Here is a 72,089-nt window from a genome sequence, read left to right as displayed (position 1 = left end):
CTAATAAATCTATTAAAAGAATAAAGCCTGCCGTTTCCTGTAATTTGGAAACACACATCGAGACCTCTGGCCATTAAAAGGCAGTAATTTCCAGGAGTTATCTCACCTTCTGAGTAGCCTCTGATTTACTAATGGTTTCTAATATTGTAAAAAATGTGGCAAACAAATATTACATTTCAACATTTCTGTCAACGAAGATTTGCTTCAGCCTGCAACACATAGTTTTATGATAGTAGGCTATTGTAGTTAATATAGACACTTATGTCATGTGTTGCCTTCATCCATCCATCCATCCATCCATCCATCCATCCATCCATCTTCTTCCGCTTATCCGAGGTCGTGTCGCGGGGGAAGCAGCCTAAGCAGGGAAGCCCAGACTTCCCTCTCCCCAGCCACTTCGTCTAGCTCTTCCCGGGGGATCCCGAGGTTTTCCCAGGCCAGCCGGGAGACATAGGCTTCCCAACATGTCCTGGGTCTTCCCCGTGGCCTCCAATATAAGATTTATATACAGCTTTAAAATTTTTGCGGCTCCAAACAGACTTGTTTTTTGTATTGTTGATCCAATGTGGCTCTTATAACGTTTTGGGTTGCCGACCCCTGTTGTAGACATAGGCAATTATGACGTCACATAGTTCCTTTAATGAAAAATCAACCGATTAAAATGAGTCAATAATAAAAATGGCTTATCTTTTTGTTTGTCCTTGGTCTCTCTGTTGTGGCTTGTGCTGCCACCTCCTCAACCCCTCCCCTCCGGTATGGTCACATATTAGTGAAGTCATAATACTGCGTGCGCGGCATGTTATGTACAGACAAAAGCAGCATGAAGCATCATTCACTAGTGTGGATTTTCTTTAGCACGTCAGAACAAGACATTTTACTTGCAGTTCGCAAAACATGTTCTGCAGAAATTAAAGTCTTGCTCTTCCGGGTTCTTCGGTCCACCAATCACGGACATGACAGCTGCGTTCATTGTTCTGAACAATGATTTATTTGTCACTATGAGTTTCTTTGAATGGTTTTCAGCCATGTTCTTATGCCAGACTTGCTCTTGCTCGCGCTCTAACCAACCCTCCTCTCCTTCCCGGCTGCTGCCTTTAAGAGAGCGACAGGTGATTAAGCACGCCCAGGTGGGCCATCTACGTACCAGTTGCTGATCTCGAAGCCGGACCTGGCACACCCCGCTTCGCTGAAAGTCCGCAGGCCACGCCCCCCACCCTACAACGAGTTTATATATATATATATATATTCAGTATATATATATATATATATATATATATATATATATATATATATATATATATATATATATATATATATATATATATATATATATATATATATATATATATATATATATATATATATATGTGTGTATATGTGTATACTGTATATATATATATATATATATATATATATATATATATATATATATAGTAATCAATCAATTAAAGTTTACTTATATAGCCCTTAATCACTAATGTCTCAAAGGGCTGCACAAGCCACAACGGCATCCCACATCAGGGCAAGAAAAAGCTCAACCCGATGGGAATGACAAGAAACCTTGGAAAAAATGCAGATGTGGGACCCCTACTTAGGTGACCGGTGCAGTGGATGCCAAGTAGATACAGTTATTAATGTGAGAGTCCAGTTCATAGTGGGGCCAGCAGTTTATGCAGACGAGTCAGCAGCGCAGAGATGTCACCAACTGATGCACAGAGGAGTGGTCCATCCCGAGTCCCGACTTGGAACAGCTAGCGCCACCTCCGTGGAAGCTGATCTGTGGCTAGGGTGTATACGTTAGTTTTAAGATGGGACTTAAATGCTTCTACTGAGGTAGCATTTCTAACTGTTACTGGTAGTGTATTCCAGAGTACTGGAGCCTGAATCGAAAACGCTCTATAGCCCGCAGACTTTTTTTGGGCTCTGGGAATCACTAAAGAGCCGGAGTTTTTAGAAGGCTGATTTCTTGACGGGACATATGGTCAAATACAATTAGCAAGATAGGATGGAGCTAGACAGTGTAGTATGTTATACATAAGTAATAAAACCTTAAATTCACATCTTAAGTGCATTGGAAGCCAGGGCAGGTGAGCCAGTATAGGTGTAATATGATCAAACTTTCTTGTTCTTGTCAAAAGTCTAGCATTGTACCAACTGTAATCTTTTAATACTAGACATAGGGAGATCCAAAAACAATACGTTACGGTAATCGAGACGAGAATTAAAGAAGGCATGAATAATGATCTCAGCGTCACTGGTGGACAAAATGGGACGAATTTTCGCAATATTTTAGAGATTAAAGAAGGCTGTTTTCGTAATACTCTTAATGTGTGACTCAAACTGGAGATTTGGGTCGAATTATACCCAGGTTCTTTACTGAGTGGCTTTGTATAGTATAGTCGTTTTGTTGTCAAATGTTAAGCTAGTTGGGGCATGTGAAGTTGGGTGTCATCAGCATAACAGTGAAAGCTTACACCGTATTTGCGAATTATGTCACCCAGCGGCAGCATGTAGATGCTGAAGAGTGCAGGGCCAAGAACCGAACCCTAGGGAACACCGCACATTACCTTAACATACTTCAAGGTCACATTGTTATGGAAAACGCAGTGCATCCTTTCAGTAAGACAAGTGTTAAACCAAGGAAAGGATTAGCCTGACAAAGAAATATGGGTTTTGATAGTTCTAATAGAACAGGAGTCTCAAACTTGTTTTGATTGAGGGCCACATGGCAGTCATGGCTGCCATGAGAGGGCCGCTTGTAACAGAAAATAATTAATGAATTTGCCTATGAATTTAAATATATCCATCCATTTTCTACCGCTTGTCCCATTTGGGGTCGCGGGGGGTGCTGGAGCCTATCTCAGCTGCATTCGTATATATTTTTCAAATTTCTTACGTGAAGACTAAAAAAAAATTCTGCAGATTTTACCACTGTTTTTTACAGAAAAAAAGTTTCCAGACTTTTACTGTAAAATATATGGTGTGTTTTTTTATAACCCATTATTGTAAATAGAAATGCAGTACCGTTGTTTTAATTTATGTTGGCAATTCAACTGACAGTTTTTTACCATATTAAAATGTGGTACAATAAAATCATCAACCGTGGATTTTCAGTAAAAAAACAATTAACAGCTCAGTCTACAGAATTTTACCGTAAAAAAAAAAAAAAATGGTCGTTTTTTTTTCCAATTTACAGTAATATGCTGTAAAACTCTATAAATTTTACAGTAAAATATATTGGTCATTTTTATAGTGTATAATTTGATGGATAACTTGCTTCGAAACCATTAGTTAAGCAGATATTTAAGTGTTTATTTGGATTGTGACCATACTTGCCAACCTTTAGACCTCCGATTTCAGGGGGTGGGTGTCGGGCGGAGGCGTGGTTGGGGCAGGGGGAGTGGTTAAGAGGGGAGGAGTATATTTACATCTACAATTCACCAACTCGAGTATTTCTTATATATATATATATATATATATATATATATATATATATATATATATATATATCTATATATATATCTATATATATATATATATATAGATATATATAGATATATATATATATGTGTATATATAAATACATATAAGTGTGAAATACTTGACTTTCTGTGAATTCTAGCTATGTATATTTATTTTATTATATATATAAATAAAATAAATAGTTCAATTTCAGACGGCACCTATCAAACACACAATAATAAAAACACAGTTGTTCTACTAACTGTACTGTGCTTGCTGGTTACTAAAAAAACAACAACAACACTTACCTTTCACTATTTGAGTAACCATTTTTCTGCCATTTGCGTAATGGCGAGATCTCCGAATCCGGGAACATATCCTTCATGGATTTGTTGTAGACATCCGCAAAGGAGAACGGGATGTTGCTTCCAGCTGTCAGCATAGCCATCTTTGTCTCAGCATAAGTTACACCATTGGGTCTCCATTTTGCGAGGTGGCCCATAATACTGGGTTGTGAACGATGCTGCACTGCGGACGCTTTGTGCTACGCTGACCGTTCATGACTGAGTATATCCGTTCGGCCACCGTGTTCAATGGAGAAGTCTGTTCTACAAAATTTACAGGCAACATAACCCTTCCCCTTCGAACGCTCCTGGATAAACTGAAATTCTTGTTTTCAATTGTTTTGGAACTTGCAAGCGTATTTCTTCATTTTGCTCGTCGACGGTGTAATAAATTGGGTTGGAGTCAATAACCAGGTGAGGTGATGAAGTTACATCTTTTTACTGTGGGCTGCAGAATCAGACTCCCTCACTTGCCGTCAGGTGCGCAACACCACGTAAGTCGTTGGCCAATCAAAAAGCAACCCCATAACGCTATAGCCAACATTAACCAGGAGATGGTTACAGACAACATAAATCACTCTATTAAAGACGGCGTCGCCATAGCTGTAACTTCCTCGGTCTTCTGCTTCGTCTCCTTGTGTGTGCAGTTTTTTATTAAAACCTGTAGATGTTGTAACGTGGTTGGGCAGGCAAGCAAGCTGCTTATATAGTGGGAAAGCGGACGTGAAACGGGCTGTCCCCACTGAGGTCCGCATGGAGCTGGAGGGGGCGTGGCCTCCAGCCGCGGATGAATTTCGGGAGATTTTCGGGAGAAAATTTCTTCCGGGAGGTTTTCGGGAGAGGCGCTGAATTTCGTGAGTCTACCGGAAAATCCGGGAGGGTTGGCAAGTATGAATGTGACCAACAAAGTCAGACAATATATTTGTTTCAATATTGGACACAATTTTTTTCCCTGTCAAAATAGAAACAACTCCTAATACCTTTAGTAAGAAAATAAGAAAGTAAAGAAAAAAAATGTAAGGTATTTTATTGACAGTATTATTTCCAGGCTATTGCGGACCATATAAAATGTCGTGGAGGACCAGATCTGGCCCACGGGCCTTGAGTTTGACACCTGTATAATAGAATGTTATGATCGACTGTATCGAAAGCAGCACTGAGATCAAGTAGCAGCAACATGGATGACGCATCAGCATTCGTAGTTGGCAACAGATCATTGGTCACTTTTTGCAAGAGCTGTCTCAAAACAGTGATTTGCCCTGAAACAGGACTGAAATAGTTCACAGAGATTGTTAGATGCTAAGTGTTCATTTAGCTTCTGTGCAACAACAATTTCAAGGATTTTCGAGATTAAGGGAAGGTGGGACACAGGCCGGTAGTTTACCATGAGGTCAGAATCAAGGTTGGGTCTTTTGAGCAAAGAGTGAATAACCGAGCTTCAACGTTGCCAATCAACCTATCCTCAGGTGCATGTCTTTGGAGGTGGGAGGAAGGCAGAGTACCCGGAGGGAACCCACGCAGTCACGGGGAGAACATTCAAACTCCACAAAGAAACACCCAAAGGCCGGTAATCAAACCATGCACCTTCTTATTGTAGAGCAGGAGCACTAACCCCTCTGCCACATGCTGCCCTGACTTATGTTTATAAGTAAATGTATAATATATGATACTAATATGAATGATTATGCACAATATAATATTAAATAAATATTCTAATAATAATAACATATTTATAACCAAATCATAGCCCCTGAATCACACTTGATCATCTCATCGTAAGCTGCACAAAGATTCCCACCCATACAATACATATGTTAATTTTATGCTTTACTATTTATTACTTATCACCGACTTTGGTTGAATGCATCAAAAATGGCCTATTTTCAACACAGAAAGAGTAAAAAAAGTATTTGCTGTCTTGTGAATGCTGAATTGTGAATATGCGATGCAGGATCTACTGGACACCCCACTTGTCAGCATTGACTTTGCAAGCAAGTCGTAACATTTTACAGGTAAGCCTGTAAAATGCTGTCGTCCAGCATTCTGTTTTTGTTTACTTTGTAGCCAGTTCAGTTTTAGTTTCGTTTTGCATATCCTTTCCTAAGCTTCAATGCCTTTTCTTAAGGGCACTCACCTTTTGTTTATTTTTGGTCCAAGCATTAGACACTTTTTAACCTGCACGATGCCTCCCGCTGTTTCCGACCGCTACAAAGCAATTAGCTACCGGCTGCCACCTACTGATATGGAAGAGTTTACACGGTTACTCTGCCGATCTCTAGACAGCACAGACACTCAACAAAAACACATAATTTGCAGACCACAATTACTGGTTTGCAAAAAATATTTTTAACCCAAATAGGTAAAAATACCCCAAAAGCTGTAAAATGACAATATATTTTCTTATGTAGGATTCAACTTTACATTTTGGAGCTTTAAAACTTACAAACTTCAAAATAAGATAACTCCTTATCTTACTGATCTGATTACAAGTTCTATAGACGAGAAGAAAGCAGCAAAAAAAAAGAGTGTGAAACTGGAGACAGGACATTTGGACGTGTAACTGAGATGGCGAAGGAACAAAAATGAACAATAAAGCATTGTTAGACCCATGGCCGTAACTACCATTGAGGACAGAGAGGTCATGTCCTCTGTATTTTTTCAAGTAACAAGAAAATGATATGTCTGACTGAGAATATACTTTGTGTGGCACATGGTGTGATCTGTACATCTCAATGCTGTAGTATATCCTCTCTCAATATACAAACCCCGTTTCCATACGAGTTGGGAAATTGTGTTGGATGTAAATATAAACCAAATACAATGATGTTCAAACTGATAAACATTTTTTTTTTTTTGCTAATAATCATTAGCTTTAGAATTTGATGCCAGCAACACGTGACAAAGAAGTTGGGAAAGGTGGCAATAAATACTGATAAAGTTGAGGAATGCTCATCAAACACTTATGTGGAACATCCCACAGGTGTGCAGGCTAATTGGGAAAAGTTGGGTGCCATGATTGGGTATAAAAGCAGCTTCCATGACATGCTAAGTAATTCACAAACAAGGATGGGTCGAGGGTCACCACTTTGTATGCAAAATATCGAACAGTTTTAGAACAACAATTCTCAACGAGCTATTGCAAGGAATTTAGGGTTTTTTACCATATACAGTCGGTAAAATCATCAAAAGGTTCAGACAATCTGGAGAAATCACTGCACGTAAGTGATGATATTGTGAACCTTTGATCCCTCAGGCGGTACTGCATCAAAAACCGACATCAGTGTGTAAAGGATATCACCACATGGGCTCAGGAACACTTCATGAAACCACTGTCAGTAACTACAGTTGGTTGCTACGTCTGTAAGTGCAAGTTAAAACTCTACTATGCAAAGCCAAACCCATTTATCAACAACACCAAGGAACGCCGCTGGCTTCGCTGTACCCGAGCTCATCTAAGATGGACTGATGCAAAGTGGAAAAGTGTTCTGTGGTCTGATGAGTCCACATTTCAAATTATATTTGGAAACAGAGGACTTGGTGTCCTCCAGAACAAAGAGGAAAATAACCATTCGGATTGTTATAGGCGCAAAGCTCAAAAGTCAGCATCTGTGATGGTATGGGGGTGTATTAGTGCCCAAGGCATGGGTAACTTACACATCTGTGAAGGCACCATTAATGCTGAAAGGTACATACAGGTTTTGGAGCAACATATGTTGTCATCCAAGCAATGTTATCATGGACGCCCTTGCTTATTTCAGCAAGACAATGCCAAGCCACATTCAGCACGTGTTACAACAGCGTGGCTTCGTAAAAAATGAGTGCGGGTACTTTCCTGGCCCGCCTGCAGTCCAGACCTGTCTCCCATCAAAAATGTGAAGCCCATTATGAAGCGTAAAATACGACAGCGAGACCCTGGACTGCTGAACGACTGAAGCTCTACATAAAACAAGAATGGGAAAGAATTCCACTTTCAAAGCTTCAACAATTAGTTTCCTCAGTTCCCAAAACGTTTATTGAGTGTTTTTAAAAGAAAAGGTGATGTAACACAGTGGTGAACATGCCCATTCCCAACTACTTTGGCATGTGTTGTAGCCATGAAATTCTAAGTTAATTATCATTTGACAAAAAAAAAACAAGTTTGAGTTTGAACATCAAATATCTTGTCTTTGTAGTGCATTCAATTGAATATGGGTTTAAAAGGATTTGCAGATCATTGTATTCCGTTTATATTTACATCTAACAGAATTTCTTAACTCATATGGAAACGGGGTTTGTAGATGTAAATATAAACGGAATACAATGATCTGCAAATCCTTTTCAACCCATATTCAGTTGAATGCACTACAAAGACAAGATATTTGATGTTCAAACTCATAAACTTCATTTCTTTTTGCAAATAATTAACTTAGAATTTCTTGGCTGCAGCACGTGCCAAAGTAGTTGGGAAAGGGCATGTTCACCACTGTGTTAAATCACCTTTTCTTTCAAAAACACTCAAACGTTTTGGAAACTGAGGAAACTAATTGTTGAAGCTTTGAAAGTGGAAATCTTTCTCATTCTTGTTTTATGTAGAGCTTTAGTCGTTTAACAGTCCGGGGTCTCCGCTGTTGTATTTTACGCTTCATAATGCGCCACACATTTTCGATGGGAGACAGGTCTGGACTGCAGGCGGACCAGAAAAGTACCCACACTCCTTTACTACGAAACCACACTGTTGTAACACGTGACTTGGCATTGTCTTGCTGAAATAAGCAGGGGCGTCCATGATAACGTTGTTTGGATGACAACATATGTTCCTCCAAAACCTGTATGGACCATTCAGCATTAATGGTGCCTTCACAGATGTGTAAGTTACCCATGCCTTGGGCACTAATACACCCCCATACCATCAGAGATGCTGGCTTTTGAACTTTGCGCCTATAACAATCGGAATGGTTATTTTCCTCTTTGTTCTGGAGGACACCACGTCCACAGTTTCAAAATATAATTTGAAATGTGGACTCATCAGACCACAGAACACTTTTCCACTTTGCATCAGTCCATCTTAGATGAGCTCGGGCCCAGCGAAGCCAGCGGCGTTCCTTGGTGTTGTTGATAAATGGGTTTTGCTTTGCAAAGTAGAGTTTTAACTTGCACTTACAGATGTAGCGACCAACTGTAGTTACTGACAGTGGTTTAATGAAGTGTTCCATCGCTTACGTGTAGTGATTTCTCCAGATTCTCTGAACCTTTTGATGATTTTACGGGCCGTAAATGGTAAAATCAATAAATTCCTTGCAATAGCTCGTTGAGAAATGTTGTTCTAAAACTGTTCGACAATTTGCTTACAAATTGGTGACCCTCGCCCCATCCTTGTTTGTGAATTACTTAACATTTTATGGAAGCCGCTTTTAAACCCAAACATGGCACCCATCTGTTCCCAATTAGCCTGCACACCTGTGGGATGGCCCAAATAAGTGTTTGATGAGTATTTCTCAACTTTATCAGTATTTATTGCAACATTTCCCAACTTCTTTGTCATGTGTTGCTGGCATCAAATTCTAAAGTTAATGATTAGTTTAACATTTGTTTTTTTATCAGTTTGAACATCAAATATGTTGTCTTTGTAGCATATTCAACTGAATATGGGTTGAAAATGACTTGCAAATCATTGTATTCCGTTTATATTTACATCTAACACAATTTCCCAACTCACATGGAAACGGGGTTTGTACAATTTTTGGTCATGCAAAGCTGAACCCGCTACAATAACAGACAACATCAGTACACAATGAAGTCCACTTTTACTTTATACCATCGTCCGATCCGAAATGTGCTGTTAACATAATGTTAAAATGAAATTATACTGACGTCACTAATGTTGTTTTCACCTCCTGTCTCGTGTGACTCAGACATGAACTCCAAAGCAGAAGGTCGTGAGTTCAATCCCAGGTCGGAATTTAAATGAAAAAAAGTTTTTAAGCTTTTGTTTTAATGTTTTTTAAGTTGTTTAATACGCCTAACACCCTAACTTCAGCATAGTGATTTAAAAACATTGGATTGTCCATTGTGTTGCTCAAGGTAATATTAGTGCTGGGATACCCATGATTTCAGCCTTTCAAAGCACTTCTTGGACCAACATTTTTTGACCTTGGTATTTGTCAAATCCAGGTTACGGCCCTGGTTATACCGGCACTTTATGTTCTTCAGACCAGGAATGTCAAACTGGTTTTCATTGAGGGCCACATGGCAGTTAATGCTGCCATCAGAGGGCTGCTTGTAACAGCGAATAATATATGAATATCCCTCAGGATTTCATTATTAATCATATAAATTATTTTAATTTATTTTACTGTCAATTTTTACAGTGAAAACTTTACATTTGCAAAATTTTAATGTAAAATATAGTGGGTTTTTTTTTTCTCCACATTTTAAATTAAATGGAAAAACAGTACCAAAGTTTTGTGGGTTTTTTTGTGTTTTTTTTTTTTTTTTACAGAAAAAGCTGGCAGCTTACTTGTCAAAATGTTTGGGTTAAATTTACATTGGTGTTTACAACATTATATTGTTAATGGAAAAACAGTCCAAGTTATTTTTTTATTCTGGCAACTTAGCTGTCAATTTTTCTGCCGTAAAAACAAATGTATCATTTTTGCATTTACAGTTATACACCATTAAAACAAGATTTTACAGTAAAAATATGGCAGTTCAGTCAACAGAATTTTAACGCAAAAAACTTTTTTTTTTTTTCAAATTTACAGTAATATGCTGTAAAGAACACCGTAAAATCCTTTTTTATTAATTTAATGGGTAGTTTGCTGTAAAATCACAGGTTGAGCTGATATTTAAGTGTTTTTTTTTTATTTAGACAAAAGCTGTTTGAAAAGTATGATAACATACTGTAATATTTGTTGCAATAATGGATACTGTTAAAGTTTAAAAGGCATGCAATTTCAAGCTGTACATATATATTTTTTTGTCAAAATGAAAAAAATCAATTAAATTTTGTGAGAAAATAATAGGTACTTTCTTGACACATCGAATAATTCAGGTGTTTGTGGGCCAGATCCTGAGTTTCACACCATTACTTTAAACCAGGGGTGCCCACACTTTTTCTGAAGACGAGCTACTTTTCAATTGACCAAGTTGAAGGAATCTAGTTCATTCATATATATAATTTATATTTATTTATTTATGAAAGAGACATTTTTGTTAACACGTTGAAGGTGTTAATTGATAACACAAGCATGTTTAACACGTATAGATTCCTTTGTTTCATGAAGACAAGAATATGAGTTGGTTTATTACCTGATTCTGATGACTTGCATTGATTGGAATCAGGTCAGTGCTGATAACGTCCACATTTTCGAATGGAGGAGAAAAAAGTCCTCCTTTCTGTCCAATACCACATGAAAGTGGTTAGTTTTTGGCATCTTATTTGTCCAGCTTCCATACTCTTTTTTATTCATTTGGCAAGAAATACATTGGCAGCAAACTCAGTAGCTTGCTATCTTGTGCACGCTAGCTTTCTGAGACTCTTATTTTGTTAGCCCAGGCAGGATAGACAGGGCTTTTATTGTGAAGATAGCAACTGTGCAGTCTGTCTTTAGGGTTTTGACAGCAGGTACGGCGCGAGAGTTTGATGAAATAAAAAGGGTTTCTCGCCCTCCTCTGTCATGTTTTCTTAATAATGATCTGGCAGCAGCCAGCGTCATCTCAGAAGACCCTCGGGTGCTATGAATGTCAATCAAGTGACGAAAGTGACGTCGTAGTAAAGATTGACGATCACAAATGTTTAGGTTTATTTTTTTAATGCTTGGTTTGCGATCGACTGGCAGACCCTCCACGATTGACCGGCAGCTCTCGATTGACGTAATGAGCACCCCTGCTTTAGACAATAGATGTGTGGTGATCACATCAAACAAAGAAAGACTCGCGCCACGACATAAAGCACACCATTGATTTTACCACACCAAAATATTAGCTGCAATTGCATCGTTGTATTGGATTGGTTGTGGCCAGTGAGCGCACATTCGGTTGCATGACAAGAAGTATTCAGGAAAAAAGTTGCCGGCGACGCAAGGAAACAGCTGTTTCCTCAACTTTCCCTGACGAAAAACACCGCCTGAGCTGACTCAGGCGGAACACAACGCTACATCCCCTTGTGTTAAAGCTGCTTACTTCAAAAGTCTGTGTGGTGAAGACTCTGACAACAGGCAGTTTTGTTGTCTTGTCATCACAGCAAAATCACACCGCAAAGCAACTTTGTGGCCTTCAGTTTTAACTCTGCTGTTTTATACATGAATTTCAAATTCTGCTTGTTGCTAAGCAGATTTTGAGAAGCTGAATTATTTTTCCAATTTGCACAGTAACAGAGGTTCTACAATTATTCGCTTCTTCCTGTAACTTTCGTTATATGGACATAGTTTGCTTGACATATTGATGATTATTAAAGTATAAATAAAGACTTTAAACAGTTTTTATGAAAACAAACCATTAAATGTGGGAGGGCTTTGAAAAGTTGTTATTTCAGCCTTTCCCGCTTTAGAAAATATTTTCTTTTGCTTTAGACTTACGGTAGGTTGTAAAGTTACTAGAATTTCAGTAAACAATATTGATACCTATGAATAACTTTTTGTTATCTATTAGATACACGTGACAAAAAAAAAATAACCCATGTACTTTTAAATTCACCACTTTATTGAAAACGGTTTCAAGGTGTCAAGCATTTAAGATCATTGTGCTTCAACATGTTTTTGCACAGAATTCCAATATCAGTATCAGCTGCCAAGAGGTAATTATATATATATATATATGTATATATATATATATATATATATATATATATATATATATATATATATATATATATATATATATATATATATATATATATATATATATATATATATATATATATATATATAAAATGTTAAAAGTACCAATGATTGTGTCACACACACACTAGGTGTGGTGAAATTTGTCCTCTGCATTTGACCCATCCCCTGAGGGGAGCAGTGGGCAGCAGTGGTGCCGCGCCCGGGAATCTTTTATGGTGATTTAACCCACAATTCCGACCCTTGATGCTGAGTGCCAAGCAGGGAGGTAATGGGTACCATTTTTATAGTCTTTGGTATGACTCGGCCGGGGTTTGAACTCACAACCTACTGATCTCAGGGCGGACTCTCTAACTACTAGGCCACTGAGTAGGTAAATATACTGCGATGAGGGCAACTTGTCCAGGGTGTAAACCGCCTTCCGCCCGATTGTAGCTGAGATAGGCACCAACGCTCCCGCGACCCCAAAGGGAATAAGCGGTAGAAAATGGATGGATTGATGGAGGGGTTAAAAATGTTTTTTGCAAACCAGTAATTATAGTCTGCAAATTATGTGTTGTTGTTGAGTGTCGGTGCTGTCTAGAGCTCGGCAGAGTAACAGTGTAATACTCTTCCATATCAGTAGGTGGCAGCCAGTAGCTAATTGCTTTGTAGTTGTCGGGAACAGTGGAAGGCATTGTGCTGGTAAAAAGGTGTCTAATGCTTGAACCAAAAATAAATAAAAGGTGAGTGCCGTTAAAAGAAGGGATTGAAGCTTAGGGAGGCTATGCAAAATAAAAATAAAACTGAACTGGCTACAAAGTAAACAAAAACAGAATGATGGATGACAGCAAATACTTACTGTGGAGCAAAGGCTGTCATGATCCGCTACTTGGATCATGTCATATTCTGTTTTTGTTCCGTCTTTGTATCGTGTTTTGTTATTTGACTTCCATAGTTTCTGGTGGCACTTCCTGTTTTGTTCCGTTGCCATATATATGCATAAATGTCACCTGCCTTTTGTTTTTGAAGTGCACCTGCCTCGTAATGACTCTCCTTATTTAAGCCTGCCTTTTTCGTTACTCGCTCTCGCATTCTAGTTTATTTTCCGTGCAACAGGTGACGACGCTATTTCCCAATTGTGGTAAAAAGACTATTTCTTGTACTTGTTAGCTTCCACGCTATGTTTTTCTGTTTGTTCCCTAGCTCACATGCTAGCGCTTTTAGTTCTTTATACCTCCCATGCTAGTTCTGTTCGTTTTGCATTTAGTGCCTTGTGCAAGTGTTTCTGTTCTTAGTCTGCTTTATAGTATAAATAAATCATTTCTTACCTTCACGCTGTGTCCAATAGTAGAGAGAACAAACCCACACCACAAAGCGTCACATTAGAATGCAAGCACGAGGAAATTCTCTCGCAGCTGATATTGAAGAGTTTGATGAAGTTATGTGGAGGTTAGCCCAAGCGATGGAGGCTGGGACATTCCGCTGCGCGCCGGTTGAAGAGATGATCTGGGGGCCTGGAGGTCTCCAAGCCCCGCTCGACTCCACCTGGTCCGGTGATGTCCCGTCTCGACCCCCTCGCACTCGTCAGCAAAGGCGGAAGTCGCAGTAAAAGGCTTCGCCTCGCGACATAGACGCGCAAACCCCACCATCACTCCCTCCAGGACACAGCCAGCTTCAACCCGTCCAGGACTCACTTCTTATGTCTGGTAAAGCTTTCGTTTTCCCTTCCATAGACTCCTCCGGCTGGCCAGTCAGTCACACATACTGCAGCAGTGACGTCACTCCTCTGACGTCTCCTGAGGACAGCGGTGACGAGAAATTTTTCTTAGAAAATTCACTCCCTCAGTCATCCACACAGGACCTTAATGGCACTATCAGACTTCTTCACGGCATTTGTTTACAGTTCCAAACTGAGTCTCAGTTTTTCGAAGTCCTGCCCCCAGTGACTATTGCTCCCACCCAGTCTACCTCCTTCCTGAACTCCCCCCACCCACCCGTAGAGACCTTTTTAGACCACGAGCAGCGCATCTGGCATCCGCTTATTGAGGAGGGGTGGGAGTAACTGTGCTACGGAGGTAGCACAGCTGCGCCCAGCCAAGCCACAACCTCTAGCTAGACCTCCATCACCGGTATTCCGGCCTGCCAAACCCCAACCCCCTGCTAGGCCTCCTCCACTGGCAGCATGGCTAGCGGCACCATGGGTTGCACCTATAGCTAGCCCTAGCCCAATTCCTGGCCCAAGTCCTAGCCATAGTCCTAGTCATAGTCTGAGTCCTGGTCCTAGCCCAAGTCACAGTCCTAGTCCGACTCCTAGTCCGGCTCCGAGTCTTAGTCCGAGTCTTAGTCCGAGTCTTAGTCATAGTCCGAGTTTTAGTCCGAGTCCGAGTCATAGTCCTAGTCCAGGTCTGGATCCCACTCCAGCACCTGACCCTATGCTGGATCCCACTACAGCACCGGACTCTATGCTGGATCCCACTCCAGCACCGGACACTATGCTGGATCCCACTCCAGCACTTGACTCTATGCTGGATCCTACTCCAGCACCTGTCCCTAGGCTGGTTCCTACTCCAGCACCTGATCCAAGGCTGGATCACTCTCCGACAACTGACCCTCGGCTGGATCATACTCCAGCACCTATCTTCACGATGACGACACCGCCTGCTTTGGCTGCAGCACCCGCACCTGCTTCGTCTGCGGCACCAGCGCCGTCTTCGTCTGCTGTACCCATTTCTGCTTTGACTGCAGCACCCGCACCTGCTTCGTCTACGGAACCAGCTCCGGCTTCGTCTGCTGCATCAGCGCCGGCTTCGTCTGCTGCTTCCAAACCCGCCACGTCGGCCACTGATGTGGCCTTGCCCTGGTCGTCCTCCTCGCCCTGCGCATCCTCCTCCCCGTCGGCCACCTCTTTGAGGTCGCCCACCAAGACTTTTGCGGCAGCGGCGTTCCATTCGCCGCCGCCACCTCACTTGTCCTCGGTGGACTAGGGGACACACGACCTGGCGACCATCCACCATGTCCTACCTCCGCCCTTCCTTTGCTCCTGAACTTTCTTTGTGGGGGGGTTCAAAGTATTTTTTGGGACATCTGGTATCTCTCCCTTAAGGGGGGGCTTATGTCATGATCCGCTACTTGGATCATGTCATATTTTGTTTTTGTTCTGTCTTTGTATCGTGTTCTGTTAATTGACTTCCTTAGTTCCTGGTGGCATTTCCTGTTTTGTTCCGTTGCCATAGTTACGCATTAGTGTCCCCTGCCTTTTTGTTTTTGAAGCGCACCTGCCTCGTAATGACTCTCCTTATTTAAGCCTGCCTTTTTCGTTACTTGCTCTCGCATTCCTGTTTCTGTCCCGTGCAACAGGTGACGACGCTGTTTCCCAAATGTGGTAAAAAGACTATTTGTTGTAGTTGTTAGCTTCCACGCTATGTTTTTTTGTTTGTTCCCAAGCTCACATGATAGAGCTTTTAGTTCTTTCTCGCTCCCATGCTAGTTCTGTTCGTTTTGCCTTTAGCGCCTTGTGCAAGTGTTTCTGTTCTTACTCTGTTTTATAGTATAAATAAATCATCATTTCTTACCTTCACGCTGTGTCCAGTCCGACTGCATAATAGAGAGAACGAATCCACACCACGATGCCAGCAAAGCATCACAAAGACAAAAATATCCACACAAAGAAGGATAAAAACAACTGAAATATTCTTGATTGCTAAAACAAAGTAGATGCGGGAAATATCGCTCAAAGGAAGACATGAAACTGCTACAGGAAAATACCAAAAAAAGAGAAAAAGCCACCAAAATAGGAGCGCAAGACAAGAACTAAAACACTACACACAGGAAAACAGCTGAAAACTCCAAATAAGTCCTGGCGTGATGTGACAGTACACCTACTTTGAGACAAGAGCTATAGTGATGCATGGTTGGTTATGGTTTAAAGTCATATCCAACAATTGCGACAACCACTTTTTACTGTCCACCTAGTTTAGTGTTTTAACGATTTCTGCTGGTGGTGTGCCTCTGGATTTTTTCAACACAAAAATGTGCTTTGGCGAAAAAAAAGGATGGAAAAACACTGCCTTAAGAAAAGGGCGACTGCAGATATTTTGGATACTACACATCTCAGACAGCAAGAGAACTTTCGAACAGTCAGCTGTGATCCTACCCACCGGAAAACATGGTTCCTCCCTCTTGTGGATCTGATCGTGATTGGCAGCGTGTGACTACAAATATTGCTTTACGGATGTGATTGTGAAATGGCCAGGCAGCGTGCGTGATGCTCGCATCTTCGCTAACTGCCATTAGTGCGCAGCTGAAAGATGGAACCATCCCTTTGTGTCTTAAACAGTTTATCGCATTGTCTACTTTTTCATGTCGATTAAATATTTTATTAATTTGTGATGGCTCAGGTGTGATTCACTACAACAGGGCCTCACAGCACACTGGATTGTAGTTCATTGAAATACTGTACCACAACATTGGATATTGTTCAAAGGAGATAACTTTTGATTTAAAAGCTTGCAAACAAAACACTGCAAACAAATGTATAATGCACAGCAAACTATTTACAATATAGCTGGTTTAAATAACTTCACAGTGAAGTAAAGTCAACTACTGGAGAGCTAGTAGCAGATGGAAGTTTTTGGGGTTTTTTTTCCCGCGCATGCGTACTAAGTCGCGCCGGCGGACGGACGGGGGCCGTGGTCTTAAACGGAGGCATTGTTGTGCGTGGACACGAATAAGGTTAGGTTTAATTTACCCTGGCCAACCTTAAACGGGGCCTTAGTCAACCAGTGGTATTCAAAGTGTGGCCAAAATTACAAAAAGGGTCTTAGAGTTTTCTTAGCACTTATAGAAGTGATAAAGGTTATGTTGCACACCTGGAGGTTTTCTGTGCACTGAGGTAATGCACACTCTCTGGGGCGGTTTAGCTCGGTTGGTAGAGCGGCCGTGCCAGCAACTTGAGGGTTGCAGGTTCGATTCCCGCTTGTGCCATCCTAGTCACTGCCGTTGTGTCCTTGGGCAAGACACTTTACCCACCTGCTCCCAGTGCCACCCACACTGGTTTAAATGTAACTTAGATATTGGGTTTAACTATGTAAAGCGCTTTGAGTCACTAGAGAAAAAGCGCTGTATAAATATAATTCACTTCACAATTCACGCTTGTGGTGGCGGATCTCCACTCTCATGGTACAGGATATGTAACGATCTGTCACTTACTTTCTAATAGTTTTTCGTGTTTTGTACTTTGTTTCCTGTTCAGTGCTCTTATTTTGTCATACTTCCTGTTTACTCCGCTGAGCACTGTTTTTGTCACACTCGCCGTTGATTGGCAGCGGTCCTCAGCTGCGGTCAATCAACAGGTCTATTTATGTTTCACTCGAGCACTCCTCAGTGCTCGAAGTTAAACCTATGTTGGGAACATCTCCATGCAAGACTGCTTTCTGTTTATATCTTTTACTTTGATGAAATTAAAATCATCTTACCTGCTTTCTGCTCTCCTGGATTTTTGCATACTTGAGGTCACACAACTGCAGCCATGCGACATCCCAACAGTAACTTCGAGCCAGAAAATTGTGACCTCGCGAGAATCCCTGTCGGCAATCCTCAGCCGACGTTCTGGACCGCACAATTCCTGGAGGACTTGAAGGCCAGGTTTGTGCGGTCCCAGCCTACAGACGCGGACCCTCTCCCCGCGGCAACGCCACCGGCTTCGGCTCTCCGACCGGCGCGTCCGCCACTTCCTGCATGCCTCGCGGCTCCCGCGGCAACGCTACCGGCTACGGCTCTCCGACCGGCGCGTCCTCCGCCGCCATCCTTCCTCTCGGCAGCGCTGCCGGCTACGGCTCACCGACCGGCGCGCCCGCCTCCTCCTTCACGTCTCGCGGCTCCTGCGGCTCCGTCGCCGACTGCGGCTCTCCGACCGGCACGTCCGCCGCCGCCATCCTTCCCGTCGTCTGCTGAGCTGCTTCTCCCTGCTCCTACGCAGCTTCCAGCGGCTGCTCCCCGGCTGCTCTTTTTGCCAGCTCCCGCTCTCTTTTTTGGTTCGCCGAGAGCTCCAGTGGAGCCCACAGTGAGGTCGCTTTTGTCCTCCTGCTGGGACTTGGCACGGGACGTGTCTTCGTCCCTCCTCCTGGTCCCCTCCCGCCCGTCCCTGGTTTTCGCACCGGGGGACTCCGACGAGCAGGCACGTTTTCCCGCATGTGTGAACGGTGTCTGGCAGCCACCTAGTGGAGGGGGGCCCACTATACACTGCGGTGCAGCCAGGCACACACCGCTGTCATCCCCGCCAGCGTCTCCTTCCACGGAGAAATCTACGTCCCTGGCGGGCTTTCGCCTAGCCCCAACGCCGGCTCCACGCCGAGCCCCAACGCCGGCTCCACGCCGAGCCCCAACGCCGGCTCCACGCCGAGCCCCAACGCCGGCTCCACGCCGAGCCCCAACGCCGGCTCCACGCCGAGCCCCAACGCCGGCTCCACGCCGAGCCCCAACGCCGCCAAGAGCAGCACCACGCCGGGCTTCGTCACCGCCGGCATCCGCTATTCCTCGGCCAGCATTTGCTGCTCCTCGCCCGGCGTCATCTGCCGCTTTCACGCCGCCGATGACATCTGCAACAATCACGCCTCCGATGACGCCTGCCGCTTCAACGCCGCCGATGACGTCTGCCGCTTTCACGCCGCCGATGACGTCTGCCGCTTTCACGCCGCCGATGACGTCTGCCGTTTTCACGCCGCCGATGACGTCTGCCGTTTTCACGCCGCCGATGACGTCTGCCGCTTCCACGCCGCCGATGACGTCTGCCGCTTCCACGCCGCCGATGACGTCTGCCGCTTCCACGCCGCCGATGACGTCTGCCGCTTCCACGCCGTTGATGACGTCTGCCGCTTCCACGCCGGCACCAACATCGGCTCCTCAGCCGCCTCCTGCAGAGGTATCTGTTTTGGCTGCAGCCCCCGCCGCTTTGTCTGCTGTCTCCGGGCCTGCTTCAGCGCGCCCGCCTCCACGTCAGCCGCGGATGTGGCCGTGCCCTGGGCGTCCTCCTCGCGGGATGCACTCGTCTCTTTTTCGGCCAATGATGTGGCTGTTCCGTGGCCGCCCGCCCCGCCAGTTCCAGCGGCGCTCTACGCGCCGTCGCCACCTGACTTTCCCTCGCTGGCTGCGGGGACACAAGGTTTGGCGACCTTCCACCAAATCCTCCTTCCATCCTCCCTTACTTTGTGGACATTTTTTTCCATTTTTCTTTTCCAGGGAACATCTGGTATCTGTTCCTTGAGGGGGAGGTCCTGTAACGATCTGTCACTTACTTTCTAATAGTTTTTCGTGTTTTGTACTTTGTTTCCTGTTCAGTGCTCTTATTTTGTCATACTTCCTGTTTACTCCGCTGAGCACTGTTTTTGTCACACTCGCCGTTGATTGGCAGCGGTCCTCAGCTGCGGTCAATCAACAGGTCTATTTATGTTTCACTCGAGCACTCCTCAGTGCTCGAAGTTAAACCTATGTTGGGAACATCTCCATGCAAGACTGCTTTCTGTTTATATCTTTTACTTTGATGAAATTAAAATCATCTTACCTGCTTTCTGCTCTCCTGGATTTTTGCATACTTGAGGTCACACAACTGCAGCCATGCGACATCCCAACAGGATACTTTTGTAGGATGCTTGCATAGAATTACAGGATAAACGCATAACACAAGATACACCACTCCATTACTTATACTGTGTGTACCTCTACTTGCTATATATAGTGACAAAGTTGCTAAAGTGCATCGAAGATCATTTCTGCTACATCTTAGTTCAGTTTCGTCTTTATTTAAAGGGTCAGTGCACAGAGACATTAAGCTCAAAGACAGATATGTTCTCCACCAGATTAAAGCTGAACCGCTAATTTCCACCTGCAGTCTCTGGTTACCTGAATTTAAAATATACAATAACATGCAATACAATTCTAACACTAAAGTATATGATGGCATGTAATCCAATTTAGAACAGTCCTAAAATATCCTCTCGGGTCTTAAGGCAAACCAGGTGTGTGTGAGGTGTTTTGTGAAGCAGAGTTACGCCACACCTACAGTTATGCCGCATTTCCATTGTAATTTGTTTATTAGCGACGGGGCGAACCAGAAGTGCCAAATCCATTACAGGCATCCACAAATAAGTAAATATGGAAATACAGCTCGGCAGCACAGTGAAACAGGGGTTAGTCCGTGTGCCTCACAATATGAAGGACCTGAGCAGTCCTGGGTTCCATCCCGGGCTCGGGATCTTTCTGTGTGGAGTTTGCATGTTCTCCCGGTGACTGCGTGGGTTCTCTCCGGGTACTCCGGCTTCCTCTCACTGCCAAAAAACATGAACCAGGGGATAACTTGATTGGCAACACCAAAAATTGGCCCTAGTGTGTGAATGCGAGTGTGAATGCTGTCTGTCTATCTGTGTTGAGGTGGCGACTTGTCCAGGGTGTACCCCTCATTCCGCCTGAATGCAGCTGAGATAGGTTCCAGCACCCCCAGCGACCTCAAAAAGGGTCAAGCGGTAGGAAATGGATGGAAAAACAGCTACACACACCACTTGATTTTTTTAAAGACAGCAGGCATTCTTCTTCGCCACTGATTCAGTTCTCACTCACATCTTTGTGGTGCGTTCATGTGCAACAGTTATCTATGATCGCTGTTATCATTCTTTCAAGTGCACATTGTTCCGTGTCTTCTACAAACTTTGTATTATCGCTAATGTCTACAGTTTCAGTTTCATTTTGGTTTCGTAAAAAAAGATGCATCAGTTTGATTTAATCTCGTTAGAAGAATGCTGAGGCAGAACAACGGCAGATAAGGTTTTAGTGGATGTTCCACGCTAAATATTTGCACACTTAAAGTACCTTCACAGGGAAGAGGGGTTAGTGTGTCTGCCTCACAATATGAAGGTCCTGCAGTCCTGGGTTCAATCCCAGGCTCGGGATCTTTCTGTGTGGAGTTTCCATGTTCTCCCCGTGAATGCGTGGGTTCCCTCCGGGTACTCCGGCTTCCTCCCACCTCCAAAGACATGCACCTGGGGATAGGTTGATTGGCAACACTAAATTGGCCCTAGTGTGTGAATGTGAGTGTGAATGTTGTCTGTCTATCTGTGTTGGCCCTGCGACGAAGTGGCCACTTGTCTAGGGTGTACCCCGCCTTCCGCCTGATTGTAGCTGAGATAGGCACCAGCGCCCCCCACGACCACAAAAGGGAATAAGCGGTAGAAATGGATGGATAGATGGATGGATGGATTTAAAGTGCCAGTAGAGTGGAAAAACAAGTTGACTTTATATGCTTATTTGTGTTCTATTGTATCCATTAAATCATATCCAGTTATATTTACAATCCGCAAATGATGCATACCGTATTTCCTTGAATTGCCGCCGGGGCGCTAATTAATTTAAAACCTCTTCTCACTCCTGCGCTTACCAAAGGCATGCTGTAAAAATTTAAGTGTGATATAAGAATACCATCATGAAAATCATATTTAATAAAAAAAACTTTATAATTGTACTACCTTTACTTATAAATGAACTCCATGCCAGCTCCTTCTGATCAAAAGCATCGATAACTTGTTTATAGAAGTCTTCCTTATCTTTCTTCAGTTTTTAGTCTCTCTGTCTTGATGGAAATGTTCCTTTATTACCTCCTGCTTCGATTGAAAGTCCAGTTTAGAAAACTGCTATCAGACTGCTGCTATCAGTTAGCTCGCCTCCTCAAGTGCGGGGGCGACGACAGAATTATCCTCGGGTAACTCCCCCTTCCGTTCTGCTCCGTAGGTGATCTCTTTATCCCACCGCTGCCACCAGGAAGTTTTATTGTATAAATAATACACTGGTGTATTTAGGACTGGAACATGCTTTATTTCAGCCCGGTTGTTTACATAGCCAGCATTGGTGTTACATCCTAAAAGGTCCGTCGTGCACCCACCACATCATATCCGTCCCAGCACAATTCAAGTCACTCATTGTCACTTCTTCTCCAGCTGAGTAGTCGCAAGAAGGATCACTAGCGCCCTCTACCACCAGGAGGCGGGATTCATTTAATGACTCATATTTAACACACGCAGCTACGGTATTGTGACGGTCTCAAGCCGTTGTCTTGCGGGTTCCCAGGACCACCAAGGAAGGACATGGCTTGAGCAGTTTGACTTTATTTATTTTTCAATAAAACCTCAGTCCAGTTTGCTCTTCCGCTCCTCCTATCTGCTCGCTCGCCGACGCTGCCTCCTTGCCGCCATCTTGGGCCAGCGTGCCCTGCCTGTCTGTCGGACCGTCGGCTCCACCTCTCCACAGCTATATTAATAAAACATAGCTGCTTACTGTTCTTTTTAGCATACCAGTATTCAATAGCTTGGACCTTAAATCCTACTGAATAGTTCTTAACCTTCTTCCCTTCAGGAGATTTCAAATTACCAGTATTGAAATCAGCCTCCTCCATTTTGAAAATGATGACAGGGGAAGTGTCACTCGTGACGTCACAAGTTTGACTAGGCGGTAATACTAAGCATGCGCTAATTATTTTGGGAAGCGAGTTTGACCCGGCAGTAATTCAAGGCAGGCGCATAATATATGCCCGGCGGCAATTCAAGGAAATACGGTATGTGAAATACCGTCTAAAATGCCACATATTCAGTCAGACATTTTGAATATTCCACTCCAAGCACCTTCGGTAATTTCCGTAGAATTGACATCACGGTAGTAACGCTTCTGCACTCTGACCATGTTATCAGATCAGTCATCATCACATTGATTTATCATTCATAATCCTTATGCAAGACAAGAACACATATGCGTGGCTTTTTTATGCATTCAAAATCGTAAATAAATAGCAAATAATTAAATCAACAGATCGAGGGTCCTCTATTGCGCTCATTATACTCTCTCTAAAAATACATTCAGTAACCGCTAACAACATTCCATTTACATGTCAGGACATGATAATTTACCAAATTTGAGTGATATTGTTGTTATAAGCGCCAACGCCAATGCAAACAGACTATTTTAGTGACACATTGATAGGAATGCGCTAATGATAGCTTACACTGCTATTGTTGACACACTATAAGCCGGCAGCTGCTTCTGCTTTGTCTCAAACTTTGTCTCAAACTTGCTAAAGTAAATTTATAATTCATGCATCTCTCACCTGGTAGTAGACCAGGGGTGTCAAACTAATTTTAGCTCAGGGGCCGCCTGGAGGAAAATATGTGCACACGTTGGTCAAACTATTAAAATTATGGAATTAAAACAGAAAAATAAAGACAACTTCAGATTGTTTTCTTTGTCTTACTTTGGCCAAAAACAGAACAAACACATTCTGAAAATAACACAATAAAAACAACAAAAAATACCGGCAGCGGTAAAGTTTACATCCATGAAGGAAAGAAGAAAGTGAATGAATGTTTATAACTGAATACATTTACATATTCATAAACATGTTTTCTTTCGTATTTTATTTTGTTTTATGAATTAACGTTCATGAAAAGCTTTTTCCAAACCACAATATAGAATGTGAGATCTAGTAACAATGCATACATTAATCATTTGCTTTCAAAACCATTACAAAAACGTTGGGCCCAAAAAATTTACTGCGGGACCCCATTTTGAAAATTGTTAGTGCCAACACTGATAGACTATTGGTGCGTGCAAAACAGCAGCAGGCGGCTGTGGCCTGCGGGCCGGTTCTAATACTAATCAAATACCATCCCGGGGGCCATAGATAATTCATTCACAGGCCGGGTCTGGCCTGCGGGCCTTGACTTTGACACATAAGTAGTAGAAAACTGTGGCCATGGTTTGACAGTCAAAAAAGACGCTTCCTTTTTTTTAACCCTTTGTGAGGATTTTGTTTGAATCTTCATTTAAACTGAATTATTTGAGTGTCCCGTTGGTAGACATCCTAGCGAGAGTTGAAATATTACAGTGTTTCTTTTATTATGGTTTGTTATTGTTAATTTGTGTGTTCAGCACCCAGCAACGCTGCTGATGCAATTGTGTCACAATAAAGCTGCACCCGTTTAACACTAGGCTTCTAAAACCTATTGTTCATCCTCTTTGTGTTCGGGCTCAAAAATATAAGGTCCTGGATCATATATTTTTTCCCAAAAGTAATCGTTGTTGACGCTCACAAAGACTGCTTGATTATCATTGTTGTTGATGGGGAGGAGATCTGTGGTTTCTAGCACAACATCACGCGATGAAGTGACTGGCTTGTTATTAACTCTACAAATGGGTCGGGAATCTCTGAGATTAATACTATTTTTATCGTATATTTATTCACAAACTTTGGAAGTCTTTTGGTGTCATAAATGAGATATTTCTGATAAGGCAACTTGTTGTTCCACTCTACTCTACTGCCTCTACTATCATGCGATAATATCGTGCAAAAATATTCCTCACATAGTTTTGTCAGCTGGTGTCGAGGCTGAGGTGCCAGGAGAACTCTGCGTTGGCGTGGCTTCATCGGGTGGTGAGTGGCACATGACGCACCATGTGACCCGGCCAGCGTGATGGTGACATCAGATTAGCCAAGAAGCCACGGAAGAGACACTGCATTCACACTAGGACACAATCAAAAGCTCCTGTCCTCTAAACTGCCATTATTCTCTGGTAGGGAGGCTTTAAAAAAATGTATGTATGAAATGTATAATCAGATCAATGTACAGTCAAAAAAAATATTTTGTAGTTAATTTAATCATTTCATTTCCTGAGTACCCGCGACCCCGAAGCCGTAGAAAATGGATGGATTGGATGAATTTCCTGAGTAATTTCGGTAGAATGACCAATATAACAATACCTGATATTGTTCCCACTTGGTATTTGCAGATTGCTATGATATGCTTTCCAGGAAATACATTTAAAGAGTGGGATTTTGACGTTTGATGTGATGTGACAAATGGAAAGGTTAGGCACGCATCAAGGTGTTATTTGTGCCAAGACAATCCAAACACTGCAGAACAGGTCCGTGCACAAGGATTATGTGTATTTTGATGATCTCGCTACACTGGTTTACAATAAAGCAAGGCCACGTTTGCGTAGGAATGATCAAAACGGGAAAGGTGTGTGTCAATTTTTAAAATCTGTTACCTTTTTTTCACGCTTGTGTGAAATGATAAAAAACTACGATGCGACGCAAATTAGCTTTGCATTACGCCGTTATCGTTTAATAGGTGTTTTGTTGTTCTAACGCATTCATATTAAAGACAACATTGTTATTTAAAACATTGGCTGTACAGGTCATGTGTGTTTATGATGGCGACAAAATAGTCAAAATCAGATAATAGTTCAAAGCATTACAATTCATCTTTTGTTAATAGAATTAGACATACCGTTTTTTCTGGACCATAGGGCGCACTGCCGGTGAGCAAGTCTATTCAGGTCTTTTTGCATACAAACGGCGCACCAGATTATAGGGCGCATTAAAGTGGTTATATTATGATTTTTGTCTGGATTAAAAACACTTTCTTGTGGTCTACATAACATGTGATGGTGGTTCCTTGGTCAAAATCTTGCATAAATATTGAAGGCGATCTTATTTACGTGTCTCATCTCCGACAGCGTCTTCTCCCCGTCATCTTTGTTGTAGCGGTGTAGCGTGCAAGGACGGGAGAGGAAGAAGTGTCAAAAGATGGAGCTAATTGTTTTAATGACATTCAGACTTTACGTAAATCAACAATGGAGCAGCATCTCCTAGTCCGTGTCCACGAGAAAAATTGTCCAACGGGAATTTTCTAATTACTAAAATGCCGTGGGTGAATTATGTAAACCCACTACACCGGTATGTTTCTAGTGCTTCCATATCGAGATATAAGTTACAACTTTACGCTACTTTATATTACAAATGGCAACAGCGGAATATGAATGTCCCATAACAAGAAGATAGAGAAAAAGAAGAAGATTATCGACTACGTCATCGACACAGACTACAGTGGCAGACTTGCGCAAATTTTCAGAACTTATGCAGATCTCAAATACACATCAGCAGGTACCAAAAGGTAAGAAAAGTTGATTTTGCATAACATTGTGAAACAAAACGCTAGATAGTGTCTGCTAATGGGTGCCATTTTGCAGTCCTTATACACACACCATAGTAATACTTGTAGCTCTGACTACAGTAGCTGTAATGGGCCGACAATCCATCAGGCGGAGCGGCTTCAAAGTCATATTAAAACATTTTGACACATTTTTGAGTGCCGTGTTTAATGTTCTTCATTTTCAATGGAACATTTAAAGTTTTGGTGTTGTTTATTGCCATCATATTGCAGTGTACATGTATCTGTTATATGTGACTAACCCCTACTGGTCACACTTATCATTACACCATGTACCAAATAAAATAGCTTCGGGGTTGGTAAGAAAAAACAGAATTATTCCATACATTAGGTCCATCGGGTTATAAAACACATTGGCGATTTTTGAGAAAATGAAAGGATTTTAAGTGCGCCTTATAATCCAAAAAATACGGTGATATAAATCTTTGAATTTAATTCACAGCTGTAAAAGTTAACGCATTTACACATGCGAGTATTACCAAAAAATGGTTGCATTATTCACATAGAAACACAGATTAATCGTGCTATTTATTTTGATTGCACATGCTCCTTTACCTGAACAGCAGAGGGTTACCTGAAAGGGGGCGCAAGTCAGGTCAATGCATGATAATAATATAGCAACATAGTGCAAATAACAAAATTTAAGCAGCTGTGAACACAGACTACAACAACAGAAAATGTACACAAATGCGAATAATTTAATAAAACAATAATATTGTAGCTGAGATAGGCGCCAGCGCCCCCCGCGACCCCAAAAGGGAAAAAGCGGTAGAAAATGGATGGGATGGATAATTAAACTTAAAATTTGCAAAACCTAAAACCAGTGAAGTTGGCATGTTGTGTAAATGGTAAATAAAAACAAAATACAACGATTTGCAAATCCTTTTCGACCTGTATTCAATTGAACACAGATTGGACAAGATACTTAACGTTCAAACTGGAAAACTGTTATTTTTTGCAAATATCAGCTCATTTACAATTTGATGCCTGTAACATGAAACAACCAAAGAAACAACAAGTTTTGTCTGAGTAGACAAACAAAGAAACTGAACTACCAGTCAGGATAAACATTGCCCTGGCTTTCACTCGCTGGTGTGAACTCAAAGAAGAGGAATTTCAGACCGATACTGCCTTGGCTCCATCCATCCATCCATCCATTTTGTACCGGTTATTCCCTTTTGTGGTCGTGGGGGGGGGGTGCTGGCGCCTATCTCAGCTACAATCGGGCGGAAGGCGGTGTACACCCTGGACAAGTCGCCACCTCATCGCAGGGCCAACACAAATAGACAGACCAAATTCACACTCACATTCACACACTAGGGCCAATTTAGTGTTGCCAATCAACCTATCCCCAGGTGCATGTGTTGGCTCCGTTCCTGCTAAACTACAACTGCTCAAAAAAATTAAAGGAACACTTTGAAAACACATCAGATTTCAATGGTGAAAAACAATATGTTGGATATCTATACTGATATGGACAATTTAATGTCTCAGGAACAAAAGGATGCCACATCTTTTGATGGAAATACATTTTTTCAGCTTACAGAGGGCTCAGTATATAGACACCCCAAAAATCCAAGTGAAAAAATTATGTGGCAGGCTCTTACATTTTGCTTAAATTAAATTTCTGCAATTCAAGATTATTTTCAATATCTTGTGTGGCCCCCACGTGCTTGTATGCATGCTTGACAACATCGCGGCATGCTCCTAATGAGATGACGGATGGTGTCTTGTGGGATGTCCTCCCAGATCTGTCTAAGGACATCAGTGAGCTCCTGTTAAGTCTGAGGAGCAACCTGGCGGCGTCTGATGGGCCGAAACATTATGTCCCAGAAGTGTTCTATCGGGTTTAGATCAGGTGATCGTGAGGGCCATTCAATTGTGTCAATTCCTTCATCCTCCAGATACTGTCTGCATACTCTGACCCATGGTCAGGACCTACTTCACCAGCGTAGGGTCTGACCATGGGTGCAAGGATTTCATACCGATACCTAATGGGAGTCAGACTGCCGTTCCGTAACCGGTAGAGGTCTGTTCGTCCGTCCATGGAAATGCCTCCCCAGACCATCACTGACCCACAACCGAACAGGTCAGGCTGAATGATGTTGCAGGAAGCATAGCGCTCTCCTTGGCTTCTCCAGACCCTTTCACGTCTATCACAGGTGCTCAGGGTAAACCTGCTCTCATCTGTGAAAAGCACAGGGCGCCAGTGGCGGACTTGCCAATTCTGGTGTTCTATGGCAAATGCCAATCGAGCTCCACGGTTCTGATCAGTGAACACAGGGCACACTACAGGACGTCATGCCCTGAGGGCACCCTCGTGAAGTCTGTTTCTGACTGTTTGGGCAGAGACATTCACACCAATAGCCTGCTGGAGGTCATTCTGTAGGGCTCGGGCAGTGCTCAACCTGTTCCTCCTTGTACAAAGCAGCAGATATTGGTCCTGCTGATGGGATGAGGACCGTCTACGACCCTGTCCTGCTCTCCTAGAGTAATTGCCTGTCTCCTGGAATCCCTTCCATGCTCTGGAGATTATACTGGGAGACACATCAAATCTTGCAACAGCACGCATGGATGCGCCATCATGGAGGAGTTGGACAATCTGCGCAACTACAGGAGGGTTAAGAAATTGCCTCATGCTCCCATGCGTAATAATGACTCTAGCTAAAGCCAACACTTGTGGAAAAACCGTTAAAAAAGATCAAGAGGGAGGAACTTGAAATGGCCTCCACCTGCAAAACCCATCTTGTTTTGGGGCCATCTTGTTGTTGCCCCTCTTGTAGCTCCTTTCGATACACGGTAACACAGGGAAGTTCTTTTTTGTAAAACGAGTGTTTATTGACGCCTTCTTGCTGTATACACCATCCACGCCGACATGCCTCCACACCAACGCCAACACCAACGCCAACGCCAACACCAACGCCGTGAGAACTTACAAATGCAGTACAATACAGTACATCAGTCTTTGAATTTACATCAATAAACACTTGGAAATAAATTTAATTACAAAAAATACAATACCTCGTTGGCTGCTTGCAACGAAAAGAGGTTCTAAAAATCACTTGCTTGAAGTTTTACACAAATTATCGAATACACTCAAATCTTTTTAGGAGCTGAAGACATCGTGCTCAAGCACCCTCCCCTCTTGCATGTTCTACTTTGTTTACGGTCCGTGTGTTCGCAACATCACAACAATCGTTCCGCTTTGCAACACAATTAACACAATACATTTACATTTTGCTCAGGATATTTTACAATCACACATTTTCTAATAATATTTTATAAGTCTGCATCATTAACTTATTTATTAATATTTATTTATTTATGAAACATATTTAAAGTATGAAAACTCTCAGAAACAGCTACACCTCTTGAGCACCTGTTGTTAATTCCATCAACACCAATGCAGCTGAAACTGATTAACAACCCCCTCTACCACATAACTGACCAAAACCTTATCAGAAAAGTGCAATTGAATTCATGCCATACCCTCATAAAAACTGTTCCTTAAATTTTTTTGAGCAGTGTAGTGACTTTCGATGCCCAAATCAAAATGATAACGCTAATCTTAGCAATCAGAAATTTGCATGGTAGCAATAAATAGACACCAGGTTTCAGTACTACTTCCTTTGAAAAAACTCTCCTGGCGGTCTTTCTTTATTTTGAACCTGCATCCGCCCGATACATTTTTGGTATTAGCGTCGTATTTGTAGCGCAATTCAGGGTCATTTCTTAAAAGTGTCTGATATTTAACATTAGCATAGCCATTAGATATACATGAACTAATCATTATGGAAAATGTGGTCTTCTTCTGGCAAAATACTACCACTTTGGTCCACTGGCGCTGCCAAAATCAACCAAAATTGAAAGTTCTTAAGTGGGACTTTAAAAATGGTCAGTAAAAAAAAATGTATGCAAATTTTAGACCATGTCATGTTATGTAGAACACAAGGAAGTGTTTAAAAAGTACACTAAAAACTATAACATGACCCCTTTAATATTCAAATTATTGCCTGTACAGGTAATATTTAAATATGTTTGTCACATTGTATTGGTGACGAACCCCAAGATGCAGAGATGACGGCAGGCATTGAGCAGGAAAACATAATGTAATGTTCAAAAATTAAGGCAAAAAACAAACCAGGAACTCTGAGACAGGAAACAGGATGCCAGGAAAACAGGAACTGGAAGATGAGGAACAAAAAGACAGCAAGCTACAAACAGCTACAGAATATACTGTAGCTTACCGCTACCGCATACAACTACACTGACATCGATAAGTAGAAATGACAGTACTCCAGCACAGACCGGATGGGAAGGCAGGTTCAAATAGCAGCTGGCTGATTGACAACAGGTATGGCCAGGTGCCAATCAGCCACAGCTGAGGGCACACAGCAGGAAATAGTACACACAGAGGAAAAACTAAAAAACAACCAAACAACCAAACTGTCAGGGGCAAGCCTGACAGTAGCCCCCCTTCTCATAACAGATACCAGATGTTCTCGAAACCCTCCCCCCCCTCAAAAAAAACAGTCCAAAGTCACGGGAGGGAGGAGGGAGGACAAGGAGGTGGGACGCCAGGCCAAGTGTCGCCGCATCCAGCGGGGAAGAGACAGGTGGCTACGGCGAGTTGAACGCCGCCGCAATTGGCGAGGCGGTTGCCCGTGAAACGACCACATCTGTGGCCAACAAGAGTATGGTGGCGCCTTCGGCTGGCCCACCGGAGAGGATGGTGGTGGCGACCCCTGCTGGCCCACCGGAGAGGAAGGGTGTGGCGACCCTTGCTGGCCCACCGGAGAAGATGGTGGTGGCGACTCCTGTTGGCCCACCGGAGAGGATGGTGGTGGCGACCCTTTTTGGCCCACTGGAGAGGATGGTGGTGGCGAACCCTTATGGCCCACCGGAGAGGATGGTGGTGGCGAACCCTGCTACCGGAGAGGATGGTGGTGGCGACCCCTGCTGGCCCACCGGAGAAGATGGTGGTGCGACCCCTACTGGCCGACCGGAGAAGATGGTGTGGTGACCCCTGCTGGCCCACTGGTGGTGACGCCCCCAACTGGCCCACCGGAGAAGATGGTGGTGGCGGCGTCTGCTGGCCCACCGGAGAAGATGATGGTGGCGGTGTATGCTGAAGATGGTGGCGGCAGCGTCTGCTGGCCCACTGGAGATGGTGGTGGTGGCGTCTGCTGGCCCACCGGAGTACATGATGGCAACTACTGGCCCACCGGAGTGCATGGTGGCGTCTGCTGGCCCACCGGAGTGCATGGCGCCGTAGGTTGCAGACCCACCGGAGATGATGGCGCCGTAAGTTGCAGACCCACCGGAGATGATGGCGCTGTAGGTTGCCGCCCCAGCGGAGATGATGGTGCCGTAGGTTGCCGGCCCACCCGAGATGGGGGTGGCGTCTGCTGGCCCACCGGAGATGGTGGCGGTGTCTGTTGCAGACCCACTTGTGTGAGGAGTAGCTGTGCCTCCTCAGTTGCACAGCTGCTCATAGTCTCCCCCCCCCTCAAGGGACGGATCCCAGACGTCCCCAGATAGGCCCACAGACAACAGGCGTGGGTAGGAGAGGGCTTGAAAAGCGGCCCAACTTTTCTTCAAATTAGCCATAATTGCCAGAATCCCAAAGAGCCTCTCCGCCATCGAAATCTCCGCGGGGTTCGTGTTTGGCTGGAGCATTCTTTCACATTGTGTTGGTGACGAACCCCAAGATGCAGAGGTGACGGCAAGCATTGAGCAGGAAAACATAATTTAATGTTCAAAAATGAAGGCACAAAACAAACCAGGAACTCTGCGACAGGAAACAGGATGCCAGGAATTCAGGAACTGGAAGACGAGGAACAAAAAGACAGCAAGCTACAAACAGCCCCAGAATATAGCTTACCGCTACCACATACAGCTACACTGACATCGACAAGTAGAAATGACAATACTCCAGCACGAACCGGATGGGAAGGCAGATTCAAATAACAATCTGGCTGATTGAAACCAGGTGTGGCCAGGTGACAATCAGCCACAGCTTAGGGGACGCAGCACTCAGGAAGAAAAACAGGAAATACTACACACAGAGGAAAAACTGAAAAACAACCAAACTGTCAGGGGCAAGCCTGACAATGTTTTTCCTATTAGTTTCAAAATCTGAACCAAGTAGACCTCAGTCAGCATCCCGGTACTTATTGTGTGTTCTTTCTATAAAGCAGGATTTAAACACGTAATGTTGTGGTTTTTCTGCCTGGACCTGCGTGCTCTACCTGGTTCGGCATAGTGAGAACGGGTAAAAGAGGCTTAAAGAGATCCGCTCCTAATGAGGCTTTGCACACTCAGGCGGCCTGTCAAGAACAATAAGAGAGCTCTGTGCTCCAAATGCTAACACTGGACTCAATTTGGTTGCTGTGGAACCCACCGCAAGCGCTTTGAACGGCTCAGCCTGAATGAAGTGAAGTTGCCGTCCTTTCAAACGGAGATGAAACATGTGGTTATAGAAGGCACGCTGACTGGTGTTACATAACACTCTGGGTTAGAGGGACCGAATCAGAACCTCATGCTCTCGTATGTGCTGTGATTCCATGCCACAGTGATTTTTTTGTAGCTCACAAAAAGGTTGGTTGAGGCCGAGTGGGAGGCGTCTTATGTTTGAAGTTTGAAAGAGTCTTTTGTAAGAGCCACTGAGATCCAAACGGAGTTTGCGTACAAACCGAGCTCACCATGAATAAACAAACCCCTCTTACATAAACAGCCCGCAAACTCGCCCCTAATTATCTTACAGCCTTGGACAATGGGCTTCCAACTCGAGTATCGTGGTGTCAAGATTGGTTTGGACATCGGCCTATGATAGTCCCTAACGTTACTTTGCCTTTCACTGTACTCCTTTACTATACACTTGACAGGCTTCAACCTCTCCTTTGCACAGTAGCTAATACACTCGGTGGGTACAGTAGATCTGCAAAATCAGAACAGGTTACACAATACTTAGCGTGGGTTTAATGTCATGGATATGTAACACATTTACATTTGCACACACGGATCACAGTCATGGTCATTGGCAGTTTTACAGTGTATGCTTCGGACATTACACGATCACATTAACATATCCGAAAAAGGAGCAGGAAGAAACAGAGATTATTTCAACCCAACTACTTTTGCCGCATTTTACCAATTACTGATGCAATAGTAGCTCAACTTACATGCTTTATTGGTTCTGCAACAGAGCTCTTTACATAATACACTTGTATTTCAAATCAACGTCGCCTATTGAAATCACAATTACAAATACTTCTAGATGACAAATACTATATGAAAAATAATACAATACAACTAAGAAATACAGTAGTTCTATGAAGTAATCTTATAACAATGTACTGTATTTTTCTTGGAGAGTGGACTCCCTCTTTTGAGCTGCTTCTCTGTCAAACCATCAGCTGCTTCTTTATATTTTCATGGATACATGTCAGCTTCTACATATTTTCATGGATGAACATCTGCCATTTAGATATTATTTCGACATTCTTGGTCAATAAATATCATCAGTAGTGTCTTTCACACCATTTTCTTCATTCCCATAGTTGGAAAAGAAAAGTTATGTCCATCTTCTGTGGACGGGACTCTCGCTGCTGTGTTGGATCCGCTTTGGACTGGACTCTCGCGGCTGTGTTGGATCCAGTATGGATTGAACTTTCACAGTATCATGTTGGACCCGCTCGACATCCATTGCTTTTGGTCCCCTAGTGTGTGTGTGTGTGTGTGTGGGCGGGGGGTTGCCCACATATGTGGGGGGGGGGGGGGGTTGCCCATGTGGTCCTCTCCATGGTTCTCATAGTCATCATTGTCACCGACGTCCCACTGGGTGTGAGTTTTCCTTGCCTTTATGTGGGCCTACCGAGGATGTCATAGTGGTTTGTGTTGTGGTTTGTGCAGCCCTTTGAGACACTAGTGATTTAGGGAGATATACGTAAACATTGATTGATTGATTGATCGTTGACTATAATACAATGCTAGCAAGCAAGTGTAACTGTCCAGGGTCGGCACAGTGATGAGACTTCTTCCACTGTTCTCAGCATTATTTGTTTTCCTTCCAACCTGCGGGCAACAAACGGACAATGTCAGTATCCCATCTTTCTTTGGCTTACGCCCTCAGCCATGTAAAACTTTTCTGTCTACATATACATCTTTAACAATTTACAATGAAAAAGAAAGATACAAACAGTCTGTAAAACATTGAAATGTACATTCTAAGAGCCATTCCCTGGCAGAACAAAACATGCAGTATTTGCTATACTTAACACCTTAGAAAATAAAATAAAACCACAAACCTGCGGGCGACAATCAGACAACTTTACGCCTAAACACACAGAATAACACTCGTTACCTACGCACGTAAGCACACACGCACGTAAGCACGCACGCATGCACGCACAAACACACTGAACAAGTCCGGTTGGCGCCAATGTTAGCAATGTTGAATGTTACCTGGAATCTGAACATATAACTAGAGGACAACACAGGTATACATATTCACATTCTTGGTACAGACATTCATTAATTAAAGACCTCATTTCTACCGAAAAACAAATAAAATGTCGGTGTGATCGTCCGACCGAGACTCACCCTCAGCCATGTAAAAGTTTTCTGTGAGGGGAAGAAGGGAGGGGCTACATAACCTTGGAGGACTACAGGAGCTCAGGAGGGACAAAAAGATATCAAACGGCCCTCTCACAGGCTAGCAAAAAAGGGAACTATTTGACGATAAAATTCACAAACAAAATGTGATAAATTACAAAGGTGTATTTTACCATGAATTGATTAACGTGGACCCCGACTTAAACAAGTTGAAAAACTTATTCGGGTGTTACCATTTAGTGGTCAATTGTACGGAATATGTACTGTACTGTGCAATCTACTAATAAAAGTATCAATCAATCAATCAATCAATCAATCAAACTCCGTTACACAAGATCAGATGTTTTGTGAGGATCTTACGGGGTTCACTATGACATTTGCTGCGCCGACTAATGGCGGGGATGCTTGTACCTCTCATTTCGCTTACAACTTATAGCATTACAATTAGCCAGCTTTTATCTCAAAGCACTCTTATGAGGTACCACCTGGGCCGTCAAAGTGAAAGGGAAAGTGGTGACGTAGTAACGGGGCCCCAAATATAGGTAATGTTTGAATATTTGTTTTCTGTCATTTATTATGTAAGTTATAAAAACAACACCATAAATGTTCAAATAAAAATAAATATAGTCATGAAAGTTCACTGATAGGGTTGCTTTAATGAAATTAACAATGTCTACACACATTGCTCCGGCATTTTGGTGTAAAAGGATGAAGTGATAGACGACAGGTAAAAATATAACAAATTTACCTGTGGCAGCATAAGAGGAAGTTATGTACATTTGCATCTCATTGCCCGTAACTGTGGTGCGTTCAAGGACCCTTGAAATGAGAAAGTGTTTTTAAAAGCAGGGAGACTTAACCCCCGGGTGCTGCACTAATAATATTATAAGCATAAGAATAAGCATGTGTTATGATTTATTATAATACCCACTGAATCAACTATGTGAATCAACTAATCTGTATTTTACACTATGACAGAAAAGAACATCTGAAATATTAAAAATCATATTTAGGTGAACAAGGACAGGTTGTATAATTATTTAAATTCATATTCTGGCTACTTTTTTATTGAGTACAAAAAATATATATATATATTGACAAAAAAATCAAAACTAAATAATTTTGGGGGGTTATCTTGATCTTTATTTTAATCTTCTAGATAAATTAATCCCATATTTTAAAGTAAAAAACCTAATTAAGGTTTTGACAAAGCTGGTTTCCACCAAAACTATGCAATAGTTGTTTTAAGTGTATGTAAATACACCAAGTGTTTGTGTATGAGACAGTAACGTTGGGTTTACTTTAGAGGGTGAAATGGGGGGCTCATCCAGTAGTCTTGAATATAAAGGCTCAAAATGTGGTGTTATGTCTCTGGGTACCAACGCAATTAGTTTTAAATGTCACCGTTTACTTAATAGGCAGGGAAAATATTGGACTGTGTAGCAATAGACAGTGTATGCAGTGATGAGAAGAAAAAAGTGTTAAAGAATGTGTACATAAATAAATAGAAAAAAATACAATCAAGTAAATGAACAAATAAGAAAATACAGGAGTATTTTTTGTTATATATTTTTTTATAATGTTAATTTAACATAATATAATTGTTTGATAATTTAGTTTTGCATGTCTCATGACACATTATCTGTATGTAGTATTGGCTATATTTTAAATAGTTGTTTGTGTGCCATGTTGTTCCAGACCACAGCAAACGTTACATAGCTTGCCAAAGATTGTAATAAATCTATTAAAAGAAGACAGCCTGCCATTTCCTTTAACTTGGACGCACACATCTATACTTTTTGGCCATTGAAAGCCAGTAATTTCCTGGAGTTATCTCACCAAAGCTGCCACAAATGATTGGAGGATGCAGGAAGAACTGTGGACACTCTTGTGATTTGTATAACATCGGACCGTCTGCTCCACAGGATGAATTTTAAGGATCAGCCATAGACATTTTAGAGTGAAAAGCAAATTTTATTTTCGCTTGCATACAAAACATTCTAACTTGAATTGTTTCCCTGCCTTCGAGACTCTCCCAAAGGACAGTGTGATGAAGACACAACAAACTCCCTTCTTTCTTGTCTCTCATGGACACACACCTGTTGTTGATGAGTTTGGACTGACTAGCGGCAGCACGACACCAAGACTACGGAACAGAGACAGGCGGCAGGCTTACAAACGCACATGCATCCACAAAAAATATACCCCACACACATACCCTATTTGCTATGGAGTCTTTTTCCTACTCCAGACTGGGCCCTCTTTGGAGCCTAGTCTAGATTGTATTTTTTACTCATCCTTCCCCAGCGTTTACCTTTTTTCCCATCTTTTATGGGGCGCCTTATGGCGACCCATCATCTTTCCTGTTCTCTAACCCTGTACACTGTTTGTATAATCTTGAATGGGTTTGAGCTGAAAACAAACAAAGTTTTGTTTAACTTGTGCAATGACAATAAAGACCTACCTACCTACCCACCTTTTGAGTAGACTCTGATTTATAATGTTGTAAAAATGTGTAGAATAAATATTAAATTTCAACATTTCTGTCAACAAAGATTTGCTTCAGACTACGACACAGTCATTTTAGTAGAAGGCTATTCTAGTTAATATAGACACTTACGTCATGTGTTGCCTTTATTTTAAGACTTACTGTTTATACCGCTTTTCATTTTTTGCGGTTCCAGACAGATTTGTTTTTTGTATGGGGAGGCACATGGCTTATGATGTACGTAGTGATGAATGGTTGTTTAGTCCATAAAAAATGGCAGAATTAGAGAATAAGCTGAAAAAGTAATTATTTGTTGCATTGTGTGCAATGTTACACAGCATTAAATATAATTGACTGCATTAAATTTGAAGTTTGCAGTGGTTCACAACTATAAGATGCTAGTTGGTTAGTGTCAGTTTATTTCGAACTAGCAAACAATTAGAGGCAATGCATCACATATTTCCGGTTGTTTCATTACAACACGTACACAATGGAATAGGAAGCAGTGGAGCTTATTCGATCCTAACCCCTTTTCGTATCATAGCAGTTTTTAACCCGTTTGTTTGTTTTCTATTAGTTACACAACAGTAAATAAATGAATAGATTAGTAATTAGATAAATGAATATACAATGAATAAGTAAATTATGAAATACATAAATAAATAATAATTAAATGTCCCATAAATAAATATAAAAATAATGTATTGTTGACCTATGAAATAAATACAAACATTTGTACAATTATCTAATATATTTTAAATAAGGTTCAAGAAGTTTATCAAGATTCTTCTTCTTTGTATTTTGTGACCACTTTGTCTTTGAACAATTTCTTAAATTAGATTATATTAGAACATTACTTGATTTCCTTGCTTAATGCATTCCATAATTTAATTCCACATACAGATATGCTAAAGGTCTTAAATGTTGTACATGCATACAACACTTGTCTAAGGTTATATTTCTCCTCTATTGTTGCGAAGAATGTTTGTACATTCTTGGGTATCAGTTTATCCTTTGCTTTGTACATCAAATGCACCAAGTCCTTAAATTTCAAGATGTTTGATTCTATAACTAAAGGGTTTAAGTGTTCTCTATATCCAACATTATGTATTATCCTGACTGACTTTTTTTGTAACACTGTTAGTGAATGAAGTCAATTTTTGTGAATTTTTCCCTATATTCCTGCACAATAACTCCAGATATGGTAACACTAGTGAATATGAAGTGATGTTTGGTCAACAACATATTTTTCTTTATTCAATATTGACGTGTTTCTTGCAACTTTATGTTCTATATATTTTATATGAGATTTCCAGGTAATTTTTTCATCTATTATTACACCTCACAATGTAATTGATTTTACCGTTTCAATATCTACTCCGTCTATTTGTATTTTAGTTTGACTTTGCCTTCTACTGTTCCCAAATAGCTTTATTTAGTTTTACTGAGATTCAATGGTAGTCTGGTTTTGTCAAACCATCTTTTTAATTTGTTATTATTTATATAAGTTACTGTGTGTTCTCTCCTGAACTTTAGGTTTGTTAACTTAACAAATGTTGTTCATATAGAAATTAAACAATTTTGGTCCCAGTATTGATCCCTGAGGTACGCCACATGATATATTTAGTGCTTTCGACATTTGTTCTCCTATCTTCACGTAACGCTTCCTCCTGGTTAAGTAGCTTCATACCCAATTCAAGACCTCTGATACCATACAGTTCTAATTTGTTTACTAAGATATGATTAACCCAAATGCTTTCACTGGATCCATAAACACTGCAGCCGCACTCTTTTTACCATCAGTTGCGTTGGTAATCTTTTCCGTTATATCAAATAATGTCATTGACGTTGAAATGTTGACTCTGTATTGGTTGTCTGTGAGTGTTTCACTTTTATTCACAAATTTGTCAAGTCCGTTGTCAAACATTTTTCAATAATTTCAGAAAATTGTGGAAAAAGAGAAACAGAACTGCAGTTTGTAAACCGGTGTTTGTCTCCAGTCTTATAAATCAATACAACGTTTGTTATTTTCATTTTGTTTAGGAATTTACCTGTTTGAAATGATAGGTTACTGATATATAGAAACTATATATCAGCAACCTAGTATTTCAAACAGGCTTGTCAAAGTATAAGTCTAAGTCTATATTATAGTAGACTTAGACAAAATGTTTTGATCCATAAGGGAAATTGTTCCACACAGTATCTCAATTACAAAGGATGGAAAGGATAATGTAGGTATTAAGTAGACAAAAATGTACCATAGTAGCAATATAAAATATAACATATATGTAATATTAACATATTATATATACAGTATATAGTATACTGATATATTATTATATTATATGTTATATAATATATACAGGCCCCGTTGACATTTGAGTTGGGAAAATGTTAGATGTAAATATAAACGGAATACAATGATTTGCAAATCCTTTTCAACCCATATTCAGTTGAATGCACTACAAAGACAAGATATTTGATGTTCAAACTCATAAACTTTATTTATTTTTTTGCAAATAATAATTAACTTAGAATTTCATGGCTGCAACACGTGCCAAAGTAGTTGGGAAAGGGCATGTTCACCACTGTGTTACATCACCTTTTCGTTTAACAACACTAAATAAACGTTTGGGAACTGAGGAAACTAATTGTTGAAGCTTTGAAAGGGGAATTCTTTCCCATTCTTGTTTTATGTAGAGCTTCAGTCGTATTTTACCCTTCATAATGCGCCACACATTTTCGATGGGAGACAGGTCTGGACTGTAGGCGGACAAGGAAAGTACCTGCACTCTTTTTTTATGAAGCCACGTTGTTGTAACACGTGCTGAATGTGGCTTGGCATTGTCTTGCTGAAATAAGCAGGGGTGTCCATGAAAAAGACGGCGCTTAGATGGCAGCATATGTTGTTCCAAAACCTGTATGTACCTTTCAGCATTAATGGTGCCTTCACAGATGTGTAAGTTACCCATGCCTTGGGCACTAATGCACCCCCATACCAACACAGATGTTGGCTTTTGAACTTTGTGTCGATAACAGTCTGGATGGTTCGCTTCCCCTTTGGTCCGGATGACACAATGTCGAGTATATCCAAAAACAATTTGAAATGTGGACTCGTCAGACCACAGAACACTTATCCATTATGCATCAGTCCATCTTAGATGATCTCGGGCCCAGAGAAGCCGGCGGCGTTTCTGGATGTTGTTGATAAATGGCTTTCGCTTTGCAGAGTAGAGCTTTAACTTGCACTTACAGTTGTAGCAATGAACTGTATTTAGTAACAGTGGTTTTCTGAAGTGTTCCTGAGCCCATGTGGTGATATCCTTCAGCGATTGATGTCTGTTTTTGATACAGAGCCGCCTGAGGGATCGAAGGTCACGACCATTCAATGTTGGTTTCCGGCCATGCCGCTTACGTGGAGTGATTTCTCCAGATTCACTGAACCTTTTGATGATATTATGGACCGTAGAGGTTGAAATCCCTAAATTTCGTGCAATTGCACTTTGAGAAACGTTGTGCTTAAACTATTTACTCATGAAGCCGCCCCCATCCTTTATTGTGAAAGACTGAGCATTTTTTGGGAAGCTGTTTTTATGCCTAATCATGGCACCCACCTGTTCCCAATTAGCCTGCACACCTCTGGGATGTTCCAAATAAGTGTTTGATGAGCATTCCTCAACTTTATCAGTATTTATTGCCACGTTTCCCAACTTCTTTGTCACGTGTTGCTGGCATCAAATTCTAAAGTTAAAGATTATTTGCAAAAAAAACCCATGTTTATCAGGTTGAACATCAATATCTTGTCTTTGTAGTGCATTCAATTGAATATGGGTTGAAAATGATTTGCAAATCATTGTATTCCGTTTATATTTATATCTAACACAATTTCCCAACTCATATGGAAACGGGGTTTGTACAATATATAACAAATTATACAATATATAACTAATTAAAAAATAAATAATGACCTGCAACCCCATAAGGGAAAAGCAATAGAAAATGGATGGATGGATGTTAAAGGTTCTGAAATCTCTTCAACAACCTTTTTAATCGTTTCCATATCAATGTTGTTACAGTCAGTAGCCATCATAACAGTGCAAAATACAACCACAATAATCAAAGTATTGTTGGATCAATAACCAAAATTGAGGTTAATTATCGCTATGAAATATATAATTTTGGATACTTGAATCTATGAATATTATTCAAATGTACCAAATGAAACATCTAGTGTGTTGCATCATATTTTCTTGTTAAAAATACTGGTACCAAGAAAGACAAAAAAAAAAAGACAGCTTTTTCAAGAAACCTTCCTGAGGGCTGGATTTTACAAGAATGTCTTTTATAAGATTGAAACTGTGCCAGTTCAAGGATTATTTTCCATAATTTTATGTATTTACTAGCTGTGAGACATCATCTTGCCAAAATGTTCCACAGCAGATATTTATTCCAGTTTTAATGAAGAGTTTCTAGACAAATGGAATAATATTTTGTAGCCTGAGAGAAACAATCAGATGACCTGACTTGGGTTGAGGTGATGTTACACAAACATGCCCGCTGTACCCGTGCCAGCTAACAGAATTGGTTTCGTGCCGAAAAAGGATTCTTGTTTTATTCCCTCCTGCACCACAATGCTGTGGAAACAGTTCCCACGGTGTTGCCACGCCACCTGGGACACCCTTGTGTGACAGGAGCACTGTGTTTACCTGCACACGGTGTTCTCAAGGACAAGCTGCAGAAAAAAAGCCTGTTTGTCTTCGTCATGAACTCTTAATATGCTATTATTCCCACTCAATTTAGGCCTTGTTTGTCATTGCTTTTACACCTTCCAGGATTCATATGACATTATGTAAATATAAATAATCTGTTACAGGGTCAAGCTGTCAACAATACAAAACCATATTTAACTGTACAGATATTTTTTGGGGAACATTTTTGCCATAAAAGTAATGAATGGGTAAAAAGAAGTTACCTTAAATAGAGTAATTGCTCTTATCTTTGTTGATGTAAGTGTAATAAGTTCATTGTCGTCAGGGATGGGCAACTTCCATATTTAAACCAATAAGGCACCAATTCCAGGTTCTTGGGAATGGATGCTAAGACACGTGGGTACCAATTTTCTGTACTTTTGTGTTTGTTAATGTGTTAAAAAATATTAATTGTTTAAAAATAACATCTTTTTTAAAAAAAGTAACATTTAACAGTGAGGTTATGATGACAACTGTGCTGTCCAATGTTGCCTTAGCCAGGAAGTAATCTTTGCCATTAGGTTGAAGGTGGTGTCAGTCTTGTCTGTAGTTGAGCCCTACAAAGCAGTGTTAATTTTGACAGAAAAATTAGATTTAGTTTTAGTCATAGTCTTTTGATTAAAATGTAATTTAGTTTTAGTCATAATTTAGTTATTTAAATTGTTTTAGTTTTAGTCTAGTTTTAGTTGACGAAATATCATAAGATTATAGTCGACGAAAACTACAGTAGATTTAGTCGACTAAAGGGTAATATGTAAACTTTCCCTTCAATTTCTGAAAGTCAAAGCAAAATAGCGGAAAAATCACCAATACAAGTTATATTTTGATGAAAATCATGTCTCAAATTCAGTATTTCACGAGTAAGCCGTGTAATAAACGGGATAACGTCGAGTGAGTCTGGCAGACATTTTCGTCTCGTTTTTATTCGTTGACGAATATGTCAACACACCTCGTCATCGTCTTAGTCCACGTAAATTATTTTTTATTTAGTTATTGTCTCGTTTTAGTCAGAAAAAAAGGTCGTTGACGATAACTATGACGAAAATTTTTCGTCAACAAAATTAACACTGCTACAAAGTGCTTATATTGTAAATATATGAGCTAAAATGTTCATTATGTCCTCTCATTCATATACTTCTCAAATGTTGTTTTTGTCAGACAACATTTTCGTTATAAGGGATGGAATTTTTACCTGACATGTTTCTATTGTCATCTGCAGTCTTCTTCAAAAATTCCAGGTCTGCCTGGTTGGACACGCCGAAAAGAACAGCTGGTAGGCAACACATCACAGTGGTCAGTTGACCCTTTGGAAGAAGACGGGGCATGACAGTCGAAAAATGTCAGGTAAATAATCCATCTGGTTTACCGCAAATATTGTCTGACTAAAAGAAAATGTGAAAAGTGAAATGTAAGTACTGTACTTATTACACACCAGATGTGTACTAGACCTGTGCCTCAGAACTTATTGTTCTCCTTGATTTTGTGTTTAGTTCTGTTCCTAGCGCTCCTTGCTTCTCTTTGTTGTCATTTCTTGTTTATTGCTTAGTGTCCCCACCTGCTGCCGCCTTTATATACCCGTCCTACCCTACCAGCCTTTGCAGGATTCTTGTTCGCCTATGCGATTGTTTGCGACTGGTTTTGTTCGACTACCTAAGTTGTTCATGGTATGCTAAGGGATTTATTTTTGCTACACTTTACATGTGCTTCTCTACAGCACAACTCCATCTATTTTTGCCAAGAAGGATTAAATCTGCATCTTACCCGCACGCTGCTTACAGCTTTCCCTTTCGCATCTTAGGAACACGAATTTCGCTCCAATGTGACCCGAGCGTGACAAGTTCCATTCATCCATCCATTTTCTACCGCTTATTCCCTTTTGTGGTCGCGGGGGGGTGGGGGGGGGGTTGGGGGTTGTCTGGCGCCTATCTCAGCTACAATCGAGCGGAAGGCAGTGTACACCCTGGACAAGTCGCTAGTTCATCGCAGGCCAAACAGATAGACAGACAACATTCACACTCACATTCACACACTAGGGCCAATTTAGTGTTGCCAATCAACCTATCCCCAGGTGCATGTCCTTGGAAATGGGAGGAAGCCGGAGTACCCGGAGGGAACCCACGCATTCTCGGGGAGAACATGCAAACTCCACACAGAAAGATCCCGAGCCTGGAATTGAACCCAGTACTGCAGGACCTTCGTATTGTGAGGCAGACGCACTAACCACTCTTCCACTGTGACAAGTTGTTTGATAAAAAAATGCATCTTAGATGTTGTTTTGATCAGCAAATTTGGAGGTGTTAAAATGGCCAGGTAAAATGGCTAATGCTAATTAGCATCATGTCCGTGTTATATTGATTGATTGATTGGTTGAAACTTTTATTAGTAGATTGCACAGTACAATACATATTCCGTACAATTGACCACTAAATGGTAACAATGAATCATCCATCCATCCATCCATTTCTACCGCTTATTCCCTTTTGGGGTAGTGGGGGGCGCTGGCGCCTATCTCAGCTAGAATCGGGCGGAAGCAATCGATATTTATTTATATAGCCCCAAATCACAAGTGTCTCAAAGGGCTGCACAAACCACAACGACATCGTCGGTTCAGATCCCACATAAGGGCAAGAAAAAACTCACAACCAAGTGGGATGTCACTGTGAATGACTATGAGAAACCTTGGAGAGGGCCGCAGATGTGGTTGGAGTGCTTGTTTCTGCCTTGGAGGCGAGTATCTTCACACAGATCTGACGTTGCAGTCGTACATCCTAACTTTCTTCTTCTTCATTCTTTATGATGTTGACATATTGTACTGAGCAGCCAGAAGAATGTGTTGTGCTTCCACCACGTCGAACTACTGTATTTTCCGGACAAAGGGCGCACCAGTTTAAAAGGCACACTGCTGTTGAGCGGGTCTATTCAGGTCGATTTTGATTAAAAATGCACATTGGTTTAAAAGGCACAATAGTGGGGTCATATTATATATTTTTTCTAAATTCAAAACAATATCTTGTGGTCCACATAACATATAATCATCTTTGTTGTAGCGGTGTAGCGTGCAAGGACGGGAGTAAAAGAAGTGTCAAAAGATGGAGCTAACTGTTTTAATGACATTCAGACTTTACTTAAATCAATAACAGAGCAGCATCTCCTCATCCGTGGCCCAATAATGCAACATCAACGCCGGAAATGTGTCCTGTGAAAAACCATCCGACCGGAACCCTCTAATAACTAAAGTTCTGTGGGTGAATAATGTAAACTCACTACAGTTTTTATTGCTTTGATAGCTAGTCTACTGAAAGATATCAGTAAGAACTTTACACTACTTTATATTAGAAATGGCAACAGCGGAAGATGAATGCCACATAAGAATGTATAAAAAAGAAGCGTATTACTACGGTGTCTGTAGGGCCTACAGTGGCGGACGGGCACACATTTTCAGGACTTATGCAGATCTCAAATACACATCAGCAGGTACCAAAAGGTAAGAAAAGTTGCTTTTGCATAATATTGTGAAATAAACCGGCAGGTAATATGTCTGCCAATAGGTGCCATTTTGCGGACCTTATACACGCACAATAATAATAATTGTATGTTTAATGCGCCGACAATCCATCAATCGGTGAGGGTTCATGGCTTACCAAAGTCGTACTAAAACTTGTTGACAGATTTTTGAGCGCCGTGTGTAATGTTCTATATTCTCAATGGGACATTTAAAATTTTGGTGTTTTTTACTGGCGTCATATTGCAGTCTCCACGAATCTCGTATGTATGACTGCCATCTACTGGTCACACTTATCATTACACCATGTACCAAATAAAATTGCTTCGCGGTCAGGAAGCACAACCAGAATTATTCTGTACATTAGGGGCACCGGGTTATAAGGTGCACTTTTGATTTTTGAAAAAAATGAAAGGATTTTAGGTGCATCTTATAGTCCGAAAAATACGGTAAGCTCCGTTTTCAGCTCTGTGGTTATCATAACACAAATTCCCTGTCAAAATGTTGATGTTATAAAGACATTTTTATCCGTCATGTCCTATTGCACAAACACAGTAAGAGCATGGCGAAGCACAGATCTGTGAGTCATTTATAAGACTTCTTATGAAATTCCTCATGAAATTGGCAAGGACATTTTGTTCCTCATTTGGAAGGGAGAATAAATAAAGCAGAAACTCACACCAGATGTGGAATAAAGAGCTTTGTCACTCCCGGTGTTCTTTAGACCCAAGCACAGAAGGCCCTTCATTATCTTTTGTTCCGCCCTGATGTATTTTCCCAGACAGTTTGGGACAAACTGCGGCTACGAAATTTACAATAATCTCGGGGTTCTAGTTTGGCAAAGTTCGCTCTCCTTCCGCCACTGGAGGGCAATACCTCGCTTCATAGTTGGGCTTTGGGGTTTTGGGTGCTGACACACACACACACACACACACACGCATACGTGTTTGGGTGACATATGAGGACTTATGACAAAAACGTGACATATGGGGACATGCCTTTCCAATGGTCCTACAGGCCTGGGATTCAGACGGTTAGTGAACCAGAATTTTAGAAACACAGTGGTCTATTGAGATTTTTGCAACTCTTTTGTTTTTTTCTGAACCTGATTTTTATGGTACATATGAGGACTTGTCAGGTTTAGGTGACAAATGAAGACCAGAGTGTTTAAGATTTCAAGTTTATGTGACATATGACGACCATGACGTCACAGAGTGTTTAAGATTTCAGGTTCATGTGACATATGACAACCATGACGTCACAGAGTGTTTAAGATTTCAAGTTTATGTGACATATGATGACCATGACGTCACAGAGTGTTTAAGATTTCAAGTTTGTGAAATATGACAACCATGACGTCACAGAGTGTTTAAGATTTCAGGTTCATGTGACATATGAGGCTAATGACATCAGAGACTTAACAAAACCACCTGAGTTGGTTTAGTTGATGTGTTGTCATTTAAAAAAAAAATCCCAATCCCATGCTACTGTAATCTAAAACCAAGAAGAGTTTAAAAGAAACATGGGTAAAAATGTAATTGTCAACTAAGTGTAACTGAATTGTTTTTGTGGATTTTGTCGCTAAGAATTATCTGGAATAAATACAAAACGCTTGCTGTTTATTTTGCTTTTTTAATTGCTGGTAACATACTCAAACTACCACAGAAGATGTGGGAAAACATTTTTTTCCCCTTTTTTTAATATAATTCTGTTATGGATGTAGTACTTGATGGCAAGCCAATCTCTGTCCTGTAGAGCTACTAGTTCTTTATGGAGGCAGGCTTCACAATCTTTTTTACCTGGTACTTTGTTGCCAGTTACAAAATGCAACATGTGTCATTCAACTGCTTCCACTTCTTCCCCTTTGCAGCTGTCATAAAGGAGACAAAATTCAATTTCTTACTGAAGGAAAAATGACTATAACACAGTGAAAAGGTGCAAAACGTAATATAATATTCTAGTAAATGATGTGGATTATTTATTTACCCCGCTTTGGAGTGGACCAAGTGGAAGAAGCTTGAGACATACCCACTTCCAGCGATTTGTCCTGCTGTCAATCTGAAAGGAAGAATTAGAAAACTGTAAAAGTAAACATTTAACATATTGTGCTTTGTGAAGCAGCGGAGTATATGTGTTGTCTGTCTATTTATGAATAATGCAGACCAGGAGTGTTGGCTGAGTTCTTAACGTTTGCTTTCAGAGCCTGCATATCACAACATACAAGATGCCGTCATGGCGACACAACCTATACCGGGCTACCGCGCATGCTCGTCACTCCTGTTGCATGCTGGGTAGGGTAGTTCTTTTTTCCCCTGGCTCATAACATCACAATATAGTACCATGTATATGTGTTCAGTTTATCAAAGCACCAAACAAACAGATATGGTCATAATTATTTTAAGTCCACTACGCAGAATAAACACAACATTATTAATATTGCTACTACGGATAATTTGATCAAAAATTCCCTAAAACAGCCCACTACCTATAATATAAGTTTTTTAAACATAAGATCCCTGATAAAAAAAAATGTTTCTGCTGTTACCTCAGAAATTGCCTGTTCAGATGTTATGATTGTGGCTCAGAGATTTGTATGTAGATTATATTTATTTTCCATAACAAACAGGATAACTTAAGTACCCTGGCAGTGGCAATAAGCTTAAATGTTTGTATTTACATTTTTTGAGTTGATTTTCATAAAATTTGCTATTTAACTGCTACTGTTTAACAAGGACTGATTTAAATTGTGTTTGCTCAACAAATGTTTTGGCGCTTTTGTTCATGTGGGAGAATATTCCAATAAAGGTGCACTACACACTACTTTTGAATTCATTATTGGGCTTTGCGTATACAATGCATTTAATCGCGATTAATAAGAGAAATAGTGCGATTAACTTCGATTAAAAATTTTAATCATTGCCCAGCCCTAATATATATACAAACCCCGTTTCCATAAAAGTTGGGAAATTGTGTTAGATGTAAATATAAACTGAATACAATGATTTGCAAATCCTTTTCAACCCATATTCAATTGAAAGCATTACAAAGACAACATATTTGATGTTCAAACTCAAACTTTTTTTTTTTTGCAAATAATAATTAACTTTGAATTTCATGGCTGCAACACGTGCCAAAGTAGTTGGGAAAGGGCATGTTCACCACCGTGTTACATCACATTTTCTTTTAACAACACTCAATAAACGTTTGGGAACTGAGGAAACTAATTGTTGAAGCTTTGAAAGTAGAATTCTTTACCATTCTTGCTTGATGTACAGCTTAAGTTGTCGTGTTTTACGCTTCATAATGCGCTACACATTTTCGATGGGAGACATGTCTGGACTGCAGGCGGACCAGGAAAGTACCCGCACTCTTTTACTACGAAGACACGCTGTTGTAACACGTGGCTTGGCATTGTTTTGCTGAAATAAGCAGGGGCGTCCATGATAATGTTGCTTGGATGACAACATATGTTGCTCCAAAACCTGTATGGACCATTCAGCATTAATGGTGCCTTCTCAGATGTGTAAGTTACCCATGCTTTGGGCACTAATACACCCCCATACCATCACACATGCTGGCTTTTGAACTTTGCGCCGGATGGTTATTTTCCTCTTTGTTCCGGAGAACACCACGTCCACAATTTCCATATATAATTTGAAATGTGGACTCGTCAGACCACAGAACACTTTTCCACTTTGCATCAGTCCATCTTAGATGAGCTCGGGCCCAGCGAAGCCCGCGGCGTTCCTCTGTGTTGTTGATAAATGGCATTTGCTTTGCATAGTAGAGTTTTAACTTGCATTTACAGATGTAGCGACCAACTGTAGTAACTGACAGTGGTTTTCTCAAGTATTTCTGAGCCCATGTGGTGATATCTTTTACACACTGATGTCGGTTTTTAATGCAGTACATCGCTTACGTGCAGTGATTTCTCCAGATTCTCTGAACCTTTTGATAATTTTACGGACCGTAGATGGTAAAATCCCTAAATTCTTTGCAAAAAAAATGTTTAGCAGTTTTAACATCAAATATGTTGTCTTTGTAGCATATTCAACAGAATTGGGGTTGAAAATTCTTTGCAAATCATTGTATCCTGTTTATATGTACATCTAACACAATTTCCCAACTCATATGGAAACGGGGTTTGAATGTATTTATATATATACATATAGCCTATTATTTGCGCACTATTTACAAGTTATGTACCAAAAACACGACCACCGAAAAAATACTTTGATCAATGAAAACAGCGCTGCAGAAACCGGCTGTAAACAAGAGGCACTGCATTTTCTGAATTGAAACACTCATTTTAAAGCTTTGACATTAACATTTTAACACACACTAATCTGATTCAGAAAATATGAGGACCTTATATGAAACACACCTAGGTCTTTCTTGGTTCAAACAATATGAGGACATGACGAGTGCTCACATGTAGAATTTATGTTGTTGACTTGTAACATATCCTGTTTTGCTAAACATGGGTTCCAAACTCCCTACTGACTAACATGGATGTACCCTTACGGAAATGTTGTCATGTAAACTGATCTGTGAGAGATTAAAATTAATAAATGTCTTTCAAAATATAGGTTGGGTCAAATTTAGAGCAGATATAGTAAAAATAGACATGTAATAACCTGTTGGAGGGATGAAGTCGGTTTATGGCTGTCATCTGAATCTAGAGAATGTTGAGATAGAACCTCAAACAGTTGGTTTCTGCAACAAAACACAAAAATATAATGTCATAACTAATTAATTATAACATTCTCACCACTTTTTGTTGATAAAAATCTGAGCATACAATGCCAGATAGAGGGTAAAGATTATTACAGAGTTTCAGCTCTTAGACAATTCATTAAGAATGTAACACACACAAAAATCTGGTTCAGAAAATATGAGGACCTGAATTGAGACACTCATTTTAAAGCTTTGACATTAACATTGTAACACATATTTTCTGGTCCAGAAAATATGAGGACCTTATATGAAACACACCTAAGTCTTTCTTGCTTCAAACAATATAAGGACATGACGAGTGCTCACATGTAGAATTTATGTTGTTGACTTGTAACATCTCCTATTTTGCTAAACATGAGTTCTAAACTTTCTACTGACTAACATGGATGTACCCTTGCGAAAAAGTTGTCATATAAACTGATCTGTGAGAGATTAAAATAAATAAATGTGTTTCAAAATATAGGTTGGGTCAAATTTAGAGCAGATATAGTAAAAATAGACATGTAATAACCTGTTGGAGGGATGAAGTCAGTTTATGGCTGTCATCTGAATCTAGAGAATGTTGAGATAGAACCTCAAACAGTTGGTTTCTGCAACAAAACACAAAAATATAATGTCAGAACTAATTAATTATAACATTCTCACCACTTTTTGTTGATAAAAATCTGAGCATACAATGCCAGATAGAGGGTAAAGATTATTACAGAGTTTCAGCTCTTAGACAATTCATTAAGAATGTAACACACACAAAAATCTGGTTCAGAAAATATGAGGACCTGAATTGAGACACTCATTTTAAAGCTTTGACATTAACATTGTAACACATATTTTCTGGTCCAGAAAATATGAGGACCTTATATGAAACACACCTAAGTCTTTCTTGCTTCAAACAATATAAGGACATGACGAGTGCTCACATGTAGAATTTATGTTGTTGACTTGTAACATCTCCTATTTTGCTAAACATGAGTTCTAAACTTTCTACTGACTAACATGGATGTACCCTTGCGAAAAAGTTGTCATATAAACTGATCTGTGAGAGATTAAAATAAATAAATGTGTTTCAAAATATAGGTTGGGTCAAATTTAGAGCAGATATAGTAAAAATAGACATGTAATAACCTGTTGGAGGGATGAAGTCAGTTAATGGCTCACATCTGAATCCGGAGAATGTTGAGATGGAACCTCAACAGTTGGTTTCTGCAACAAAACACAAAAATATAATGTCAGAACTAATTAATTATAACATTATCAGCACTTTTTGTTGATGAAACTCTCAGCATACAATGCCAGATAAATAGTAAAGATTATTACAGAGTTTCAGCTCTTAGACAATTAATTAAGAATATAAAACACACTAAAATCGGGTTCAGAAAATATGAGGACCTGAATTGAGACACTCATTTTAAAGCTTGGACATTAACATTGTAACACACACTAATCTGGTTTAGAAAATATGAGGACCTTATATGAAACACACCTAAGTCTTTCTTGGTTCAAACAATATAAGGACATGACGAGTGGTCACATGTAGAATGTATGTTGTTGACTTGTAACATCTCCTGTTTTGCTAAACATGAGTTCCAAACTCCTTACTGACTAACATGGATGTACCCTTACGAAAAAGTTGTCATATAAACTGATCTGTGAGAGATTAAAATTAATAAATGTCTTTCAAAATATAGGTTGGGTCACATTTAGAGCAGATATAGTAAAAATAGACTTGTAATAACCTGTTGGAGGGATGAAGTCGGTTTATCGCTCACATCTGAATCTGGAGAATGTTGAGATAGAACCCCAACAGTTGGTGTCTGCAACAAAACACAAAAATATAATGTCAGAACTAATTAATTATAACATTAACAACCACTTTTGGTTGATAATATTCTGACATTTTAATTCTACATAAACAGTAAAGATTATTATAGCGTTTTAGCTCTTAGACTATTATTTAAGAATGTAACATTCACTAAAATGTGGTTCAGAAAATATGAGGACCTGGATTGAAACACTCATTTTAAAGCTTTGAATTAAACATTGTAACACACACTAATGTGGTTCAGAAAAATATGAGGACCTTATATGAAACACACTGAAGTCTTTTTTAGTTCAAACAATATGAGTACATGACAAGTGATCACATATAGAATTCATGTTGCTGACCTGTAACATCTCCTGTTTTGCTAAACATGAGTTGTAAATTCCACAGACTAACATGGATGTACGCTTAAAAAATGTTGTCATATAAACTGATCTGTGAGAGGTTAAAAGGATTAAATGTCTTTTGAAGTATAGGTTGTGTCAAGTTTTTAGCAGATATAGGGCAGCACGGTGGAACAGGGGTTAGTGCATGTGCGTCACAAATCGTTAAATCCTGGGCTCGTGATCTTTCTGTGTGGAGTTTGCATGTTCTCCCCGTGACTGCGTGGGTTCCCTCCGGGTACTCCGGATTCATCATACCTCCAAAGACATGCACCTGGGGATAGGTTGATTGGCAACACTAAATTGGCCCTAGTGTGTGAATGTGAGTGTAAATGTTGTCTATTTGTGTTGGCCGTGTAATGAGGTGGCGACTTGTCCAGGGTGTACTCCGCCTTCCGCCCGAATGCAGCTCAGATAGGCTCAAGCACACCCCGCCAACCCAAAAAAGGGACAGGTAGTAGAAAATGGATGGATGGATGGATAGTAAAATAGTCAAGTAATAACCTGTTGGAGGGATGAAGTCGGTGTATCGCTCACATGAATCTGGAGAATGTTGAGATAGAACATCAACAGTTGGTGTCTGCAACAAAACACATAAAAATAATGTTAGAACTTATTAATTATAACATTATCAGCACTTTTTGTTGTTAACATTATGAGCATATAATGCCAGATAAATAGTAAAGATATTTATAGAGGGTTTCTGTCTCTTGTCCCGCTCATGTCTTGAGATGAACTTCCCTCGGTACTCGACCACAAAAGAACCTTTTTAAATTGATGCAAGAGCAAATACACCATATCCTGATAAAACAGTTTATCAATTAACAATGTTTGGAATATCTGTTTTAAAAAGGAATAATAATAGTCGTTACTTGACTAAAAATTCAATTACAAACAGAATTACTCTTTCATAAATGTAAATAATTATTAAATTAAGTACAAACCCCGTTTCCATATGAGTTGGGAAATGGTGTTAGATGTAAATATAAACAGAATACAATGATTTGCAAATCATTTTCAAGCCATATTCAGTTGAATATGCTACAAAGACAACATATTTGATGTTCACTCTGATAAACATTTTTTTGGTGCAAATAATCATTAACTTTAGAATTTGATGCTAGCAACACGCAACAAACAAGTTGGGAAAGGTGGCAATAAATACTGATAAAGTTAAGAAATGCTCATCAAACACTTATTTGGGACATCCCACAGGTGTGAAAGCTAATTTGGAACAGGTGGGTGCCATGATTGGGTATAAAAACAGCTTCCCAAAAAATGCTCAGTCTTTCACAGGAAAGGATGGGGCGAGGTACACCCCTTTGTCCACAACTGCGTGAGCAAATAGTCAAACAGTTTAAGAACAACCTTTCTCAAAGTGCAATTGCAAGAAATTTACTGATTTCAACATCTACACTCCATGATATCATCAAAAGGTTCAGAGAATCTGGAGAAATCACTCCACGTAACCGGCATGTCTGGAAACTAACATTGAATAACCGTGACCTTCGATCCCTCAGACGGCACTGTATCAAAAACCGACATCAATCTCTAAAGGATATCACCACATGAGTTCAGGAACACTTCAGAAAACCACTGTCACTAAATACAGTTTGTTGCTATATCTGTAAGTGCAAGTTAAAGCTCTATTATGCAAAGCGAAAGCCAATTATCAACATCCAGAAACGCCGCCGGCTTCTCTGGGCCCGAGATCATCTAAGATGGACTGATGCAAAGTGGAAAGATGTTCTGTGGTCTAACGAGCCCACATTTCAAATTTTTTTGGGAAATATTCGACACCGTTTCATCCGGACCAAAGGGTAAGCGAACCATCCAGACTGTTATCGACGCAAAGTTGAAAAGCCAGCATCTGTGATGGTATGGGGGTGCATTAGTGCCCGAGGCATGGGTAACTTACACATCTGTAAGTTACCCATCTGTTTGGAACAACATTTGCTGCCATTTAAGCGCCAACTTTTTCATGTGCGCCCCTGCTTATTTCAGCAAGACAATGCCAAGCCACATTCAGCACGTGTTCAGCTTCATAAAAAAGAGTGCAGGTACTTTCCTGGCCGGCCTGCAGTCCTATCAAAAATGTGTGGTGCATTATGAAGCGTAAAATACGACAGAGGAGACCCCGGACTGTTGAACGACTGAAGCTCTACATAAAACAAGAATGGGAAAGAATTCCACCTTCCAAGCTTCAACAATTAGTTTCCTCAGTTCAAACGATTATTGAGTGTTGTTGAAAGAAAAGGTGATGTAACACAGTGGTGAACATGCCCTCTCCCAACTACTTTGGCACGTATTGCAGCCATGAAATTCTAAGTTAATTATTATTTGTAAAAAAAATTATTCCGTTTGGATTTACATCTAACACAATTTCCCAACTCATATGGAAACGGGGTTTGTAATTAATGTGTTACTTGAAAAAGAAAAGTTTTAAATATCTAGCATATGCAGTTGAGAGACATTTCATGAGAGCAGAGTGTGTGTGTGCCTTTAAAAAGCTGTGCCTTTTGCCAAGTGACGTGGGACGTCAGCGCCCAGACATAGCAAAATAGTTCAGCTGTATTTTTTAGCTTAGCAGTGGCAGTTAAGATAGTTCTGTTGAATGTTTTTGTTTGCGTGTGGATGAGGCCTCTTTCTATTTGATATCGTGTTCGTAATTACTTCCGGGGGTTGCTTTCATTAGTAAAAAGATATTACCTGCACTAAACCTTTTGTGCTTCTAACGCTGTCTTGTTGACATACAATCACATCAAAAGTAGCATGCCACATTACATCAAACGCATCGTAACAGCGTTGTAGCGTACATAAAAGTTATTAGATTACTCGTTACCGGTAAAAGTAACAGCATTAGTAACATCGTTTTCATATACCGCTGTTATACCATCCATCCATCCATCCATCCATCCATCATCTTCCGCTTTTCCGAGGTGGGGCCTAAGCAGGGAAGCCCAGACTTCCCTCTCCCCAGCCACTTCGTCTAGCTCTTCCCGGGGGATCCCGAGGCGTTCCCAGGCCAGCCGGGAGACATAATCTTCCCAAGGTGTCCTGGGTCTTCCCCGTGGCCTCCTACCGGTTGGACGTGCCCTAAACACCTCCCTAGGGAGGCGTTCGGGTGGCATCCTGACCAGATGCCCGAACCACCTCATCTGGCTCCTCTCCATGTGGAGGAGCAGCAGCTTTACGTTGAGCTCCTCCCGGATGGCAGAGCTTCTCACCCTATCTCTAAGGGAGAGCACCGCCACCCGGCGGAGGAAACTCATTTGGGCCGCTTGTACCCGTGATCTTATCCTTTCGGTCATGACCCAAAGCTCATGACCATAGGTGAGGATGGGAACGTAGATCGACCGGTAAATTGAGAGCTTTGCCTTCCGGCTCAGCTCCTTCTTCACCACAACGGATCGATACAACGTCCGCATTACCGAAGACGCCACACCGATCCGCCTGTCGATCTCACGATCCACTCTTCCCCCACTCGTGAACAAGACTCCGAGGGGCCATAGAGGTCAGGTGCATTGTGAGCTGGGCGGCAGCCGAAGGCAGGGCACTTGGCGGTCCGATCCTCGGCTACAGAAGCTAGCTCTTGGGACGTGGAACGCTGTCATTCCAAACACTTCTAATTAAAGCCATATAATACAACCTCTATTAGACAGTAAGGAAATGATCCAAATGAGATGTTGATACAGTTACCATTGATATGATACATAACAAGACATACCTTTCCAATCATTGATCCACTGGGCCTTAAAACAAGACTTGTCACATCCAGATCAAATAAACTCGGTGGCTTCAGCCTCAGGATTACGTCTCGCTCTTCTTTTGGGCACGATGTCTATATCATGTGTTGATGCGCCTAACAAATCCACACATAAAAATGAAAAAAGTCAGTGACACAGAAATAAAACAAAGAACTAAACCCTTCAAAAACTGTTAAATTTAGGCTCAATGCAGCCATGAAGCTTCTCAAACAAAGTACTAATGTAACAATATCAGTAACATGCCTACTCCACAGTGCTTATCAGCTTGAAATATTTGTATTTGAGAAAAAGTATAAACAATTTGAAGAACTCTAGTCCGGCTTCCTCCCACTTCCAAAGACATGCACCTGGGGATAGGTTGATTGGCAACACTAAATTGGCCCTAGTGTGTGAATGTGAGTGTGAATGTTGTCTGTCTATCTGTGTTGGCCCTGCGATGAGGTGGCGACTTGTCCAGGGTGTACCCTGCCTTCCGCCCGATTGTAGCTGAGATAGGCGCCAGCGCCCCCCGCGACCCCGAAAGGGAATAAGCGGTAGAAAATGGATGGATGGATGGATAGTCTGTCTTGTTTAAATTTAAGAAAATGTTTACTAGCATAGTGATCAAGGGTGATGGGTCAAATGCAGAGAATAATTTCACCACACCTAGTGTGTGTGTGACAATCACTGCTACTTATAATCTTCCATGCAACTTAAAAAAAAATAAAATTAAATGCCTTGGCCCAGAACTGAAATGCTTAATTTAACCTCATAAAATCAAATCTGATTGCAATTAATAACAACAACATTTAACTGTTGATTATAATGAACTATTTTCCTATGTTAAAAAACATTGGTCTATTTAATTACGTTAAACTCCATTTTATGCTCACCTGATTCAACCATGCTGTCGAAGACTGTCAAAGATTGTTTGTGACCAAGATAGATGTCCCCCTCCGGTGATGCAGGTCCCGGAAGTGATGTTCACTGAGCGCTCTGTTGTGCTCAAAATCGTGTGTGAAGTTGTGTATTTCGATTATAAATGGTCCTTTTGGAAAACCCTTTTTATATATATATTCAATATTAAGTGTGATACATGAGCTGTATAACTTCCATGAGGAAAATAATTAACTAGTGATTTAGCCCTCTGTTAGGAGCAGACATCGTCCAGCGGCCAATCAGGCGGCGCCTAACTGAAAATTGGACCAATCAGACGCCGAGACTCTTCAGAGTGGGCGGAAGTAACCATCTTGAACACCATGTAAAGTGAATACCTCCAAAAACAATCCCCATATTAATCCTAAATTTGCCCCAAAGATAAAAATACCCAAATAATGTGCTATTGTAACCATTTGAAAATATTAAATACTGTGTGTAGTTTGAATTGCATTTGAATTATTGCCTTTGTCTCAATCAAGGTTGAAGGTTGTTTTTTTTATGCAAAAACCTACATTTCAGGCACATTTAAAGCAATTATTGTGCGGCATTGTATTTTAGTCAACAGAATAGCAAAAAGTCCAATACAGTAAAATACTGAATCAAACAAATTAAATCATCACCATAATCCCTTTATTACTAATTGTCTAGCCCAAATCCTCTCCAGATAAACCAAATTAATAGATAAAACTAACACTAAAAAGGATGAGATCATCAGATCAGTTGAAAATGTGTTGTTATTTGATTCAGAATTCAAGAGTATGTTTATTGCTGTAATGGTTAGATGTTTTTCAAAATGTTGGAGTGTGTGAGTTTCTGCCCCACATGACATATGAGGACATATGACATATGAGGACAAGTGTGTGTGTGTGTGTGTCATAATAGCAAAGATGGCCACTAGGGGCAAAATCGAAGGTGACCAAAAAAATTAAACACACTTTCACACACTTTTTCTGAAAATTTGACAAATGAAGACTTTAGAGATTTTTGGTCTGGGAACATGCTGGGAGGGTTAAGAACACGATAGCATTGCGGGAAATATGGGGACATGGAAAATGTCCTCATATTTCAACAGGTCCTCATATGTAAGGTGAAATTTCATAAAAATGTCCCCATATGTCACTTTGACAAACGCGCACACACACACACACACACACACACACACACACACACACACACACACACACACACACACACACACACACACACACACGCACGCATGCACACACACACTGGTCTCAAAGGACAGCAAACTAGTAATATCCGCAATTACAGTGACAAGCCTTTTCCACTGATTTAACACAATTAACCAACTTTACATTCCTCAATTGACTCCATTTGGTTTTCAGTTTGCCAAAACATGCCTCAATCCCAGCCTTGCTTCAACCCTTTATAGGCCTTTGTTGGCAGCTTTTAGGATTCTGTGGTTTTTTGCAAGTCAACACCCATTTTTTTCCTCCACCATGAAGGATTGTTGTTGAAACCCTTTGAGTAAAAAAAGAAGGACAAGGAAAATTATAAAATGCAGACTAATTGAGTACAAATGGTACAATCTGCACCTAAGATACAGGATACAGATTGTAAGAATGTGCATGCCGTTACATAAAACTATGTATTAATATTTCCTTTTTATTGAACATTGAAGTTATAACACTGAGTTTATAAAGATTACTGTGCTTTCCAGGTGTTGTTTCTCAGAGGTCTCAAACTTGCGGCCCACGGGCCAATTGGAGCCCACAAGACAATATTTTACGGCCCCCACCTTAATATAAAAGTTTAATGTAAGTGTGGCCCACAGGTTTTATATGAATGGCACTGTACAGTGTAGGGTTGTGCGGTATTAGTATAGTACCACGATACTAATGAATCATATTCGATCCTAAACCGCCTCTAAAAAGTACCCAATACTCAAATTTTTGGTATCATCCAAAACTAATATGTAAAGCATTCAAACAGAAGAATAAGTGATTATTACATTTTAACAGAAGTATAGGTAGCACATGTTAAAAGAGAAAGTAAGCAGATATTAACAGTACATGAACAAGTAGATTAATAATTATTTTTTTACCACTAGTGCCTCATAATTTTGACAAAATAATAGAATGGAAAACGACACAATATGTTACTGCATATGTCAGCAGCTAAATTAGGAGCATTTGTTTGTTTACTTACTATTGATTGATTGATTGATTGATTGATTAAAAGACAAGTTGTCTCGTATGTTCACTATTTCATTTAAGGACAAACTTGCAATAAGAAACATACATTATATTGCCAAAAGTATTTGGCCACCTGCTTGACTCAACATATGAACTTGAAGTGCCATCCCATTCCTAACCCATAGGGTTCAATATGATGTCGGTCCACCTTTTGCAGCTATTACAGCTTCAACTCTTCAGGGAAGGCGGTCCACAAGGTTGCGGAGTGTGCAGATAGGAATTTTCGACCATTATTCCAAAAGCACATTGGTGAAGTCACACACTGATGTTGGTCGAGAAGGCCTGGCTCTCAGTCTCCATTCTAATTCATCCAAGGGTGTCTTGTCGGGTCCAGGTCAGGACTCTGTGCAGGCCAATCAAGTTCATCCACACCAGACTCTGTCATCCACATCTTTATGGACTTTGCTTTGTGCACTGGTGCACAGTCATGTGGGAAGAGGAAGGGGCCGCTCAAAACTGTTACCACATGATTGGGAGCATGGAATTGTACAAAAATGTTTTGGTATCCCTGAGCATTCAAAGTTCCTTTCACTGGCACTAAGGGGCCAAGCCCAACTTCTGAAAAACAACTTCACACCATAATTCCTCCTCCACCAAATGTCACACTCTGCACAATCCAGTCCGAAATGTAGCATTCTCCTGGCAACCTCCAAACCCAGACTCGTCCATTGGATTGCCAGATGGAAAAGTGTGATTCATCGCTCCAGAGAAGGCGTCTCCACTGCTCCAGTCCCAGTCCACTGGTGAAGTGCTTTACACCACTGCATCCGACGCTTTGCATTGGACTTGGTGATGTGTGACTTAGATGCAGCTGCTCGGTCATGAAAACCCATTCCATTAAGCTCTCTGCGTAATGTACGTGGGCTAATTGGAATGTCACATGAAGTTTGGAGTGCTGTAGCAACTGACTGTGCAGAAAGTCTGCGACCTCTTCAGCATCTGCTGACACCTCTCTGTCAGTTTACTTGCCCTACCACTTGGTGGCTGAGTTGCTGTTGTTCACAAACTCTTCCATTTTCTTAAAACAAAGCCGACAGTTGACTTTTGAATGTCGAGAAGCGAGGAAACTTCACGACTGGATTTTTTGCACAGGTGGCAGGCATCCTATCACAGTTCCACGCTGAAAATCACTGAGCTCCTGAGAGCGGCCCATTCTTTTACAAATGTTTGTAGAAACAGTCTCCATGTCGAAGTGCTTGATTTTATACACCTGTGGAGGGGCCAAGTGATTAGGACACCTGATTCTGATCATTTGGATGGGTGGCCAAATACTTTTGGCAATATAGTGTATGTTTAATGTACCGTAAGATTTTTTGTTAAAATAAAGCCTATAATGCAATTTTTTGTGGTCCCCTTTATTTAAAAAAGTACCGAAAAGTACTAAAATAATGGTATCTGGACAACACCAGCATAGTGTTGTGTGTGGAGCTGAATGAACCTACCAATCACGGTGGGGTACATGGACCAAGGAGGCGGGTCATTAACGAAGCTTGATGCACCCAGAGAAACATGTCTCAATGAGTGAAAGTGACAGCAGCGTTGCCATAGATAGTTTTTCTCCTTCCCTGACTGGCTGCCTCGTTTCTATTGGACACACGAAGACATTCGTCACAGTTCGTCACACTTTAAAAAAAAAACTTCTCGAGGTTACTGCCCAGCCGGGTGATATATGTACATGTGTATATACAGTACAGGCCAAAAGTTTTGACACATCTTCTTATTCAATGTGTTTTCTTTATTTTCGTGACTATTTACATTGTAGATTGTCACTGAAGGCATCAAAACTATGAATGAAAACGTGGAGTTATGTACTTAACAGAAAATAACTGAAAACATGTTTTATTTTCTAGTTTCTTCAAAATAGCCACCTTTTGCTCTGATTACTGCTTTGCAAACACTTGGCATTCCCTCAATGAGCTTCAAGCACACATTTGAGGTGAAAACCATGTCCTCTTGGAGCTCATCGAGAGAATACCAAGAGTGTGCGAAAAAGTTATCAGAGTAAAGGGTGGCTATTTTGAAGAAACAACAATATAAAACCTGTTTTCAGTTTGCATTCACTCACAATATCCACAGAAACTGCATCGTCTATTTAGTATGGTGTTTTTTTTACACACCGGCTGTTTGATTTTAACTTATCAACAGCCCTTCTCAAAGCCACCAATGACCTCTCCTCAATCTCCGACCACCTCAGTATTCTCCTTCTCCTTGACCTCAAAGCAGCTTTTAAAACCATCAACCACACCATCCTCCTTTCCCGCCTGGAATCATCCCTCAACATAACCGGTCCTCCCTCTACTGGTTGAGGTCATATCTCACTAACAGACAACAATACATCAGCATAAACAACTGCACCTCCTCCACTGCCCCTCTGTCCCAAGGTGTCCCCCAGGGTTAGGTGCTTGGTCCACTTCTCTTCATCTTGTACATGTTCGGTAACATCATCCGCCGCCATCACCTCCAATTCCACTGCTACGCATATGATGTCCAACTATACATCTCCACAAAATCCATCTCCTCAATAACTCTCTCCACCCTGACCGACTGCCTCACTGAAATCAAATCATGGATGCACTCCTACTTCCACAAACTCAACTGTGACAAATCTGACATGCTCATCATCGGCCCCAAATTCTTAACCAAAACTGCTCACAACTTCCACCTCTCTGTCGACAACTCCACTTTGTCCCCATTCTGGACAATAACTTCCCTTTTCGAACACCATGTGAACCATATCACAAGAACTGCTTTCTTCCACCTTAAAAATGTTGCCCGTCTTCGTCCATCCCTCTTCTTCTCTGCCGCTGAAACCCTGATCCATGCCTTCATCATCTCCAGACTTGACTACTGTAACAGCATCTTTTTGAATTAGTTTGCTCGTTGATGATTTTTTATGTTTGGTTTTGTATTGTGTTGTTATATTTATATGGTGATTATTATTCCGTGACTGTAAATTGTTTGCCTGTTTTTTTTATCGATGCTTTTATTTATTTTATTTTTTTATTTTTGTCTGTATTGTGTAGTTATAATTATATGCTTTTACTTGTGATTGTATTGAGTTGTGGACCCTAGGAAGACTAGTGGGTTGTTGCGGCAACCAGCTAAAGGGGATCCTTAATAAAAATCAAATCAAATCACTACGGCTCATCTTGCAAAATTCTCAAAAAAACTCCAATACATTCAAAACTTTGCCACCCACCTGCTCATCCACACCCGCTCCCGTGAGCACATTACCCTAGTCCTTCAGAAACTACACTGGCTCCCCGTTCCTCACCGGATCCACTTTAAAATCTTCATCCTCACCCACAAAGCCCTCCACAACCAGGCCCCCTGCAACTTCACCAACCTGCTTCACCGCCATACCCCTTCGAAAAGCCTCCGCTCCCCACCACTCAGGACCAAGCTCAAGACCTGGGATAATCTTGAACTCTCATCCCAAACTCATCCGTGACTGCTCAGACCTTCCCACCTTCAAAAGCCTTCTCAAAACACACCTATTCAGATCTGCTTTTAACCAGTGATTAGTGTTCTGTGTCCTGTAATGTCCCGCCTTGTGATTGTCCTGCGTTATTATGTATTTTACAATGTACTGCTTTTATATTTCCTGTATTTTATATTATTACTTTGAACTGTTGCAAATTTTATTTTTTTATCCTGCAAAGTGTCTTTGAGTACTCTGAAAAGTGCTATACCAAATGAAATGTATTATTATTATTATTATTATGTATTAGGCATGTAATTTAGCATCAATCTAGCGCATTTTGAAAAGAAAAGCCTTAATGTACTTTCAAGCGACTCGTTCTTGCTTTGTTGGCATGGAACATTGTAACATTACCTAGAGCAGGGGTAGGGAACCTATGGCTCTAGAGCCATATGCGGCTCTTTTGATGACTGCATCGGGCTCTCAGATAAATCTTAGCTGACATTGCTTAACACGATAAGTATTTAATAATTCCGCTGGTAATCACAGTGTTAAAAATAACCTTCAAATTATAAAACATTCTCATGCATTTTAATCCAACCATCCGTTTTCTATCGCACCTTTTCAAGATGTCGCATTAATGGTAAAAAGTATTATATTTATTATCGGTTAACTTTTAGAATAACAATTTTATTAAAAAGAATAAGAAAACTTACTATACTCTAAAAATGTTGGTCTTACTTAAAAATGCATGCATTTAGTTGTATTCAGTGTTAAAAAATATTATATGGCTCTCACGGAAATACATTTTGAAATATTTGGCTTTCATGGCTCTCTCAGCCAAAAAGGTTCCCGGCCCCTGACCTAGAGGCAATACTTTTGAGTCCTTGTCTCCCTGCCAAGTGCTTGGCAACCAGACATGATGGCACATGCAACAAAAGTATCGAAATATGGGGCGGTTACTTGATAGTACTAATGTAATTTGATTGGTCCCCTCAAAAGCACTGAATTCTGTATCTATCCCTACCCATTATTTATTAAACCCTTAAAGGCCTACTGAAATGAGATTTTCTTATTTAAACGGGGATAGCAGATCCATTCTATGTGTCATACTTGATCATTTTGCGATATTGCCACATTTTTGCTGAAAGGATATAGTAGAGAACATCCACGATAAAGTTCGCAACTTTCGGTGTTAAGAGAAAAGCCCTGCCTCTACCGGAAGTCGCAGACGATGACGTCACAAGTGTGGGGGCTCCTTACATATTCACATTGATTTTAATGGGAGCCTCCAACAATAAATTATATTCGGACCGAGAAAACGACAATTTCCCCAATAATTTGAGCGAGGATGAAAGATTTGTGTTTGAGGATATTGATAGTGACGGACTAGAAAAATAAATAAATAAATAAACGCGATTGCATTGGGACGGATTCTGATGTTTTTAAACACATTTACTAGGATAATTCTGGGAAATATCTTATATTTCTGTTGTGTTGCTAGTGTTTTAGTGAGTTTAATATTACCTGATAGTCAGAGATGTGTCTCCACGGGTGTCTTGACGCCACTGCCTTAGGGGAGTCGACGGCAGCTATGGACGGCACAAGCTCAGCTTTTCTCTGGTAAGAAGCAGCTTTTTAACCACAATTTTCTCACCGAAACCTGCTGGTGATTCATGTTCGCTTGACCGCGCTCTGATCCATAGTAAAGTTTCACCCCCAGGAATTTTAAACAAGGAATCACCGTGTGTTTGTGTGGCTAAAGGCTAAAGCTTCTCAACTCCATCTTTCTACTTTGACTTCTCCAATATTAATTGAACAAATTGCAAAAGATTCAGCGACACAGATCTCCAAAAGACTGTGTAATTATGCCGTTAAAGCAGACGACATTTAGCTGTGTGTGTGTGCAGCGCTCATACTTCCTAAAAACCTGTGACTTCTTGCGTACACGTCATCATTACACCACGTTTTCAAGACAAAACTCCAGAGAAATTTAAAATTGCAATTAAGTAAACAAAAAAGGCCGTATTGGCATGTGTTGCTATGTTAATATTTCATCATTGATGTATAAACTATCAGACTGCGTGGTGGGTAGTAGTGGGTTTCAGTAGCCCTTTAACACTGAATGTCATGTGACGATGGTTAACCACTGATTTGTTTTTATTGCAAAATAGATAGATATTATATGTAAATAGAAATAGTCTGTTTCAGGGACAAGCTGTCCCCATCATTGAGTCTTTATTAACTGTGCAAGCAACGCTACTGTAGTGGGTGTCCCTTATGGGCATCCGTAGTTGTTTGTGTATGTTCGGAGCATGCACGCTGAAGTAGACAGCCGTGTGTGTGTCTCTGATTTCTACATGGTGTCAGAAACGTCAAAAAAATGCGCCAAGTTATTTAATGTGTCACAGAGGACACATGAAGACATATACCGACGGCGAAAGGTAGTGTTTTTTGTTTTATTAGTACGAGTGAAGTTAGTTCCTAAGTTAGCTGTCACAATGAGTGAAGGCAATGCACCGGCGCTTCCCCACCATGGAGACAACTTTCAAGTTAGCCCGCCAGAAAAGTTCGACTGTGGAGACGGGTAGAAATGGCTGAGATGGAACAAAGAGAGCTATCAAGTGGCGTCAGGACTATAGCAGGTCAACACGCCGATGAGTACTTCATGTGAGAGGATGCGGAGGACATTTTAGATGCTTCGCAATTGACATCATGTCAGAAACAGAACTATGCTGTGGTGATGAAAAGTTTTGGTGATTATTTTTTGGGAGACAAAATGTCATATTCGAGTGCGCGCAGTTTAATGTACGGAAACAGGAGCCTGGTGAGTCGGCAGATAGCTTTAAAACAGCAATACACTGTACATACACTGTCTGAACACTGTAACTTTGGAGTGCTTCGGGAGGAGTTAATAAGTGACCGCATAGTAGTAGGGATAAGGAATATCGTTCTGTTTGAAAAATTACAAATTGATGCTGATTTAAGCTTATAAAAAGCCATAAGACAGGTTAAACAGTCAGAGGTGGTTAAACAGCAACAGGCTGTGATGTGGGATGGGTCTCCACAGGCAGAGGAGAGGATAGAGGTTGACACAAACAGGGACACAAACAACACGGCTAGGCGAGATCAAGACAAACGGGGACTCTAAGTAGTTCAGAGACATGTCAGAAATGTGGAAGGAGCCCCCATAACTGGAAGGACTGCCCAGCTAACAATGCGGAATGCAGAAAGTGTCCCAAACGAGGACATTTTGCCGCTGTGTGTCGATCCATGCAGCCTGTGCATGAAGTACAGGACAAACTACAACAGGATACCCTCTTTCTGGGGGAGGTAAGAGGGCAAAACTCAGGGTGGCACACAGACATTGGACTTAATGGAGAGTTAATCTCCTTCAAAATTGTCACAGGTGCAGCGGTCACCACGATCCCCACCAATCTGTATAAATACAGCAAATATGCCCCCTTGAAGAAAACAACCAAGAGACTAAATGGTCCCAATAACATTGTTCTACAAGTCGCTGGGCAGCTGAAATGTCAGCTTAAGAGTAAAAATGGAACAGTTACCGTTACCCAGCCCGTGTTTGTGGTGGACTCATTGGTCAGACCCCTACTGGGCCTGCCAGCCGTAGAGGCCCTACAGCTGGTGAAGCAAGTAGATGTAGTAGAGGATCCGGGGGAAACATTTAAAAACAGGTTTCCCATGGTGTTTGCTGGTCAAGGTAGGCTCGACAGGGACTATAGCATTCGACTGAAGGAGTATGCGAGGCCCTATGCACTCTCAACACCACGCAGGGTGCTGATTCCTCTGACAGAGAAAGTAAAGGAAGAGTTAAAAAGGATGGAAAAGATGGGGGTAATTTCGAAGGTGGACAGGCCAACAGCATGGTATGGTGCCCGTAGTTAATCTTAATGGGAAAATCAGAATCTGCGTGGATCTGACCAGACTTGATGAGGCAGTATGTAGGGAAAGGCACATATTGCCATCAGTAGAGGAGTCACTGGCACAGTTAGACGGAGCAAAGGTATTCACCAAGCTGGATGCCTGGTCTGTTTTTTGGCAGATTCCCTTGGTAGAAAAAAGCAGAGAACTTAAAACATTTGTAACCCTTTGTGGCCGCTTTTTGTTTCAATGTCCTACCATTTGGAATCAGCTCAGGGCCAGAACACTTTCAACGCCGCATGTCGCAGCTCTTAGAAGGACTGACAGGGGTTGTTTGTCATGCTGACGACATATTGGTGTGTGGGGTGGACCGGGAACAGCATGATGAGAGGCTGACAGCGGTGCTCTCCAGACTTCAGGATGCTGGGCTCACCTTCAGGCTCTCCCTGAGCCACACCTCCAGCCACAGTCGGCTCCACAAGAGCCACCAACCCCACAAAAGGAGTACAGAACAGAGAGAGAAGCAACACCAGGTACACCAATCAGAGAGCAGGTAACCCAGACACCGAAAGCAAGAGATGCTATGAGACGGCAGGTAAAGCCATCAGGGTGGCTTAAAGACTATATCTCGTGAAAGGACAGGACATAACAAAACACATCTTGTGTAATGTAAAAGCCAAAAAAGGCAATTACTGTTTGATTGTAAGTTGGCAACTATGTTGTTTTGTTTTGTTGTCGTTTTTTTTCTCAGGGAGAAAAGAGGATGGTAAGGAATTTGTTATGCAATTCTCATACATAATGCCTTTATAGGGTGTTCGGTTGATTCGTTATAAATGGTGATGCTTATTTATAAATACATTGCAATTATTGTTCATTCCTTGTTGTACATTGGAGAAGGGGAGATGTAGTGGATGTCCCTTATGGGCATCCGTAGTTGTTTATGTATGTTAGGGCCATGCGCAGTTGGTTCAGTAAAGTCTACACCACTGAAGTAGACAGCCGTGTGTGTGTCTCTGAATTCTACAGCTATGAAGGAAGATATCGATATTGTATAGTTCTTTTCTGCCGACAATGATTTTACATAAGGGTTTTCCAGGATTTAGCCCAAACGAATGGAAAATCCTCAGTATGAGTGGTCATGAGACCTTTACGAGTGGCAATCTCATGGAACGCTGTGCTACACAGAGCCAGCTCTGTATGTCCAGTGACTGGAGTTTTGTCCAGTTTACACTCATTATGTAAATATCGGTATTGGAAATGAAGTGCTGGACAATATCGACATATGGTTATCCGTAACCAAAGCCAATTTCTCGCATCTCTAGTTGCATTGCTTCTCAGTTGTACGTGTTTTCAGCACAGGAAGGTGTCCGAAGTAAAGCTCGTCATGACAGCACAAACAGCCATTTGGTTGCAAAGGAAGCTGTGCTGTCAAGGGGCCAAATGACGCGGAACTGCCCATCATCGCTTTGAGAGGCTATTATCTTTGTTATTTGCTAAATTTGTACACTCGTTTCTGAATCTTACATTTTATATTTTAATTAGGTGAGATATGTAAAGGTAAAAACGCTAATACTCCTAAGATTCCAAAATGTTGATGACAAAGACGTACTGTAATGCAGCTCTGACCTCAGTGACCTCAATTCCTCACTCAAGTGTAAAAGTACCGTATTTTTCGGACTATAATGCGCACTTAAAATCCTTTCATTTTCTCAAAAATCGACAGAGTGCTTTATAATCCGGTGCGCCTATTGTACGGCATAATCCTGGTTTTGTTTACCGACCTCGAAGCAAATTTATTTGGCACATGGTGTAATGATAAGTGTGACCAGTGGATGGCAGTCACACATAAGAGAAAGGGTTCCGGTCGCACGTTTTTTCACAAGACACATTTCCTGCGTTGATGTTGCATTAGTGAGCCACGGATTAGAAGATGCTCTGATTTAAATAAAGTCTAAATGTCATTTAAACAGTTAGCTCCATCTTTTGACACTTCTTCCACTTCCGTCCTTGCACGCTACACCGCTACAACAAAGATGACGTGGAGAAGACGTTGTCGAAGGTGCGCCACGTAAATAAGACCGCCCACAAAAAGGGAGATCCTGAAGCGACTGTCAGAAAGCTATTTGAAGATATGTAAAAAAAAAGATATGCAACATTTTGACCAAAGAACCGCCTTACATGCTATGTGGACCACAAGATAGTGTTTTACATTTATTAAAAAAATAATAATACAAATATGACCCTTTTAATGCGCCTTATAATCCGGTGCGCCTTTTGTATGAAAATAGACCTGAATAGACCCGCTCATTGGCAGTGCGTCTTTTAATTCAGTGCGCCCTATTGTCCAGAAAATACGGTACTTTACTGTGCAGCACTTTATGAGACTTATTGTTTTAAATTGTTGTAAATTGTGCTAGATAAATTAAGTAGATGGTGTTAGGTTGGATTGTGTTTTGCAGAGGTGGGTAGAGTAGCTAGAACTTGTACTCAAGTAAGAGTACTGTTACTTTAGAGATTTATTATCAAGTAAAAGTAAGGAGTAGTCACCCAAATATTTACTTGAGTAAAAGTAAAAAGTATGTTGTGAAAAAACTACTCAAGTACTGAGTAACTGATGAGTAACCTGTTCGTTTAATGATTACGGCAACAAATAATGCACAAAAACATAAAAATAGCAATGAGCAAATTCAGAGCCAGGAATATTTCTTAAGCAACTAAAACAATATTATATATTAAATAATGATACATTAAAATAAAAATAAAAATTAAGGCAAATTGGATCTTTCTGTGTGGAGTTTGCATGTTCTCCCCGTGAATGCGTGGGTTCCCTCCGGGTACTCCGGCTTCCTCCCACTTCCAAAGACATGCACCTGGGGATAGGTTGATTGGCAACACTAAATTGGCCCTAGTGTGTGAATGTGAGTGTGAATGTTGTCTGTCTATCTGTGTTGGCCCTGCGATGAGCTGGCGACTTGTCCAGGGTGTACCCCGCCTTCCGCCCGATTGTAGCTGAGATAGGCGCCAGCGCCCCCCGCGACCCCGAAAGGGAATAAGCGGTAGAAATGGATGGATGGATGGATGGATGGGCCACAATAACTTAACAGCACAGTAGGCATTGATTGATTGATTGATTGATTGAAACTTGTATTAGTAGATTGCACAGTACAGTACATATTCCGTACAATTGACCACTAAATGGTAACACCCCAATAAGTTTTTCAACGTTAATCAATTACTTAATAAATGACCAAGTCGAGGTAATCTACCTCATATATACATACACACACATTTCATATATATATATATATATATATATATATATATATATATATATATATATATATATATATATATATATGTATATATATGTATATATATATGTATATATATATGTATATATATATGTATATATATATGTATATATATATATACATACACACATATCATATATATATATATTTACATTTATATATACAGTATATAATTTATATTTATTTATTTTGCCGTTTTTGTTCACATGTTAAAGGTGTTTTAATGAATGTACATGCATGTTTAACATATAGATTCCTATCTTTAATGAAGACAAGAATATAAGTTGGTGTATTACCTGATTCTGATGACTTGCTTTGATTGGAAACAGACAGTATAGTGCTGGTAAGTCCCGGTTTTCAAATGGAGGAGAAAACCAGTTCCTCCTTCCTGTCTAATACATCATGAAAGTCGTTGGTTTTTGGCATCTTATTTGTCCAGCTTCCATATTCGTTTTTATACACTTTACAAGAAATACATTGGCGGCAAACTCCGTAGCTTGCTAGTTTGTTTGCGCTGGCTTTCGGAGACTCTTATTTTGTTAGAGCAGGCGCGATGGAGCGGCACTTTTATTGTGAAAACAGGAACTGTGCGATCAGTCTTTAGGCTTGTGACGGGAAGTACGGTTGAAATAAAAAGTGTCTTTTTTCCTTTACACTTTTGATTGATTGGTTGATTGATTGAAACTTTTATTCGTATATTGCACAGTACAGTACATATTCCGTACAGTTGACCACTAAATGGTAACACCCGTATAAGTTTTTCAACATGTCGGGTTCTACGTGGACGGTCACGTGACCACCTGGCTCTGTTTGATTGGTCCAACGTCACCAGTGACTGCATGTGATTGGTGAAACGCAAGCCTGCGTAGTTCCTACTTTGAATGCGCGTCTGACAAAAACAAAACAAACAAAGCGTGCATTAACAGATCGATTAAAAAAAAGTAGCGAGTAGCGACCTGATTGCAGATAAATGGAGCGGAGTAAAAGTAGCGTTTCTTCTCTATAAATTTACTCAAGTAAAAGTAAAAGTATGTTGCATAAAAAACTACTCTTAGAAGTACAATTTATCCCCAAAGTTACTCAAGTAGATGTAACGGAGTAAATGTAGCGCGTTAATACCCACCTCTGGTGTTTTGTGACTTTATAGGCAACGATTCCTGAAAAAAATGTTGTTAATATTGCAAATTGAGCGACCTTAGGGGCTTCAGAGGTTTCACAGTACTATACTTGTCTCAACAAACATGGAACATGTTCAAAGACATTCTGGTGAGATATCAACAAACACACAGGTGCACAAACAGGACAGAGCTGTTATAATCTGTTGCGTACATGCACAGGACATTTTAAACAAGTCTAGCTGTGCTTAACCACAAGTAAAATGTGCAAAAAATAAATACAAGCCACACACCAATTGTTGTCAACAGGGCTGGATTTGTGTGTGCTGTTTGTTTAGTCTGTGGGGTGAGCATGTTAAAGACTGTGGGAAAGATCGCCTCTGACGTGAGTCGTCTTGTCTTGCAGAAACAGCTGCAGCTCACAGTGTGACGTTTTGCACTTTATTGACTTTTTACGCAATCTGCACATGTCCAGAAGAAGCTTCAAGGTTAGGAGTTGGCAGAAAGGGAGTTTTTT

General features: G+C 40.8%; 1 long non-coding RNA gene across 1 annotated transcript; it reads right to left on the bottom strand.

Moving 5' to 3' along the window:
• Nucleotides 1–33,612: 33,612 nt before the first annotated feature.
• On the bottom strand, nt 33,613–70,980 carry LOC133568945 (uncharacterized). The gene is made up of 3 exons (XR_009809706.1): nt 70,754–70,980; nt 61,286–61,427; nt 33,613–34,725 (listed from the first exon to the last, which is right to left on the bottom strand). It is a non-coding gene; the product is annotated as an uncharacterized LOC133568945 (long non-coding RNA).
• Between the last annotated feature and the right edge of the window lie 1,109 nt (nt 70,981–72,089).

The sequence above is a fragment of the Nerophis ophidion genome, linkage group LG14 (genome assembly GCF_033978795.1).
Source record: "Nerophis ophidion isolate RoL-2023_Sa linkage group LG14, RoL_Noph_v1.0, whole genome shotgun sequence".
NCBI classification, from domain to species: domain Eukaryota; kingdom Metazoa; phylum Chordata; class Actinopteri; order Syngnathiformes; family Syngnathidae; genus Nerophis; species Nerophis ophidion.
The sequence above is the reverse complement of the archived record's forward strand: the minus strand, read 5'-3'. Positions and strand labels throughout refer to the sequence as shown.